We start from the raw sequence: 71,904 nt of genomic DNA on the forward strand, positions 1-71,904 counted from the left end.
CTTATGTGTAAGAATACCTGCAGGTTTGCAAAGAGAGTTACAGCACCTCGTCGCTTCAGAACAAACCTCAAAGACCACGCTCTATGCTGTTTTTATTGTTAAACCTGTGTTCAGCCATTGTCTGCCCTCCCTCCTGAGCTGCTCTCTCTCTCCCTCTCTCAGTCTCTCTCTCTCTCTCTCTCCCTCTCTCAGTCTCTCTCTCTCTCTCTCTCTCTCTCTCTCTCTCTCCCCCTCTCTCTCTCTCAAACCCTCTCTCTCTCATTGTGGCTCAAGATGAATCTGCCAGCATGCGCCCATGCTCTTCATCACTGTCAGGTGCCCCATGGTGGTCCTCCTCCTCTTTCTCAAACTGGGCACCAACCGCTGGCTGGAATTATTCCTCACCTCCAAAACTCTCCCCACTGTTTCTAAATAAATGTGGCTGTAGTAACCGAGGAGTGTTGCTCATCCATCTTTACCATGTGGTGTGTGGAGAGTGCAGTGTTTACTGAGCTAGACAGAGAGCCTAATAAGCCACACAGCCAGTGCGAGGAGGACACAAAGTGTAGAATCTAACATGCTGTATTAGATTTTCTGCCGTTTACAGTGACAGTTTGTTCTGCCCTGTAATTTAAGGAAATGATGTTTGCTTTTTAGCGTTGGTGAAAGTTTCACAACTGATTCATAACAATCGCACCAATCACCCACATTTTACTGTGACTTTTATGAATCTAAATCAGCTTTTCAGTGTCATAGCAGCTCATTAGCAGCTGTTTGGCCACTAGATTTGTTAACGGGGCCTGTTGCTATTAAGACTGTTTTTCTTCCACTTGACACAAGAATAAAATGCTGGAGAATAAATTTGTAATTAAGGCACAAAAGGTAGCTGTGCCATCTCCTGACAGGCTGGTGCCTGTAGTGTTTGTGAATGTCAGACTGTGTCCGCTATAGGTGGGATGCTGGTTGTTACAGTACGTGTTGGATACAAGACTCTGTGCTCTAGCTATATGTACATGTAGACACCTACACATGCTGTATCATGATGCATGCAGCCGCTGGTGAGCAAGGTGTGTGGTGATTTCTTCCCTCTGCGTTGGTTATCAGCAGACAATTAAAGAGGATGCATTAATTTGTTTTTCTTTGAGGTAATTAAGCTCTTCCGCATGAGTGATGTTGTCCTTATTGTCCCCTGCTTCATGCAAATGTGATTTTCCTCCAATCTTTTGTTGCGGTGACTAAAACGCCTTTTGTGCACATTCCGTCAGGCACCAAATGAACACACACACACACAACATGGAGTTAAATATTTTTTTTTATTTTTTACTTTTGGATAAAACTTAAGGAATGCAGAGGTTGTAAGTCGCTTAAATAAGGAAAGCACCTGCGTTACGACTCGATCAGTAGTTAAATCAAATGACCTGCAATAGCAATAGACCTTTGGTTGATCTCTTGTGGAACACATCAGCCAGGATTCATTCCCTTTTCAGAGTGAATCTCATTCCTCAACACAAATATGCACTTATTAAGTACCCCAAGTTCAATTTGAAACGGGTTTGTAATTAACAAGTAAGCCAAGCTTTAAAATGTCACATTTATTGTATTTTCATATCTCTGAAATTCAGTCCTGAAACAGAATGATGTGTGTTTTATAGCAGTTATGATAAGAGGCTTACACAGTCAAAATCTCAATATAGATCATTTGACAAACGTCTTTGGTGGCCACTCGTTAAATTGGTTTCACCCGCATATTTGGGCCTTATTTAAAAGATATCTTTGAATAATGGTAAGCAGTTTAGCTCCTCTGAAAAGAGGAGGGTGATGCAAATGAACTCCATTTCCCTCTGTTTTGTTTAATCTATAACATTGTAGGTTTTTCTGCAGTCTTTTCTCACAGAGTTTATAGCTTCTATATTCTAGCATAGATTAATACATTTTAGCCGTACCTATCTTGAAATTTAAGTCAAGCTAACACTCCTCATTGCATATCAAGGGCACAAGAACATAATATCTGATCATTCCTTGCATTCATTACATTAACCCGTTTAATCCCAAATTTTTCCCTGCAAAATAAGTGCATACATTTCACTCCTTGGACCTCCCTAACACATAATATGTATGTTTTTTTTCATTTCATGTTGGTTTTGTTAGTGAAAATTTAGGTTTTATACTCGGCAACAATTGTTGCCGGTGGGAAACTGCATAGTCTAAATTTTCACAAATTCTATAATTTGACCTATTTACACATATAAAAAATTAAAACTGACACTAACATGTGAAACATATTTTAACAAGGCATGTACAAATGTGCATCCTAGAGGAACTTCTGCTTGTTTACCTTGACCAAGGACTACACCTGGGCCCTGTCCTATAGGCTACTTTTAGGCGGATGTGTGTGGACTCCACAATAGGGCTCCATGTAAAACATGCACACTGTGGGTGAAACAAGGCTCCACAACTTGTACTCAAACCAGATTGGTTTGCCCCTGATAAACTGACTGCTGTCATGCTTGCCATAATACTATTATTACCACTACTTCTACTACTACTACTAATAGTAATAATAATAATAAAATCCATATGTGAGCAGAATCCCATGAAAAGTCAGCAACTCATCCATGCTCCAATCAAGTGCCTTCCTTTGGTTTGCATTGAATAGACATTTGGCATTTCAACAGTGAGCTCCGTCAGAGAAGGATACATCAGCAGAACAATCAACAGGGTCCGGGTTTAGTTTGTATAGCCTACTGCAGTTGGACCGTCACAAAATCTGGTATATTGGATGTGGCTGGTAACCATGTCACAACACACACACACACACAACACATCACTTTGGGGTCTTTTTAGGTCTAGAAGATCCAAGACCTCTGATATTTTTAAGCTGTGTAGAAAAAAACACAAGATTAATAGAATAAACAGCTAAAACCTTTGACATCTCGCATAATGCTATGTGACTATGTGTTATGCTAGCGGCAACAATTGTTGCCGTGCTTACATCTACTCTCCTTATGATCAAAATATGCATGCAGGCATATCATTCTCATTACATATCAGTAGTAGACCCTTTAAAGAATATATGTACAAAAAATGTCAGTTATATCTGTTAATTAAAGTATTTTATTTACTTCCTCATGTACACGTTTGAGGCAGACATCTCCCCCAAGAGGTGCAAGCAGGAAGTAAAGAGGCCTGGTCATGTGACCTTTTGCACCATTTACATGAAATTGATACAATTTAGAGTAAACAGCATATAATTTCATTTTAAAACTTGCATTAGATGCCCAAAGCTAAAACAGCAGTTTTAGAGCTTCCAGAAGTTAGAAGAAATGACTGGCAACAATTGTTGCCGGTGGGATTAAACGGGTTAATGAATCAAATATGAATAAGTGTTCCTCTTCACAAAAAAGTTCATTACCATAAACATTAATATTAATGTCATTATGTGGTGATGCTGAGCTAAAACATCTAATGATGTGTTTCAATATGCCAGTGTTTGGGGGAGAGGAGAAAAAAAAAGAAAAGGAAAACCAAAATGCTCTTCGTAATTGTTCTTTTAAATATGCAATTTTTGGAAACAAAAGTTGGGACAACAATTGTCGAAAAACTAATAGACATAGCATGTTCACCATTTGCAGTCTGTCACTGGGTTGCAAGCAGGTAAGATCTAAAAGGCTTTGTCTGCTCTGTTATGTTTTTTGCTTCTCTCAGTCACATCTGTTTGGAATAACAATGTACATCTGCTGAAAATCACTGTATTTAAAGCAGCTGCATTTTCCTCAGTGCATGGGAGTTTTTGGCAAACAACATAACACAAGTGTATGATGGGGAGGGAGGGGGAGCAGGCAATGATAAACAAAAAGTATACATTATATTTCCCTGACATGGAGCAACTTGGCACATTGATTTCTACACACAGTGGCACATATATCTGTAGTTTTCCCAAGAAACCTACTGTGCGGCTTATCATAAAGAAAACATGTTATGGCATACATCTCACCAATGTGCCTCAAATATTCTGAAAAGCTGCTACATTGCCACTTTTTGTCTTTTTGTTTGGTACCAAATGCATCAACAAGCTGGTTGTATTTTACCCGTACTGAAACGCTAGCTGTCAACAGAACTCCCATCAAAAGCAGCAGTACCATCCAGTGCCTAGAGCGTCTGGCTCTGTCCTCTTTTTCAGCCAGACTGGTCTCTGGCAGCTGCACGCATGCACACTGGCTGAGGTCAAAGCTGTCACTTCAGAGGGCACTGTCAAATCTCAGCCAGCGTTGGATGATGTGGGAGTGCTCCCTACAATCACCCAGATGTTTCCAATCAGCTGGGCTTCTCCTATCCTCCTCAACCACTTTCGGCACCGTCTGGATTTGGAGTGCCACCATCGACCACTGGAAACATTTCACAAAAGTGAATGAGAATATCGGATTAATTGAAACCTGTGCTGACATTTCCAGTGATAACTCGCTTTTTTGAATTCTCCTATGTGACTTGTCACCTTAACTCTTGGCACAAGCAAAAATGAAATAAATTATATTAAACAACTGTGCAGATAATGAGCAGTTGTTTGTGAGCAAGTTTTGACCGTAGAGTCTAACAGTTTTTTAATTGAATATTTTAAAACTTTAAAATCCTCTATTTAGTGCCCTCAAATATCATGAAAAAAAATCAGGTAATTGCTAGAATTTGTGAAGATGGGTGTGCAGTGAGTGCTATGCTGTGTTTTTGTGCCTTTTAACCTTTTTATATTGAACCCCTTTCCATTCCTGTGCATTTTAACCCTTTGATGCACAACATATGCACACCCCCTCTAATGCGCAACATGGGTCTAAAATGACCCGCATTCATTTTCCATGTGAATTCATGCTGGGTGAGTGTTTCTTTGTGGTATCTTTTAAAATCAATATATTTTATGATTGAATCCTCCAAGTATCATTTGAATATCTTGTTTTTAATTAGTACAGGGTGTTATTTCCATTTTTACTTTCTTATTGTATGAACAAATAGACAAAAAGTCTCAGAGAGTGGACCGGTTAGCTAGCTAGCAGTTGACATTTCTACATTCTACTGTATTAGTTAACTACAGTAGAACATGTCACCAGCTAGCTAGGTAGGTAGCTGTTGACATGTTCTAGCTGGTGTCTACAATAGAATATTATTCTATTGTTGTCACCAGCTAGAACATGTCATTATGTTAACAGTTAGCTAACTTGCTAATATTAAGGTATTTCCCTTTATGACAAGTAATGTAGCTACTTATTCAAGGTAACTAAAACCTTATCAATTATGCACAGTTATCTTTAATGAGTCATCAAATGTTTCTTTAGGTAATTGGAATAATTGTAAAACAAGTAAATATGATTATATGTGCTTAAAAAAGAATATTTACTGAAGAAAATGATAAATACTGTGCAGTGATTTCAAAGATATAACATTGAAATAGCCTACTCAGATAGAATAAACTATGGCTAGCTGTTGACCACAGTAGAATATGTCAACAGAGCTATTAATGGGGAAAAAGGACAAGTAATGACTAGTCATTATTGTAATCAAGGAAACAATGGTCTGTTGTTGGTATAGATAGTGAGGGAATGCTAAAATTAAAGTATTCTTGCCATACTTGTTTTTTCAACCGGTCCACTCACTGAGACATTTTTGTTCATTTTTGTTCACAAGTAAGAAATGAAAAATGGAAATAATGACCCCACTAATAAAAAACAAGATATTAAATAATACTTGGAACATTCAATCATAAAATAGATAGATTTCAAAAGTTACAGCAAAGAAACTATCACTCAGCATGAAATCACATTGGAAATGAATGTGGGTCATTTTAGACCCATGTTGCGCATTAGAGGGGTAGTGATACAAAATGTGTTTTTATTAAAAAAGTGAAAAAGTAAAAAATAAAATAAGGATGTATTATGATCAAAAACAAGTTAATTGAGGAATACCTGGAATTCTATATGATGAAATAAATTTTTCGCAAAGATATAGCACAAAAATACTCACTCGGGTCTATTTAGACCCATGTTGTGCATCAAAGGGTTAATAGTGTTAATCAGCGACAGTAACTCTTTGACTGTATTTTCCATCAACATGACTCATTACCAGTTAGCTTTAATAATCCAAACTGCAGTGTAGCACAGCGTATACTGTAGGTACTTGTGCATGGTAAAAAAAAAATCTTGTTTTTACAATATGTTGGTTGCCCGAACTGATGCTAAAATAAAGTGAAGCAAAATTTACTGAGAGTGGAACATGAACTGGAACATGGTAAAATAGTAGAATTGTTACTATGATGTGACACCGTAGGAGGAAAAAGTGCCAGAGACAAGTTGGCACATTCTGAGCAGTGACCTTGTCTCTAAGTCAAACAGACACAGCAACAGTGCTAATCATTTATAATAGCGGGATGAAGGGACTGAGAAAAAGGTGTGATGTAGACCACTTAACATCAGCCTTCACAGTACACATGGACAAACTTCAAAGAACAAGGAAATGGCGCGTGTAATTTTGTTAGATGGTATGCTGTTTAGAGAACCATAAAGTGCTTTGTGCATGAAAATATTTTAACCTTGTACAAAATAAGTAATGAATCACAATAAATAAATCATACAAGAAAACAAACCCTTCAAAAAAGTGAATAGATTACGTCACTCTGACCTTTAAGGGAGTGATCATCAATGAAGGGAGGCCCCAGGGCACGAAGAGACACAGATTCTCTGTCCCTAAATTGGCTTTGATGATTTGATTAATTATTCATCTGATTACGCAATGTTAAAAGGGATACTTCACCCAAAATCAATAATTTCCTACTCACCGTCATGCCAGGAAGGGTTTGAAGAACTTTCAGAGTCATCAAAACGCTTTTGGAGTTCCAAGGGGGGGTCCGGCTAGCAACGGATTTTCATATACAGTAGTGGCGGCGGATTATGCTCACTTTTGAATTTTCCAAAACACACGAACATGAAACATCCAAATACCTCCATACTGCTCGTCCATACTGACCCAAGTGTCCCGAAGCCACGACATGAAAAAGTTGTTCAGAAAAAAATAATTTTCTCTCTGTTTTTAGCCTTGTTGTAGTAGCTCCCAATGGCTGCGCGAGATGCGCAAGATTTGCTGCGAGATGTTCTTCCTTGTTTACATCATACATCCAATGGTTTACGAACGACGAACGAACATCTCGCAGCAAATCTCACGCATGTCCACAAACATCAACAGAGCCACTGAGCTACTACTCCAACAGCATATATACTATACTATACTGGCTTTTGTCAAGTCATTATTTTTTGTAGATATGGGTTTTGCAGAAAAAACTGGGTATGGCCAAAACCTGTGTGGGTGTGTGTTTGCGTGTGCATACATGAGTATGTAATGTGTGTGCGCAGGCGGTCATGCTCACGCTTCATGCCACCCCACCATAAGTCAGTGCCCCACTTGGGCCACCCCTATGAAGAATGTCTGGACACGCCATCAATCACACCTGGAAATTAATGTATAAGTGGAGACTGATAGCCTAACTTAGCCTATATGAAAAATATCAGATAAACTGATGGCGCAAAAAACGGGAAGGAATGATCAAATATCTAATAGAGCTCTAATAATCCTCCTGACCGAGTATACACGCCCTATCAGCCGCTGCTTTCAGTCTGCAGGCTTCAGATAAAGAGGAGAAACTCAGGGTTAGTCGAAGAAAACCTGCCAGCGAGCAGGTTAGGTTCACAGAGTATGTTGCCATGGTAACTGACTCAGCATCAAGCGTCTCACCAATGCGTGAAGCTTTGTGAAACCGAAAACCCAGTTCTTTTAGTTTGTTTGGCGCTCTGTGGTTTTATTTTACTTATATATAAACACTACAACCTGACACTGAGATGATCTGAGGCCTGGAAGTGTTATTCTGTCATAGGAGTGGTTGATGTTTTCTGGGTCTCTGGTTATATATCGAAGCTGGCAGCTGCCATATATGAACAGTGTGCTGTGTGCACTGTACTTGATGGGACTTTGGAGTCAAAAGGGTAGAAACACAATGCACAGGGGGAGGTAGGTTGAGGGTCAACAGCGGCCCAACATCAACTGTTTGTCCATGGGCTCCATAACAGGTTAATCCAGCCACACGAGCATCAATATTGTACCCAAAAAGGTCAGCTATTCCCGCTCCATTTGATGGTCAGTGGCTCCTGCAACTTAAAATAAATCTTAACAATGTCCCATTTTTTAAACAACTGTTGGAATTACTGCCTCACAAAGGAGCCTGCCTTAAATGTGATTGATGACATTATTTAATTCTGGATACTTGTACCTCAAGGAGTAAAAATGAATCATCCTTGACTTCACAACGGCACAACAGTGAGACAAGGCGTGCCTCAACCATCTAATGCAAATTACCACAATTTAGAGTGTTGTATTCAGCGGGAGACCATTGCTAAATGGTCAGACAAGCTAGTCACAGATATTAAAATAAATTATGTCTAATTTGAATTTTAGTCACGCTACATTAACTAATAGAAAGTTATTAACATTTCAAAAGACAGAAAAAAAGCTTTTGCCTGCAAAATTAACAGTGGCTGGGCTGACCTGTAAGCCATGCAGTCTGATCACTGTAATGACAGCGTAATGGCATATTTACATTAAAATCTGGGCAGCTAATATGAGATTCAGAATGGGAGGCTCAGTCAAGGATTATTTAGTCTGGCCCGATGGCCTCTTGCTGAATGTTTCTTTCTTAACTTCAATACAAAGCAGAAAGTTCTCATTTCATGACTATTTATGTAGCTGGTCTGTGGCTTGCTTTTCCCTCTCAACACCCTAATGTTCTCTTTAGTTCCAACCTTTTATCTTTCATCTCTCCTCTCTTTTCCCTCCTAACTCTTTAAAGCCAATTATCATTTCACTTCACAAGTGTCAGAATCCTACACTTCACTATATCTTCAGGAGCCTTGTTGGGATGAATGGGATTCTTCACCGACAAAGATGAGTAGCTCTCTCCCACCAACCCCCGAACCTTCTGATATTGCAGCCTTTGAAACAAGAGAGGAGTTTTTTTTTTCTTTTTTCTTTTTGCATTTTAAATATTCCTAATTCACCCCCTCCCTCCCCCTACTTTGATATTCTCCAAGAAACTGCTGTGTTATTTCAAGATATAGGATGAGAGCACAGAAGTGATAGGATCACACTGATGGAGAGGTTTTAGGTTCAAGGTTTAATTGGTGTGAAAGCAGTGACGGGATGAAATTCTGGTAATGTAGGATGCGATTTTCTGTTCTGTTATCCCAGCAGTGTGTGTGAGCACATAGTTGAATATAAACTGTACCAACCACAGTATCACTGGGACTGCAAGTAAAGATAAATTGATTAGCAATTTCCAAAAGAAAATGTTTGTAAGAATATGTAAAAGCATTGAAGAACTCCAAGAAACTCAAAGATATTCCATTTACAATCATATAAAACTGTGTTTTCCTTGATGGATCCCAAACAGTCAAAATTGCTTATTGTCTCTCTGTCAGTCAACTAATCCATTATCTGACTAATCTTTAAAAACACAATTTGAGTCTAACTTAACCCCATGTAATTCATTACATTGCTCTGACTCAAAAAATGAACAAACACACAAACAAACAAAGAAATAAATAAGAAATTCATATAAAGAGGTTCAATAAAAATCTGTATTTACGATTATTCATGATTATATAGTTTACAATACGACTTTACAGATTACACTTCATCTTAACCCTGCCCATCTCTAAGCATGCATGAAACCAGTTGACGGTTTATAAGCCATTATTATTTTTTTATATAGCCCATATAATATAATAGCAGTGTGAGTTAAAATTGTGGTTCAGTTGAGTCTTTAAAGGTGCTCTATCTTCCTTTTTGCCATATATACTCTGCATGACTGCTGGCTGTGAGCACTGGACTCTGACATCCTGCAGGTGGGAGGAGGTGATATGTATTTAAAAATGCAAAATGACATCTAATGTTTAGCGTTGCTGCTTGTTTCCCAGACCCAGGGTGGACCTGACCATCTGCTCCCCTGGTCAGATGGAGCTATGCTTTTGGCAGCGCTCAGAGCCGTTCCATTGGCCTTCATCTCAAAGGACACCCGGCATTATCAGATTTCCCCCACCCCCCACCCCCCCACCAGAAAAACTGAGACAGTGGCACTATAAGAATAGCAATATGCTACGAGAGAGGGAAAAGGGTGGAGCAGTGTGCGGTGTAGGAAGAAATGAGTGGAACGGAGGGAGAGGGACGGCGATAACAACAAGTTGTCTCGCTGGTAGCCAGATACTGTCACATTACGGATGGAATCACTTCAGAAACGTGGAGAATTAATATCCTAATGAAGCTTCGAGTGGCCATTAGGTGTGTGTAATGTGGCTCCAGGGGGCTGGGATAGATGTCCAGCAGCTTTAGGCCTTTATTTGTGTGCAGTCACCTCAGCTGTTGCTTTTATTAGGGTAGCATTAAAGGGAAAAGGGAGGATGCCACAGAAAGAGAGCGTTTTATTACTCTGGTTCCCAGGGAGTCATGCTCTACCTGTCACAGGCACACAAAGCATGCTGTTTTAGTTCATTTTACAGCTAAATATCTCTGTTACAAATGTCTCTGTCTATGGAACAACATTTGGGCTATTATCACCAAAGTGTTCCAGCGTTGTCTGGAGATGAGTTATTTGGTGTAATGTCTCAAACAGTGTGAAAGGATTTTATGTGCAGGCAGCTGTGAATATGAATTTCATTCACATTTTTCATTCACATTAATATACTCCCTTTCTCTCCATCCCCCCCCCCCCCCCCTTTCTTCCTCCCTCTCTCTCTCTCTCTCTCTCTCTCTCTATCTTCCCCTCTCTCTTTTTCACTCTCTCTACCTTTTTCTTTTGACAGCACCATTGCATGCCTCTGCTTTTTATCTCCTTATATTTTCAGGGAATGAATTGCTCTCCACTGTCACTGGGCTCTGGCCAAGAATTCATTTTTAGTGGGTCAAATGTTTCAGAATGTCATCTTTGACAGGAACCTAGCAGCACGATGAATACAAGGAAAGACACGGCCCTGCTGATTTTTTTTTCTTTTTTTTTTTTGTTCGATCACTGCATACACTTAAAGCATGGTAAACATGCAGTACACAAAGCAAAGGCACAGAGTGTCTATGTAGAAATCAATATTGAATTAAAACACTCCCCACTCATGAATAAAAAAAAAAACAAAAATGAAAAATGGTGAGGGGGCTATTGGAGCTGCAGGACTCTCCAGTCAGCTAATGAAGGTTATGTTGCATGGCAGAATTCAGTAATTGCAACGCACAAGTGAGGTATTAGACAGGATGTAGCTAATGGAAAACAATCACATTTAACATGGCTCCTTGGTTCTAGCTGTTCAATAAGTGAGCAGCAGGCTGGCTCACAGAAAACAGGAGGTGGTGGTGGTAGTGGCGGCAGAGGTGGTGGGGGGTTTCGCGCGGCACAGTGTTTTAATGTGATCGGACTATAACAGACAATCTATTTACAGTGTGCTCTGGGGAGCTAATAAACAAATGTTGAGTAATTTCAGCCAGCAGTAATTACCCTTGCAGCTGACAAGGAGAGTGTGATACTCTCTCCTTCACCTCCGGCTCGGTCCAGGAGGTGTGGGCTCTTCGGAGTGGTCCTCCACTGCTCATATAGATGTGGCTGCTGGCCAGCAGTCAAATGCACAGGATCATTTACAGTACACTGCCTCTGTCTGTGCACCACCAGGGTGTCAGATTCTACACCATTGTGCTGTTTGTGCACTGGTAATAGCCAGGCCACAAATGAAGAGGATAAAACTGGGGGCAATATAATTATTTTGTAAATGCGGAGATTCGCAACTTGCAGAACTTTTACATGAATGCACTCAAACAGTTTCCATATAATCCAATTAAACAGAAGCTGAAGCTGCAGGTTACCAGCTTGAGTGGTAATTAACATTTGTACACGATTTCAGTGAGACTCCTCACTTCCTCTAGCCACGTGCTATTGCACTCTAACCCCATTTAGAAATCAGTGGAGGAAAAGAACAAATATTAAGTTTAAGAAGCAAACAAATTACTTTGCAGGTTATACAGGAGAGAAGGCCAAAGGCATCTTTATCCAGGGAGCTCAGTCCTGATCCTTCAGTTACGGTGAAATAGATTTTTATGCAAATATATCTCTATTGATCGCTGGCCCTTCCTTTCTTTGATGGAGCAGGATGGAGAAAACTGCATGTAATTAGATAGAGATAATCATTACGGAATAATCATTACTTGAGCATGTTTACATCAGCGTAGAAAAGATCTGTTGCATACAACTACTCAAGAATTTCTAGTACTTTAATTTGTGGTTGGATTATGTCTGGTTTCAGTATATTGCTACTGTCACACAGATTCAGATGATAAATTTCCTCAAACAATGTGCTCGCGGGGTTTTCTCTGTTGTAAGCCGCTTGGGCCAAACAGCGATATTTTCTGTTGCAGATCATGCCTACAGTGCATTAGCCTTAGTCCTCTCTGTCTTCCTGACCAGTATGGCACAAACAATGCCACATATCAGATCCCCGCGTTCTCTGCAGAATAACAAGGAGGGAGTGGAGCGGTGACGTGAGGGGTCCAGTTTGAGGGGCTGACAGACGGATAGTGAGCCAGCCTGTCCCTTATCCTCAGACAGGCAGATGTCCCCTCTCCCTGCGTGGCCGGCTGCTGACCAGGGGAGAGCCATGCGGCTGCTGAAATGAAGAAACTTGAGAGCTCCTCAGGGGGTGAGCTGGTCATTTGATGTCCAGCACAAGGGCAGGGTGTGATGCTGAATGAGCTGAGGGAGAGAGGCAGACTCTGCAGTCTGTTACAAAGGCCCAGCCTGACGGGCAGGGAAGGAGGGAAAAATACTGAGCACAGACAGACCATTACTATATTTCATCTGTTTTGTCAGAGGGAAAATGGTCGTAAAGCACATGCAGGAATTTGGTGTGGGGGAAATTTATTTTGAAATCCCACATTGATCTGTTCATAAAACCAATTATGTCCTAACTAATATTGCATGCAACATTATATTATCATTATCATCTGTCACTTCTTTACATTATTCTGCAAAACTGGAGCTATAATCACCTTTGTTATGACCATGATAACTCAGTGGACAATGGGGGAGTGATACTGACACAAGCTGTGACTGAAGTCCCATTGAAATATGTGAAGTGCAGGCACAATGGAGCCATGGCATCTTTCTTACCTGGCCTAGGTTCAGTCTTACAGGCAGTGGAGAGCCCTTTGAAGGCTACAGAGAGGCTGAGATGAGAGGGAGCCCTGCCTGCAGAGGGATCAACCATGCCGAAGTGCCAGCACCGCGGTGCTGTAATTAATCGCCAGTGATGGCAGCTTCAGTCCTGCAGCTCTGCTCAACTTCTCCCTCACGACAAAACCTGCGGTCAGGAGATGTTAGGCAACATTAACTGCACATACCATTTCCATTTTCAAAAAAAAGGGTGATGCTGGTGTGTGTGTGTGTGTGTGTGTGTGAGGGGTGGGGAGGTGGGGTGTCCCGTGGTGGGTCTGGAGATATAGGACTACCGTGGGGGCTCAGGCGAGGAGAGCGACTGTGCATAAGCCATTGCTATGTACCTTTCATCTTGGAGGAGATTTGGAGAGGTTTCAGACCACAGAGACTTCTTAATTCTCACTAATTCATTTGCGTTCCAGATTCACTGGGCCTGGGATAACCTGAGAATGATAATGAACTTGCAAGGGGAGTGCATGGTCCCTTGCCTTTGAATGTGCTCAGAATAGATTCAGATAATCTTTCCTTGTGAATCTTTCTGGAGGAGAAGAATCCTATTAAGCGTGATTGCTTGTCATGAGATGTCCTCCAAGTTGGGGAGTTTTAACTTGTGGGCACACATGCCTGAGAACGTAACGTTAACACAGTTGTTCTCGTAAACCACAGAAATGCAATATCGCTGCAACCACGGGGAAGAAAAAAAAAGTGATCCGTGCAAGTTTTCGATTTCAAAATCATACTTTATAATGAATATTTATTTGCAAGATGCATGAATCCTCAATCAATAAAATCTACCCACCAGCTTATATAAAACTGGCTTTTTTTCCTCCTTGGAAATCCAGCTTCATCCAAACAATATATTATCATTACAAATGAGGGTGCAGGTTATTTACATTTATGGATTGAAATGCCACATTTTCAATATCATACTCAGGCAAGCAAACCTCCATGTTTACTTCCTAAAGGCAAGCGAGCAATTTTTTCCGTTCAAAAACTGTTACCATTATTTCTTAACTTTTTTCAGCATCGAGATGTGTGTACAGTACAAGTCTATTAATAGTTGAAATAAAAAAAACATCCTTTCAGTATAAGACATACTGTTGCAACTGCACTCTTGACATTCACAAGCAAACCATGCTTGCTTGTCCTTTGCTGTCAGATCGTGACTGAAATTCCGACTGAAAGAATTTTCCATATGCTTCTGTGCAGGCTGACAATGAATGGAGAGATTTTCAAGAGATTTATAGGTCTGTGGAGTTCTAAGGGATAGATTGCAAACTCTTGTGAGAAAAGGGAGGGAAAGCTGTCTTACTTCAGGGCCGGTCTCATCTTTGGTCAAACAGAAGTGAGCTTAATTTGTGGGTCTGCCTGGGGAATTTCAAAGGAAAAAAGCTTTGAGTGACGCCAAGCTTGAGCTCCCTGATGTTAGTGAGATGAATGAAAGCAGGGGTCTATAGGCTACAGGCCTTCTCACACTCCCACATTAACAGAGGTCTTTCAAGTTCTCATCAGGATAATTGTATAGGATGCAGTAAAATGTAAGGCAGTGTTTTAGAGGAGCAGGCTGCACTTGTCATCAGTCTGATTAAGATCCATTTACTCACCTGATAACATATGCACATGTCACGGTAATTATAAAGTAATAACATACACATAAAATCACTTCAGAACCACTTTAAACCAACTATTATAAAGTCTACAGCTCTAATAATACTTCTTTACAAAAATATTACCTTAGGCAACACAAACATTTCATATACTTATAAGACATTAATATAGATTTATGAGGAAGCTCTAAGTGTTTATTATTTGTCAGCAAATAAGTAAACATCATGTTTATGACTTGTTTTATATCAATACAGCTATGTTTTCTATATTGTCGTGATTATTTACAGCCACAGCATTATGGGTGCCCACAGGAGTTGTATAGCTGACATGGATAAATGCTCATAACCACTTACAGCTACATTATAGTGTATCATAAAGCACTTATTAAATGTTTACATACAGCTTATGGATGCTAAATAGGAGGATTAAAACTAAAGTGTTGCCCCAGGGCTATTCTAATTAGTCTATACTCGTCTACTCTTTGTAGAGAATATGCATAATTTACTCACACTACTAAGCTATAAGATCTAGTGGCCAAAATAAAGGACACTCATTTCCTAGCAGGTTCTTATTGCACAAAATACAAGAAGTCATTCTCTGCCTCTTGGTGTTTTTCAACAGAAGACTTACTGTGCTATTGTACGGAACTGGCTGGCCTTGATAGAATGACCTAACATTTTGACAGGACAAAATATAAAGCTGCTCTTTATTCTGAGGACAATTCAGCAGATGCAGGCATGGGAATGGCTTTAATCAATAGAAATGTGGGTGTACTGTGTGATTTATTCCAGGCTTTGCTTTATGTACAAAGAAATCTCAGACATTGCTAAGAGTGCAAGCATAATGGGGCCCACTCAATTTTCCCTGAAAGCTTGTGTTGTGATGGCTGTTGCTGCGAGTATTTACAAGTGCTATCTGATCAGCCTCGGAGGCTTCCCAAACGAGACAGATGATTAGGTACGGCAAACGAGCCTCATCACCAGCTAAAATTGATGACTCAATACTGGATGACAGACAACTCTATTTGTATCAAGATAAGGCACTGACAGTTGCGTATCAATCAAAATTGAGTTATTATTGAGGATAAAGGAAGGCATCATTAAATCCAGATATGCCTCTCTTCACATCTGGCAGGCAGCCATGCGTGTGAAGGGGGGGTTAAGGGACAGAGAGAGAGAGGCAATGCAAGAAAAAAACACTTGGGGCAATCATTCCTGGCAGTGTGCTGGCAGCTGCAGTGTTTTTTTGTAATTTCAATATGTTTCTGTAGACCGAGAGCTTGGGTGCAATAACAGCTTACAGATTGCTTATGTCATCAAATTTTGACAAACATCTCAATTGGTTTTGACCTTCATCTTTAGCCATCTGTTTTCCACTGTTCTCCTCCTCCTCTCCCTCTCAGTCTATATATTTTCACCTGATAGTATTTGTGTACCTTAAATAGGTTATTCTTCAAAGCTGGCGCTAAGTTATTGAAGACAACAGCGATTTATAGTTATCAGTGTAGGTTACAATTCTTTGCCAAGAACTTTATTGGTTTCGAAGTCTGACACTGACATTCTTTAAGTTGATATAGCAAGATACAGTTTCTAGTGTTTACGTCTTAGCCATCATTCGTAACTGTGTTAATTTGATATTGACTCTACTTTTATCTCAGTTTTTGGCCTCCACCACCTACTGAGGAAATGTCGGCCTACTAAATACTGACCTTTATTCACCAGTTAGCGTGTTATAAGCAGCTTAATGTCAGTTTGGAGAAATGTTTATGTTTTTAATTTTCTCTTTTTAACGTTCTTTGCAAGACCATGAGAACAGTGATTGCAAATCAGAACAGTTCAGCTGCTTGCTGGAAGGCGAATGCAATGAGCTTAGATATGCTAACATCTCCGTAGGACTGATGGCGACTGCAGAGTAAGGTATTAATTCTCCGTGGATTAGTCACTGCGAACGAGTCCTTTCACGCTCAAGTAGCCGTGTGATTCCTTAACATGAAAAATATTGATTATAGCAGCTTTAATAACGTCCCTGTGAGATCCATTTTAAAGGTGTTGTTCAAATGAATCACTTCTCAACATCTGTCCTCTTGTTAGCTGCTGTTTGCATGATGTTAATATTCCCATTAGTGTAGTCTTATTAAGATGTGAGAAAACTGTCTATATCCTCAAGGATCAAAAGTGTAATTGTTATGATTTGGCAGGTTCCCCCTCCTGTTTCCTTTGCCCCCCCCACTCCCCTCCCTGGTGTGTTGTGTTTGCTCCCAGTTTGACTCTCTCCCTGTTTATGTGTGTGTCCTGCTGGGCGTGGCTTCCCGGTCTCTGTTTGTGCCAACTCAGCAGCTCACCTGCTGCTCATCATCCCTTCAACTCTACAAACCTCTCCTGTGTTTGAGCTCAGCTCGGCTCTCCAGGCGTTGCCAGGTCTGCTTATGCCTCGAGAACGACCCTCTTCCAGCTCTGCTTCCCTTGTCTCACCAGAATCAGCCTCTCACCTGCCTCGCTCTGTCTATTTGAACTCCAACCTGCAAGCCTTCACCACGCGATCGTGCCTCATCCAAAATCTACCTCAGCTCCAGCTCCCAGTCATCAGGTGTACCCCACCAGTCAAAACAAGCTCAAATTATATCTCTGCTTCAACAGACCTGCCATAATAAGATAAAAACTACCTTTTAACCAAACCCTGTCTCCTAAAACTGTAAAACTGAGCATCAAAGTACTAGAAACCTCTTGAATAATCTACTGACAACGTGGCATTAAGAAGTATCTTGTTCCATGAGCTAGTGATCAGACTAAACAACACACTGCGTATAATGTAGTCCCACCACAGTTTGACATTTCCCTCTGATTTTCATATCTTTGCTTGAAATGACAGTCTATGTAACATGTGGAGGCCTTAAAAATGCCATGGCTGATATGAAATCAATTTGCATTTCCCCGGTGTCTGGATAACATGGCCCTGTCAGAGGACCCTGCAGATCTGCTGGAGATAATGACGTTATAGAGGGCGGCTTGCACAGTGGAAAGGATGAAATTGAAAGAGTGACGTTCTGTGTTTCCCATGATTGCCTTGACTGGAGGATGTGTGGCTATTGGACATGCACTCCACTGTCTTTGCTCCCCATTAACTCCACTTGTTCCCCGCCAGGGGTTAAGACAGACTAAAGAGATCCACCAGTCAACTTTTAAGTATAGAAATGGCAAAACTCTGAAAAAGCTAATTAATTCTACCCTATTGGCCACCGCATTGAAGTTTTTAAATTTGTGGTGACCAGCACTACATAAAAGCTCAACATATTACAATTAGTAAGAGGTTTCATAATCATAATTAAGATGTTAAGAATGTTTTATTATCAGACTTTTAGGTCGCTTTTGATGTTATGTCTCCATTTAGGGACATTAATTAATACAATGAATACATTAATTAACTATTCAACACCTTAGAAGAAAGAGAATTGATACCAGTTTGAATTTGATAATTTATTTAATGGATAAAAGGAACACACACACACACACACACACACACACACACACACACACACACACACACACACACACACACACATACACATACAAAAAAAGAACCCTGACTACTGACTGTCATCCCATTGACTTAATACTGCAGCACTGGCCCTGCTGTTATAGGAATACTCAGTGATCCCATCATCAAAGAAGATCACACAGTAATGGTAACTATACCACTTTGGCCACTTTGTGAAAATGTGACATGGAATTATCTGAATCGTGGAGATCACACACAGGAGTGTACTGCATTTGTAAAGCCATATTACAGTGAACAACCCAGAATTTGTTATAAACATAGGAAGTGGATAGTTGACGGCACTGACCTGGTGACATTTAGACGTGATCACACTGTTGCAGGGGGCCAGCTTGTTATCGAGCCCAGTGTATGCTGAGAGAGAGAGAGGGAGAGAGAGGGGGGGGGCATCTCTCCTGCTGCCGCAACACTATTAAACACTGCCATAAACTACAGGTGATTCCAACAGATATTTCCTCACTTTGGTGGCTGCATCTGAAAAAGGTTGACCTCTATACACCCTGAATGAGACGGCTTGCTTTCTCTCTGACGGCTGAAGAGGAGAAGGGTCCGAATATATCAGATGCTGGTGATGAATTTATTTTAGGGCCGAGATGAGTTAATGGCAGAACAAAGTCGTCAGATACTTCAGAGTTCTTCTCAATTGAATTTAGACATAGAACATGTATGTAGCCAGAAGTGAAAATCACCATCACCTTTATCACAACAATTTTAATATAAAAGGAACATGATCACAAAGCTAACAAATGAAAAATGTGTCATATCAAATACATAGTTTATAAAATATGATTATTTTTTTATATTCAAACTAAGCTGTTACAATTTACTCCACACTGATAATGTGAAAATACCGCTTCCACATCAATGCATCTAAATAACATACAGTATATATTCAACACATAATAAACTGCATGTACTTTGTGGTTTTATTTTTCATTTACTTCTAAAACCTTAATAATAATACAGTATCTATCTCAATCCCTGTAGTAAGAAGATACTGTCATCATGAACCACTGTAGAACTGAGCTGGAGTATAAACCGGTGTGACTGGGATGGATTAGCTGACTGCATACAACAAATAGACACAGCTTCACATACAGATTGTACATCACACTTCAGGAACAATAGGAACAGCACTATGGTCTTTCCAAATGCTGCTACAGGAAAAAAGTTAGTAAATAACAGAAAATATTTCAAATCTGGTTCTCTCACCAATAATATTTCCATACAGCACTGAGCGCAGAAGTGATAATGGTTCTTGGTAATTACAAGTGACTGTAAATTCGGCATGTTTCTAAAGTAATTATTTATCTTGGTTGGAAATGTTTTATAGAAAAAAAACACACTGAAAATCATGCTTAAGACATTCACATGCTAATTATATTCATGGGTCACAGTTTGACTTGCGAATGTGTTTTTTTTTTCTTTGTTTCCATACATCTCATTATTTTCTAAATCAGGATAAAATTGCTTTGAATGTCTGGGGATTAACAGGGTCATCATAAGTATCTAAGAGTATATGGTGGGGCTTGATGTTGCAGAGGGATCTGTAAAGTACAAAATGTGCTGTTTTCAGTGTTATTACAATAAATAAACATAGTGCACTCTGTTTACATAGGTGGTCTATTGGGTCTAATGTCCACCTTTGGTAAGCCGTCATGTGTAATTCAAATACACTGCAGTACACTGGGATGTCCCATGTATAATAAGGACTATACTTACAATATATGGCAGGGACTAGCTGATAATGAGACATCCTGGCTCTAATCGACCTTATGAAAGTCTGAAGAGGAGCAGAAATGTGTCTCCTGCACCAATAACAATTTTCAATTAATAAAAACATCATTTTGTCCAGTCCCTTAGGATGGGGGGGAGGGGGACTCGAGGGCCTTTCCCTCACAGAGTGTGAACAAACCTTTAAGCTCTGTCGCTGTGTGAATGTGTGAATGTGTGAGTGAGACACACTCAGACAGCCTATCTCAGTTGTACTCAGACGCACTCACACACATACACACGCACACACACACACACGGCAAGGAATTATACTTGTCTGTATGGTTTGTTAGCACTCAAGAGATAAAACTTTACATGTTGCTCCCAATTAGCACAGCAGTGACCGTGCACAGTCTCCTGTGCTCAGCTTCTCTTCTGAAGAGGGGCTATTTATGTGAAGACTCATGAGAATGTGAGAATTGAGGCGAGAGAGAGGAGATATGGAATGTGTGAGATAGTGTGTGTAAGTGTGTGTGTGTGTTATGAGGGAAAGAGGGTGAGAGAGAGGGAGTGAAAGAAAGAGATAGAGAGAAAAGGAGAATTGAAATGGCTTAAGCATCCATTTTGAGAAGAGAGACAGGTCCTATTAACATTTAACAGCATTTGTGCAACTTGGTGCCGAGGTTATGATGCAAATGAGGAGGAATTAAAACTGGCCAGAGGTTTGTCATTGATGGATTGCAGTCTGGCAGTGCTCACACTTCCTAGTGTCCATCAGAAGCGATTACTGTGTAATTAAACCTTATTTCTGGACTCTCTAGTGCATAATTACTTTTTGAATGTAACCATCATCTAAAAGCTACAAAATGCTTTACCATTTAGTCTAGCAGTCAGTTCCATGGGCTTGTGTCAGATATAGCCATCAGACAGAGCAAAAGAACTGTCACTTTTAATAAGAGGCAAAAAATTAAATGAAACAGTATGCTTATTACAGAAAAATTAGGCTTTCAAGAGTTCTTTCTGTTATTTGCATAATTTATCCCCCACCCCACCACACCCCCCCACCCGCATGCACACACACACACGCACACACACACACACACACACACACATGCACTGCAAGCTTTAGGCAATTTCCCTCACATTTAAATAGATTGCACATTTAAGGCTACTTAAGGAAAATTATCACTTTGCATATTTTAATTGTTATGAAGGAAGTGATTTGAGAGAGGTCCGTGGCTCATCCTCTTGAGCCATGTGGTTGCGGAGCTGTCTGATTCGACTGCTCAGCGCTGCAGCTCCACAGATAACCTCCGAGTTCACACACATCCACTCCAGTTTCATCAGAATGCAAATGAAGCCCAGAACACTGGGACAAGTGGATCTTTGATATTTACAAAATAGCCACTAATAAGTTGAGTGTAATTTGTTTGACTCAACTTTATTTTTCTCTTATCAGCCCTGATTGTTTTTTTTCTATCTCTCTCTCTTGGTCAAATGGCTCTTGTTTAAAAATTCAGTAGAGAAAGAAACAAAGAGCGTGTTTCTTGCTCGGATTTCAGAGACGGCAGGAGACAGCATGGTGGCGAGAGGATGTGCGCTGTATAGTATACTATTTATACTGATACAGACGTAGATAGACAGACGCTGGTTCTCTCTTATGACAAGACGTGCGGTTCTGGCACTATAGCCCAAGATAGACACTGTGAAGTGGTAAACATGAAAACAAAGCATGCACACGCACATGGCAGTTAGTGTTTTCATCTGTTTATCAAACAGCCCACACCAGACTCACACTTAAAACTGTGAAAGGGACAGCCTGCTAAAGAAAGAGTATGAAGGAGAAGCATGGCTGTGGAGACTGAGTTTAAAGATGAACTGGGTTGTGGCCACAGCTTACTGTGGAATATGGATTCAGTTGTCATCATACATATATAAACTATATACTTATCTCCTTGTAATATTTATTAAGCACAAGGCTGCCAGATTAGTCTCACTCCGGCAAATGGTAATATAAAAAGAGCCTGAGAAGTGACAATTGATTTTTGAGTGTTTTTCAAAGTTAACAAAACACACACACACACACACAGGTTTTATTTTTCTGCTTTGTAATATAAAATAATGTTATAGAATATCATTATAGCTACAATAGTTAAGTAAAATACCAAGTTTTCTTTTATGAGAAATGTTGAAATAGTCTCTTTGTAAGTTTTATTTTTATTCAAAGATGAATTGTTGAGAATGAGGCTGAGTGAATTACACATCTTATCCTGGAAACATTATTTGTCAGGTGATGTGCTTAAGCATTATGCTCTTGTCGAACAAGGCCTTTCTTTCTAGTGAACAATTCCATTCTCCAAGGACGGTTCTCCATGGGAGAGTGTGTTTTTAAGTGTTGGTGTTCTCACCTTCACAGGCTTGTCACTGCTTACAAGAGAGAGCACACGCACTGAAGAAATTACCTTTTTCACAACTCCGAGTTTTTGTGAATTGGTTAATTTTACTCCACAACAAGTACAACCCATGTACAAGTCTTTATTTAGAAAGACCTCATCATCAGGAAAACATGTTCAGTTCATTTGCGGTGTAAAGAGTAGATGTTTGCCCCTGTTTTTTGGCATAAATAACAATACAGGTACAAAATGTATTTTGAGAAGCTAAACCAGTGTTGTTCACCTTATGAAATAATAGAAATGTGTTAGATGATGTATTATGATTATCTGCACCCACTACATCTCATATTGACATGTTTGCAGGATCAAAAAGAGTATCGTCAACACTGATACAATATGCTGTCTTTTCTCATAAATGTTAATTGCACATGAACTTCCCACGCATCTACTACTTAATGATAGCATAAGAGAGGTTTTTTTTTAAAGCATAGCTGTTCATTTTCTAACAAAAAGCAGCCAGTAAGGATTTATAAAATATTATGGATCATAAGAGGTATATGGTGGGAGGAGTGCAATAATTCAGCCTCTGTAAACTGCTGCAAACTCAATTACATTTCCCTATGTTTTTGCTAAACACCAGTGAAATAGAGACACTTTTATTTAAGTTGTCATATATTGAACATTGTTTTGCACAAGAAATAGCTTGGAACGGAAATAGCACAGGCTTAAATCAATCACACGGACGCAAATTTAATCAAGTAAAGGTACAAAATGCATCCAGTTTTCAGGAAAAAAAGAAAACATCTTTATTCAGTATTTCAATAACCTTTATGTACCTTGAAATTAAAATACATTTAAATTGACTGTACTGTAAGTATGGCAATACATACACACATATAAACATGTATGTGGTGCATTTTCATATGTATGCTGTATATCATTAGCAAATGTACAATACGTACAGCTATGTGCAAGTTTATTCTCTGTACATGTATATGAAAAGTGAAAAATCAAATTCTTCATATCTTAATGTTATCCCCTCGTACTTGCATGTAGAGTTGCAAGTGCACATACATACACATTAACATGCGCACTACAACAATTCACAAAAAGATTAAAGCAATTTGTTACTTTTCAGGAAATGAATTTGCATTGGAGACCTTGTAGAAGACCTACACAGTCCACAACAATTCAATGAAAATATGGTATTGTAAATAAACTGTACGTCAGTACTGTATGTGCAGGTTAACTTCATTTTTGCCCTCAAGGTGCCACTTTTTTTTTCTTTGACTTGTACTTGACAGTGTAAAGACAGTCTTCTTGAGGTAGACTGCTCAGATTCAAGGGCGAGCTTTTTTTTTTTAAATTTTATTTATTTTTAATTTTTTTTCATGTTTTTTGTTTTAACTTTTTATCCACAAATGCAATGACATTCAAAATGACAGGACATAAGTACTACATGTACAATATGTAGTAATGAGGTAGAAATGGTTATAAAAAATGCCAGACTATAAGACTACGTAAGGATGGAATCAAAAGCTTAAGCAGTTTTCTCAACAAATGTAATTACAGGAATACTGACAGATTTAGAAAAAAAAAGAAAAAAGAGAGATTCAAGTGACTGAGTCAGCATCACTGTGAGACTCGGATGTGCTTATCAAAGGTTCTGCTCAAGTGTTGTTTGTGACTGTAGGCCCTTTAATCACATCACCTTCAATAGTGAATGACTATTTCTAATGATAACATCTACAGCATGTTAAATATACACCCTATATGGAGAAAAGTAGAATAGTTTTCCTCATGTCAGAGCTTGCTGTAAGTCTTTTTACTGTATAGTTCTGATGAAAATTAAAAACATACGAATGTACAGTAACTGTTTTTTTTTTATATCCATGTGCCTTTTGTTACACTGTGCTCTATTTCACTGTTTAGGAGACAGTTATTTAAAAGAATTTGAAAAAAAGCAAAGCAGCAAATATGTGACAATTGTCTAAGTGATTACAAGTAGTACTTAATGCGAGTGGAACATTTCTGCCTTTTTAACACACATTTCTGTCTAAGTTCATGAACAGTCGACCTCTTGTGAAATCTGTGCTTGTTAATGGCACTTAGGGCTTCTTCTTATCGTCTTGTCGCAAATCCAGAAATGAACAAAATTACTCTCTTAAGATTCGCAATCACAGACACAGAAACAATTATACTCGAGTGCAACAATATGGTTTGTGACATTTTATGCTAATATCTGTGTTGCATTTTATTTATAAGATCAACAAATTAGCCGTGAGTCTACGAGTATTCCAGGCAGAGGTAAGTGACTGTTCATTAACTCTGAGAGGGTAAAAGAAAAAAAAAAAAAGATGTTTCACAAAGCTCACGTCTCCTGAAAACATCTAACATGCTGTGATACAATATCTTGACAATGCCCTGTGAGAGTGCTGTAAAAAATTCCAATTAAAAACATCCACAGTTAACATTGTGGCATTAAGGACAGTGAAATTCATAACTCCATTAAAAGAAAGATGACTTGCTTTGGCTTCAAGAGAAAAAAAATCAATTAATAAACACATCAAAGTGCAATAATTAATGACATAATATTTAAGGGGAGCGCTGCAGTTTTTAAGTTTTCTGTTCATTTCCTTCATTTCTCCTTAAATGTGTTTCACATGAATACTGGTATAATTTCATGTAACTGAATGTTTGTTTGTTTTGTCTTGTCTGAAGAGTCTAAATGGACAATCTCAAGTTTGGTGAATGTAAACAGTATGTCTGGTATACCAACAGAAAAACAGAAAAAACAATTCTAAAAAGTGAACACAAATTCACACTGTTGTCTACGCAGTTACATGTACAGCACATCAACACAAGTTTTCTTGTGGTGAATGTTTTCTAATTGAGCAAATGAATTGATGCTGCCTCTGGGCGGATTATTACTTAATTAATGTACATTGAGCTCATTGAATGATAACGCCATCCATCTTAGGACTGCAGGTGACGTCCATACATACTGTATGTACTGTAACACAAATAGTGTGAAACTTCAACAAGATATCACTGTTAGTAAGCTTTTTCTTTTTTCTTTCTTTTTTTTTACTGCTATGTAGTTTTTCTGTCATTGTCTTGGTTGTGATCAAACCAGGTGGCAGTGAATCAATATGCAGACTTTCTGATAAAAAACTAAAACAAATAAAAACAAAACAAAAAACAGGTAAAACATGTGCAATAGACAATAAACATGAAGGGACCCCCTTTGAAAAGAAACACAAGGTCCTTTAATGCCTCTGCAGTATTGTACACATACAGTGCTTTTCTACTTCAGTGGCATTTTTCAATGTGCAAGTGCTTAGCTTTCCTTACTGCTCAGAGGACACAATACATTCAATACTTTTACTTGCCAATTCAGCTGTCAGACCTGCTCTTTCATTGTTAGAAATGGAAATGTACTTATTAATGGCAGCCAGTAGTGATTAATGACACTAACAGTTTAAACATGACAATGACAAACTAGAAATATGACCGTTGTGTTTGTTGTGTACAGACGAGCCTTTAAGACATGTTCTTAAAAAGGAATGCCACTCAATTCATGTATGTTACAGTCATGGCCTAAAAAGGTCAAACCATTTTTTTCTGTATACATTATATTAAACTAATGGAATTGGCCATAAAATATGTACATAACATCATTGTGAATGCTGTCACATTTAGATTCTCGGTTTGACATCACAGATTCAGGGGTAAAAGAAGCTATGGCACCATGATCCACTGATGGATGTTAGCTGACACAGGCCAAATTGTCCTAAGGCAAAGGCATATTGTATACCAAAACTGATATTCAGTGGTATTCCCCTTTAAGTGCATTATGTGGTGGGAAACAGGGTTCTTGGGAGTTATCAAAATGTAAAGCTAATAGATTTTTGCAAACAGCACAACAATGTTTCTCTCAGAAGGTTCCCGCATTGAACAAGCAGAATAGGTGCTGACATTTTGCCGTCTTCATGAATTTGTCTTTCAGAGATAACGAACAAACTGAGGTAGAAAGGAACTTAGGCTATACATAATCCTTAGGTGTTATTAATGATAAAACAGCAGCAGGATGGAATGAAATAGCTCAGGGCAGTTGTCTTTGTCAACCCCAAGATATTTGTCTGCACTTTTCAAATCTCTCTCCGCTCTGTGTCACCACAAGCTGAACAGTTGTGTCTAGTGAACTAAAGAACATGATCACTCTAAATGATGGAAATGAAAATATTTTTTTTTACCCAACTTGAAATAAAACAAAATGTTTCAAACAGTAATGATCTCCAGTCTACAATTCAACATATTATGATGGTTTGACTCTTAGGCGCAGATTTGTATTTGGATGGTAGGGAAATGTCCCTACTGATATTTTTGGGAAGGCAGAATTATCCCTATGAATATTTGAGTTTACTTGATTGCGCTTTGTTTGGAGTGAAGTTGTATCAGATAATTGTTATGTGCCCTAAGTGACCAAGACGATTGATTTTGGTATGCTAGCATTTGATTGGCTGAGAGGGCAAAGACTTAGGGAGCTAGAACAGTCTCATAATGAATATATGCACACAGAAATTAATAAATGCACAAAAGAAGATTCACAAATGTATTTGGGGATTTATATACTGTATATGTGACTCAAAACACATACATTTTCAGTGCACACACAAATATGTTTTATTCCATATATAAGTAAAAAAATAAAATAAAATTCACATAAAAAATAAGATTAATAAACATATTTCTGATGCACACACAAATAGACAAAAAAAATCACAAATATGTATGTAAAAGTATTTGCAATCTTCATCAAATACATATTTGGAGCTTGTTACATTCATATATGAACTGTTGAACCTGCATTTACAAAGAGCTTTTAATTTGTAAACCTCGCTGCATTTGTGTGTAAGTTTTGAGACTCTGATCCACAAATGCGTTTTTTCTAAGAGGGGATCATCTGTAGCCAATCAGATGTCTCACTCCTTTACAACCAGTCATGTGAGTGCCTCACCACAAGGGGTGTTTGATTACGTCATTAAAATGCGCGCAGGTGGCCAGAGGCTGCAGGTTTTTAGCATGGATGTATTATGGGTTTTAGTCCGTCAGTAGCGATCGGGGCCGGTCAGGAAGGGATCTAGCAGTCGGTCATCTCTAGGTCTGGAGAAACACCGTGTCATACCACAGTCGCCCGCCATGGAGTGTGATGGTCCATCGGCCCGATCTTCCTGATCGGCTCTGAGCTGCACACACCCAGTAAGTGAAAGCGGAGAACTCCAGCCGAGTCTCTCCATTCCTCTCACCCAAACTTAGGCACCCGTCCTGAGCTACATTGTCGGCTCAGCCTCGCGTGTTTTAATGACGTTATCAAACACCCCTGGTGGTGAGGCACTCACGTGATTGGCTGTAAAGGAATGAGACATCTGATTGGCTACAGATGATCCCCTCTTAGAAAAACCCCATTTGTAGATCGGAGTCACGTCAGGGGAGTCTCAAAAGTCTCACACATAAATGCAGCGGGGTTTACAAATTAAAAGCACTATGTAAATGCAGGTCCAACAGTTCATATATGAATGTAATAAGCTCCAAATATGTATTTGATGAAGATTGCAAATACTTTTACATGCATATTATTTGTGATTTTTTTTTACTATTTGTGTGTGCATCGGAAATATGTTTATGAATCTTATATTTTTACTTATATATGGAATGAAACATTTGTGTGCGTTGAAAATGTATTTGTGTTTTGAATCACATATATATAAATCCCCAAATACATTTGTGAATCTTCTTTTGTGCATTTATTAATTTCTGTGTGCATTTATTCATTATGAGACTGTTCTAGCTCCATAAAGACTATCTAGAGGCTTGCGTTGAGCAGTCACCACTAGTGAAGTCTGCAGCCATAGTGATTTAAAATGTAAAACCTGCTAGCTAACCAATGTCGCCAGTAGACCTACTGAATATATACATGTTGAAGTGTTTCCCATTGATTAGTAATTGGAGGAGTGGCAGAGCCGTGTCCCTACCAGTGTTGAAACCAAACCTACGCCCTTGGTTTGATTCTTTTCAAAGGCAAATCTATAATCATACTATACTACAGCTTTCTGTTTCAAACCAATTCAAATGTAAAGGATTCCCCCAAAATGACTTTTTGTGTTTTGTGTATTGTCTTGTACCAGAATTACTCTCATACATTCATTGTAGGAACCTTCTTGTTTCTTTTTGAATGTTTTGAGGTATTATACAGCCTTACATGGTTTTTGATGATGGGATTTCAATGCAAGCCAAATGCTCTTGTACTGTGTAGTGCTTTGACACAAGCTTATGAGGTACGATACATGTAATTATCACTTTCCTGAGTTTTCAAATAGAGAACATCTAAAGATTTTTTTTTTTACATTTATATGCGAAACACTGTGAATTACTACTGTAACAATATTTTAACAGCAATTACATAGTAATTTATTGTTTAAATTGAAATCCCATTGTAAATGTTATTTGTTTTTTTTTTGTAATTTCATTGATAGTGGAGTAGCTAGTAAAGCCGACCAAATTGACCTTCAGTTTGCCAGAAAACAAATTACGTAATTCCAGCAAGCAAGTTCAGCATCAGTGTTATTGTAATTAAATGAATTACACATACATAAAAATGTGTAAGGTAATGGAGCACAACTGAAAATATGCCAATAAATTCAATTTACTGCAAATTAACCACAACTGTTCACAGAGACCACAAACCCAACACAGCTGTAGAACACTGTTCAAATGGAAAAGCAAGTTTTTTTTGTCTCATTGTAAAGCTTCTTTTTTATATATATATTAGCACATGTCACCAATGAAGATTATGAGGCAAAATAACAAAAGACAAACTTAAACTTAAAAAACTTAAACAGCACCACCTCAGGCACTTGATAGCAACTAAATCTCAGGATCAGCAGAATAATATATATAGACAGTAACAAGTATACAAAAAGAGGGGGCATCTTCTACAAGTTGTTTGAGCTTTTGTGAATACATGGATTCAGCTATGAAATCATTTAATTAATGTGTGATGTTAGACTGTCTTCTGTCTTACAAGAACAATCCCTTAGCTGTGTTGCCATTGTTTGTTAGATTTCTTGTTCACTGGAGGGCCAAATCATATTTGTACTTAATGAGTTTGAAGAAATTGTGTTTGATGGCTCTGGTTCATTGACTACAACCAAACATTTTATTCCACTCGGTGTACATGTCAAGTTCTTTTTGTGATATGCTAGGCTGAAATTTGCAGAACACATTGTCAAAGTCTTGGTAGGAGACCGGTCTCATCTGGCTAGGATGGATACTCGACAAGTCAGTACCAGGAATGCCATGAAGAGGACCTACTACAGCCTCTTGACACAGCTGGGCCACATCTAGTCCAGAAAAACCCTCTGTCCTCTGAACCAGCAGCGACATCTCTTTGTCACTGAGACAGTAGTTGTTCTGCGAGAGCAGTTGGCTGATTATCTGGTGTCGTGCTGTCCCATCAGGCAAGGGGATGAGCAGTCGCTTGGTAAAGTACCTCCGTAGGGACTCTGGGATCTCTTCAGGCTTATTGGTGGAGCAGACCACGAGGACATGGTCCTCAGCAGAGGTCAGAATACTGTCAAGCTGCATGAGGAGCTCAGCCTTGAGGCGATTCACTGGGCTCTCCTCGCTGAGCTGGGCCGACAACAGCAGGTCCACTTCACTGATGAACACCACTGTCGGCTGGCGACACCTGGCCACCAGGAAAGAAGCCTGGATGATCTTGTCACCCTCCCCCAGCCACTTGGTAACCAGACTTGAACTGCTTAGTCGCAAGAAGGCTGCCCCCAGTTGGCTGGCCATGCAGCGGGCCAGTAGTGTTCTACCAGTTCCCTGAGGTCCAAACAAAAGGAGGCTTCGAGGTAATGTGGCAAGTCCACTAAACATGTCTGGCCGTAAAATGGGCCATAGTATCTCCTCTTTAATGGCTGCTTTGGCCATCTCCAGACCTGCAATGTCACTCCAGTCCACTGGAGGGCCCTGCTGAAGGATTTCTGTGGTCACCATCTCTACCAAGTTGGAATCACTGTTCTTCAGTTGCTCCTCCGCAGCATGGATGGACGAGGTAGCCGTACCAAGGTCGGGCCCTGTTAGGGAGTGGGAGAGGTGCTGTCTGTGCTCTTCAGTCTGCTCATTCATGATGGGAGATCCAAACTTGCTGAAGGGCTCAGTTCTGAGATCACCCACAGAGCTTTTGGTTGATCCATAGGATGGAGGAGTTAGTGCTCTGCCGGAGTGCATGCTAAATTTTCTTTGCTGATCAGAAGACATTGGCTGTTTGGTTGGCTTAAATGCTAAGGACGAAGCCTCAGCATTTCTCTCGAATCCATTGCCCCTGTTCGAGTCTGAGACGCCGCTGTCTGTTATTCTGTACATCGGGCTCTGTGAGGAGCGCTGTTGGGTGTAGTTGAAATTACCATAGCTAGAGTCCATATCTCCATGTCCACTCATGTAGAAAGCTTTTCGTTTTAATGAGTTGGATGTGCTGCCATTCAAAGGTGTTGGTGCAATTGGTGTATGATTATGGGACTGGTAGGTGTAGCCGGGCAGTGTGGAGGGAGGGATTGGTGTAGGAGCTGCAATACCAGACGGCAGATAAGCAGAAGGAGGGGGTGCTCCCCCTGGGCTATAACCGGGGCCAACAGCAGTCTGAGAAGGATACCCTGTTGGAGGATAATTGTAGTTGGGAAGGTTTGGAGACCCGGTGTTGTAGCTTGGCACTAAGGCAGGGGGAGGCGGTGGGGGTGGCGGTTGTAAGAGTCCAGCACTGTGCAAAGGAGATGGGTGTGGGGAGGGGAGGGCTGGGGTATTCTGGCTACTGTAGCTAGAATGTAGGTAGGAGGCGTTGTAGCTGGCAGTATATTCCTGAGAGGGGAGGCCCGTGTGGAGAGTAGTGGCTGTGTGGCTCCCACAGTTACTGCTGGAAAAGCTAGGCTCAGACAAGCTGCTGGCCACCCCCGGGGAGCTGCCTATGCTAGCCGACACATCTGTAGGGGGTAGGGCAGCTGTCATTCCAGCTTTGCTCACAGATATAACATCTGGAGCACAGTTCATTGGGTAAATCCCCTCCTGCCAGGACTCATTCTCTGACTTTCGTCCATTCATGAGTCCAGTGGTGCTATCAGAGTAGGAACACAGCAGGGCCCTTTCATTTGGGCCCTCTAGGATCCCAGAGTACTTCTCTGCATATTTCTTTAACAGATTGGAGGCAGTCAGTGCAGAGATGTCATCGTTTGCCCACGCATACTGGTACGTTCGCTGTAAGTGCCCCCGGTAGGCTTCTACTTTGTGTGCTGGCGAGCGGGTAGTGGATGAGATGTCAAAGTGTTGCTCTGCCCATTGTGTGTGCTCTGGGGTCCACTGCATCTTTAGACCTAGATATACCGCATAAGGGAGAAATTTGTCAAAACAAGCATAAACAAATAGCTCATAATCATTCAAATACACACACATACATACAAACATATAATGTAATATTTTTTAATTTTATAGTGATTACATGGTTAATAATTCAAATGCAGATAAATGAACCATTATGCAATAATTTCTTATTTTTTTCTCATTGAAGAAAGAAAAGAAAGGAAATTATAAAGAAAAAGGAAGAAGAAAACAGAAAACATTTAAATACAAATTGTACCATAATGTCTGCATATCTCCTAAAAGACAGACAGACAACACTAACTGAACACACATCATGGTCAGGATGTGGATGTGGGATCTAACACCTGGTTAGCGCGGTATAATCCACCCAACACAGAGCAGAATGACACCGACATTGCGGGTCAGTCTATAATCCAACTCTCATCTGAGGCATTCTGAGACAGTTTCAAATCTGCTTGGAGGAGAGCAGCAAAGCAATCTTCCTTGGCAGCGCTCTGTTGCTTTCATCACACAAACCCCACAGCCCAGCATGAATTACATCCACATCCAGTCTGCCTACTGCTTCCTAGTCCACAGAGTGAGGGAGGAGGGAAAAAAGCATGCTTCACTTGTCTTTTTCGCTGCAGCCTCTCTATATGGCCTCAAGGGTGTGAATGACATAAATAATCGAGTGAAATCCTAAAGTCAATCTGCAAATAAAAGTTTTTATACACGCTGTCGTCTTTTGCTCTGTTTGGGATTATCAGAGGATGTACTATACCCCCAAAGAATGTAGACTATTAGAGAGATTATGGCTCAAAACAATCAGAGATAGTGTGTGGAGCGTCACACATCTTACATCTACACTAATCTCACCAAAAGCTACAAGATGATATGAGAGCAGATGTATTAAACTGAGCCTTCCCTGGCTGTTATGATGGTCCTTGCCTTTGCTAAGCACTGCTATACTTTAAATTTCATTTTTTTCAGTAGGTTGGGTCCAGATCACAAGATTTAGGCAACAAACAGTGACGGTCTAGAGCTGGAGCAGATTCCCCTCAGACTCCCTCCCAGCTACTTCCCCACCCGCTGCACCAGACACCAGGAGCTAATTAGCAGGATGATGCTGCACTAATTGTGTTAATTTACATGGTTTTAGTCAAAGAGATCTATGCTATGGCTCACATGGTTGTCAACTATCCAAGCTAATGATTAAGAAAAAGGGAAAAAAAGCTTTGAGGCAAAAAGCCAGGGCAGACAAATATGGTAGCCATACTGTGCTGGAGGAGAAAGGCTCATTAACCTACAGAAAACAAAGCATGAAAACAGTCCTATTATCCCAGTAAAAAAATCCTATTATCACAGTACAATGTCGGCAACTGCGTTTAGAGTTACATCTTTCATGTAAATGAAAACCTTTTTTAATTTGAAATCTGGAAGAAGAAAATGTAGGAGTTGACATTCTTGAAAATATCAAAGCTAAGTCTCACTGACTAATGCTCCACATTCACAAGTATTAGTCACCCACTATGTTCTAGGTCAGCAGCTGTTTTCTTAGGTGTGTAGGTGGGTGCAATGCAAAAGCAGAGGTTTTAAGTGGAAAATGATTTTTCCAGGAGAGCCTTAAACTCCCCGCCCATCCACCCCTGTTACATTAAAATACCTCTTCACTTACTGTTGAATATGACAATTTTCCACATTATCCATGGGGAAAAAATCTGATCTTTAAAACAAACAAACTCTATTTGGGCAACAGAGACTAGCAGTGCATTGTCTGTCAGGTATTCACAGCATTTACTGACATTGCAGTGCAGGTATCCGGATAATGGTTTTTGTAAAATCATTGAGTAGAGTTCATTAACACTCAAGGCACATTTTGTCAATAACAAAATTGCACACAGCTTATTGAGTGAGATTCCTCTATTACTGTTAATCCTCTCTGAACAATGTGCCACTTTGGACAATCAAAGAAGTGCTACTTGCAAAGTGTACTTGAGATTTCTGAGCACTAGGTATTTCATACAATAGAACCCATTCAAGATGATTATCTACATACAGTACACTGCTAAAAACTGGCGAGTATGGTCTGAGAAAGACCATACTCTTTCTGTGTGAGGATTTCTATTCATACAGCATTTACTGCCATAGAGAAGTGCAGGGATTAAATGAATTTTGAACCACAGTAAATTAACAAAAACAAAATGGTTTTACTTACAGTAGTAATAACATAATCAATCAACATTTTTTTTGTTGCTGTGTTTAGGGATTAAATGATTTAGTACATCAACCAGATTTCTCTTAAGAAGTTAAAGAACACAGACTATTTGGAACATCAGACTTAAAATAGTTTGGTTTTAACAAAGGTTACAGGGTTGATAGTAAATGCATCCATGTGGCACATTAGCATAATGATCTTTTGGGTTTTACAATAAAACACTGTCCTTTATTCCACCTGCATAGAAATTCAAATACAACATCCATAGGTTCCTTTGTCTTTCTGTGAAATGGTACAATTACAGAGCGCTCTATTAGTGGAATGTTTTCAGATAGCCTTGGGGCTCAAGCTTGAATTCCTCACATCAGCCACCAACAAATAAGGCCTTTGTTAGACTCCTCTGTTGTTTGTCCATTCATAGGTCTGTATAATCCTCTATGGTAAATTTAAGACGATCATCATAAGAAAATTTGTTTGTTTTTTTAGTCCAAAATGTGCATCTCCAATCTGCACCATTCCACTGTTAAATGTGAGATCCTGCACAAAAAGTCTATGGGATCATCGCTGTCATTAAAAGTGACGAATCATGTCATATATTTTTTCATTCAATCTACAACCTCACACTCATTAAAAGAAGAGAAGACCAGGTGGAGCTGCGATGCGTTTGACATGTGACGCCATGGTGTTATACCGCGCTATGGTGTTTAATTTCTGGTTCAGTGATCATCATCGATGAAACAGAGATGCTGACCTTTTTGGGAACTATTAATCTGGTAGCCTAGGCCGTTTTTAAGCAAACAAGAGTGGGCCTCCATTCTGTCCATCCAATTTCCCAGTGCGTAAATTGGACCGCCGCTTGCACAATTCTCTATTCATTACTGTGCTGCTGAAAGGAAGCACAGAGGTGGCAGAGCAGTTTTCTTTTCCTTTTTCTGTGTATGTGCGTGTGTAAGGGGGAGAGAGAGAGAGAGAGAGAGGGAGAGAGAGCAAAATGCCTTCCAGGATGATTCCCAAGCATAGAGCTGGACGTTCCTTCCTCCTTTTTTTTTGGTTTGGGGGAGGGGAAGGTGAGAGGGTTGAGGGAGAAGGGGGGGGGGAGTGAAAGCTGTCGTAATTGAAACGTGGCCTAATCAGACTCATTACCATTTTTACCAATTTGCACCACCAAAGATGCCTATTAGGTAACTGTGTTTAATAAGCCACTCTTTAGAAAACTAACTGTAATGAGCTCTTTAAAGTCAGACTTGAGCGTGATTATGCACTGGAAGTGTTTTGCAAAGCCAAAGCAGACTGGTACATTTAGTCATGTACAATGTCATAATTAAGCTGCACAAACTCTGCACTTCACTCCACACAATGGTCCCAGCTGAGGCAGTAGACATGCTGAAAAGTATTTATAATTACTGATCATTACAACCCTGGGATTTTCATCGCCGGACGTAAACATAATTATGTGAGCTTTTGCTTTTATTCTGCGCACACAGACCACTCTACTTGACAAGCGTGCAAATATTGCAGACAGACAGTAATTATGTTTATAAATAAAAACAAGCTCATATTCATATTCAAATTCACTGGAGATATTCTAAGTAGGGGTGGAGCAAAACATCCTAATACAATGTGAAATGGTAATCGGTATGGCTACGGAGTCTCATTCATCTCACATATCAAGTTAAGACTATTTAAACTCAATTTAGAGCTCCATGTGGCAGTAATTCCAATCTTTAGACGGCAGGGTGCCATTTAACCCCTCATTTAGAAAAGATATGCCTTCCTCAGTCACTGTCTTTTCCAGGGCTACTGCCCATACATTTCCCATTCTGACCAACCATGGCAGCAAATTACCTCATGTCTCCACACTATCAAAGTCCACAGTCCCAGTGGATTCTATACTAATCCGAATATAAAGAGTGGAAAATGACTGTACAAGCTCACACTTACACTGTGTTTACTGTAGTTAACCTGCCAGTCAGGCAGACAGCTTCCCATGACAGAACGTCTCTTTGTAATAACAATAATGCAGAGGGAGCTAGATTCTGCAGTTCAGTGCAACTGAGCAGTTCTCATCTTGCAAACGCGTCTGGAAAAATATTTCTAAGCAGAATAATTCATATAAAACTGAGTGACAAGAACTTGTATAAAGTATAATTATAAAACTATAGAAGCATTGGATAAAATATGATGAAGTCTTGAGTGAAAACTCAGATGCGTTTGGGGCACGTGTGTCTCGCGTGTGTATATAATAATATAAGGGTATTTGCTAATACTATGTGTGGGGAGATGTTGTGAAACTGTATCTCTGTTTCTAAATATCTGTGTAATCGGATTTGTGAAGGTGTGCGAGTATCTTTAAATGTGTAAAAGGAGCTGTTAATGTGTGCGAAAATCTCTATGATTTGAAAATATATCTATGCACAAAAAACATAGCATGTGTTTTCATTATGAGTGAAACTAGTAGTAGAGCATGTAGCTTCAAGAGCTGGACATGCAATTTTTTTCACTTCCACTTTGTGTATGCCTCTCAATTGTCAGTGTTTTTGCCTGTGACCTTTGCTATACTCCAGCCATGCCTGAGATCTGCAAATGTGTGTGGCAATCTGTCGTTTCTGAGGTTTTTCCCTTAGTGCTGTCTCACAGGCTCAACCTGCCAGGCTGTGCACCATTCACCTCACATTTTGGCTCAGTAGCTAATAAGCGTACCATACCATACATACCATCCGGCAGAAGAGCAGAAGAAGCACACAGTGATTTTAATTGTGATGTTGCCGTGCAGTAGAAGTTGGGATCTGTGGTTTTACCGCAGCAAGACACTCTCGGTACATGTTCTGGCCTGAAACCTGTAGGTTGTACAACTTGTGAGTGCAGATATTCTGACACATCTTGACAGGTAGTCAAGAGTCTGATGTAGTCACTGAAAGCATTGTGCATCTTTACAGATTTATTTTTTTTGTTCACCTGCCAGACCCTTCAGGGGAAGGGAAATACATTACAGGTTATCTGCCAAGTTCCCGCCTCTTTCTACAAGAGCTCTGACCAATCACTGTAGCCAGTGCAGCTACGTCATACGTCTCCGGCTTCCTACCCACAAACTCTGCCCAGTGTGGTCTTTACAAACGTTTGACCAAAATGGAGACGACACTCCTCAGTTCTCCTACTCTTCTACTTGAAGTTATGAGTTAAATTAAAATACAGTTTCACATATACATACAACCCAGGGGCAAAAAACAAGATGTTAAAAAACGCACAACAAAGATACAGTAGCAGTTGATCACAAGTCATAAAGACATTTAACACAATAACTACTAATAATATAAAATTGATAATTGTTTTGACGACTTCAGAGCAACCAGACAGTGGGTTTAATTGGACTAGTATTAAAAGTGTCCAGATATTATCATACAGAATTGAGACAGGTGGTCTTTGCAGTTGTTCTGCAGTTCTATAGCTGACTGAAAGAAATCAGTTTGCCAGTTTAATGATATTGAAAAAAGTATTAAAGTCCACCAGCCTTCTCTGAAGCTGCAAATATACTGTATATCATGGTGGCAGGATAGAGGCCGACTGGCATAAAGGCTTTACCTCCTGAATAGAAATTTGAATCCTCATTATATAATACCTGTTTTATCTGCAGCTGCAGTAAATGCACTCTTGCAGCTTAAATTGTGTCTTGTGTTTGTGTTAAACTTAAGATGGTGGTAAGGGGGGGGGGGGTTAGTCTAAAAACTCCCCAAAACTGTTGGTTTACAGAGCAGCACATTATTCTCACAGTAACTGAAAGAGTTTGTAACAGAATAAAAAATCTTTTCTGGCACAGAGCTGTTGATGATTTGAATAATTCATCTGAAATGTGATGAGAAGATGTAAATGCTCCCACTCAGAAGTCATGTCATCATTTTCCTGTACAAATGCCCACTTTGGATCTGTCTTTAAAAGAGGTTTTTATAAAACCTATGACTGTTGGAGAGTCTCTGTGTAAATGTTTTGCTATTCAAATTATGATTGAAAAAAAATAAAGTACTGGGCAGTGGGGACCATGGTTGAGGATGAGGATGAGGATGATTGAGGAGGAAGCTGAAGCTGACATATTCCTTTAAAGGGACAACGAGGAGTTTCTATTTGGTTATAAAAAAAGTCTCACGTTAATGTGGATGAATCTACGCTACCCACACTTGTTAATGGCTCCATTTTCGATAAATATATATCGTTTTGTCTCTATCGTTATTTTGTTATTATTAGTGGTGGTGGAAATGCTGGTCGAGCCGACCAGCGTTTCCTTCCAGTACTTTCGGTTTCGCGGACGCTCATGAGAATAACGCAGCCAAATCGCCGTTTATGGTCGGAACTACGGCGGTAACTGAACCTCTTTGAACCTCTGACTTTAATTATTGATGAATGAAAACATGAGTCTGTCTTGCGCCGGTCGAAGAATTCTACGGTGCGTGCGGAGGCTCATAAATGTAGTGTGAAAAACACTTCGCTTTTCCAAGACTCCTCGTTGTCCCTTTAATGTGATGAAGCTGCAAATGGCAGCTGAATAGTCCTCAACAAATAAAAATGCAATCCTGTTTTTTAAAATCAGCTTTGTGTAGTTAAATAGTTACAGCTTCAGTGGAAATTAATGGGATTGGGTTTTTTGCATGTGTGGCTGTTTTTTTTCTATTTGAAAACAACAAGATCATTTCTTGCATGACAACCACATCCTCAATGTAACAGAATAAACGCATTAGTATATTCCTTGTTTTAGGTCATAAATATGACACCATATGCTATTCAGTAAACTCACTCACTTAACTCCACTGATTCTTACTGAATAGGCACAGATTTTGAAAACTTCAATTTTACAGCATAATACATTATTTGCTGCATATCCTGGATATTCTCAAGTCCTCTGGGTCTTTGGTCTGAGCTAATGGTAAACTATATTGGCTAGAGGGGAACATGTATTTCTCATTTTTCCCTGTAATACCGTAAATCGTGAGGTTGAGAGATTCTCTGAGCTGTCATTTCTCTGTCTCAGTGATGCTCATTAAACCATGACTCTTCAGGCCAAGAGGCCCCTGAGGCTACGTCTTCCATTACTACAATAAGTATAGCCAAATCCACACACATGCTAAACGAACAGCACTCAAACACACAAGTAGAACTTGTACACTGGATAAAACTAAGGCAATTATAGGAGGCAGGCTATGTGGTGCTCTGTAGTGCATAATACTGATGAATACTCAAATGGGCTGTTAGTTAAAAGAACTCAGTAGTTGAACTCAAGCACTTGGTGAAACTTGTTTAACCGTAGAGCACATGTACAGTCGAGGCAGCGATTTCTTGAGCCTCTATGAACTTGTCTCTCAAGGGATCACTTACACACCTCAAAAGAGAAGTCGAGGCAGGTTGTGACCTTGCAACATGAAGGCTCATTGACTAAAAGCTACTCACTAACATCTTCAATCCCCAAAGTCCTGGGGAGGAAAACGCCAATCAAATAGGAACATGCTATTGGTGGTGGAGGAAAAAAAGTAAAATGAATGTTTTTGTTGGATTTTTATCACATTGTGACTATTGCTGTAGTGGTGCCAGCAACAAGTCATCTGATTTACAAAGCAACAGGCCAAGCCCCATTGGAAATTAAAGGATTATCTTGTTCACTGGTCCGATCCACAACTGTGATTACTACACACTTAGACTTTACAGCTGTGTTAACCTGGAAGGAAATCACACTGTAAAGAAAGCTCATTGTTCACAGTGGGATCGAGGCACAAATCAGGCTGAAAATGAAAATGGTTTGTTTTTTGTCAAACATCTCCATCATCATCCTGTAGCTTTAGCAAGTCTCTAAACTTTAAACTACAGCTAACAAACTGCCAACTGCTGCATAATCAAGAAGCACATCTACTCTTTCTACAGGTGCTAAACAGAAATATATGGAGTAAAAAGTATTTTCATATTAAGAGTCTGAAAAGAGTATTTGAGATTCTTTTTCCTCTTTGGCAGAAATATCACAAATAACACAACACAGCTAGCACATCCTCTTTCACTGAGTGAAGATAACACCTGGTTTGTTTTGATTTTCTTAAAATCATTCCCCTGCTTTCCTGCAGAAATGAATGCAAATGCACTTGTGGTGTTCAAAAGAAAAAATTGTTTTGCTTACACAAAGAAACCCTGGGCCGTCTGAGGTTTTATTTATTGTTACCTGCACATTAAAGTGATTAAAAGTTTAAATTGAACTTTAATTGAAAATACCCGAGTGAAAAGAAAAGGATGTCTGCCTGTGACTGCTGCTAGCTTTTCGTTGAAGCATTCTGAAGCATTCTGTGGTATCGACTGCAAGTCTCAAAGAAGGTCACTTCTCCAACACAGGCCAGACAAAAGGTGAAATGAGACAACTGAAGCAATCTTAGGTCAATATGAAATAGAAATCTCTCAGCTATACTGTAATAAAGTTACTGAAGTGAAGTAGTGAAGCCATAAAGGGGAACTTTTACAAGGAAAGAGCTGTCTAGAAGATTGGTTCGCCCACTGGCAAACAGTGGCTTCTGAGAGCTAAGGTGGCATGGTCAGTACAGTAGCATGGAGCTGAATTACAGCATCCGCTTTTAAAAGCATGTCTGGTTTTTCCAAGGAATTCAGTTTATCTTATTATGTATGTAACAAAATTATTGCTGTATAAACGTTTGCCAAAAATTATAACAAGTCTGAATTGTGTTACAGCTCTACATTTTCCCTGAAGCAGCCTTTAAGTGGTGGGATGAGGATGTCATATGAAGGTATCCTCTACCTGCTGAGATTATATTTCTAATTCCAACATGTTATCGCAACAAAATGTGATGAGTATGATTGAGTTAAAAATACAAATGCCACAAGATAAGATAGACTATCTTAATATATTGGATCTTTTTATTATTATGCCTTTTCCTGAATGGAGAGAAATGATACCATGAAAAAAAGAGCTGTGAACTCTAAATGCATTCAGCAGTGTGAAGTCAGCGTTCATCCTGGCAGCACTCAGTGATCATATGTGTATGTAAGTATTTCATAAATCAAAGAAAGCCCTAGAGCTACACTTATGTCCATATATATACAGTTATATGAGATCATATGCAGAAACACAACACCTGTTGGCTGATGTACAGATAAACCAAGTGAATCTGTGTGTGTGTCTTTGATGAGTGCAGCGCATCTTGTCAAACCAGCAGCTCAGATGTGCAATGGATTTTTTTATTCTATTTTTTTTTTTTTTACGGCTTGTGCATTAGTGGTTGATGTCATTTCTGTAAGAAGCCTCTGCACAGTAAACAATCACTTGACTGTTACATGAACCATCTATGAGCTTTCATTGTTTTTCTTTCGGTTTTATGCGTCTCTGAGAAACAGTAAAAGCACAAGAAAATGTTACGTCTTGTCAAAAGTGATAAACCCTAATTGTATGTTCCTGACCCTAATGATTATTATGGGATGGTGTGGATCCATAATGTAGTATGATTTAGATAATGTGAAATCATTCGGCCTTGATGAAAAATTATTGAAAAGCAAATGTGTATAAACATATACGTTTTATATAATAATAGTTTTCATACCATAATAATGAAATGATGTTTACATAGTTTTTACTGTGTGGCTGTGTCTATGTTATGATAATGCCCACTTAAACTATGGAATTCAAGGACATTCATCCTCTCAACAATGTAGCAGAAAACTTGTAAACTTCAAAAACACAAAGTGAAACATGGTAACAGGGTCAACGCAGTAACATGGTCAAACGCTATAGTGTACTCTGCGGCTCCATGGCTTTTCTAAATCAGCCAATCAAAAGCAGGAGAGTTGGTCCATACTAATTATTGTAAATTTAGACCTAACAAAATAGCAAAACTATGAATTATAATTTCTCTCTGTATGAATGCATAAATGACTCCAACTTAAACTGACATTTATCTATATCAAGACTGTAACCCAGCAACACTGTCATCATCTCAGAAGTGTAATTTGTATAAATGGCAGAAATGAATGAGAACTGTCAGCATCTATTGAAAGCAACTTAAGCGCAGTGTGAGGCAGGTGGATGAGAGCGTGGCAGCCTTCAAAGAGTTCACTACTTTGACAGAAATTAGGCAAGAAAGCAAGAATTACTGTGCCATGAAAATTATTCGAGAGCATTCATTAATAGATTATGAAATGAAGGGAAGAAAAAAAGGTTAATCTGTGGCACAAAGCAATTGTGAAAAATAAATGAGATAATTAATAGAAATTGATAGGCATTTCTAATATTTCTATTTTCCTTTTGTTCAACTAGCTCCTTTTCCGGCTGTCATGAATCCAATCCTGGGTTCAGTTTGGAGGAAAGATGTAAATTTCTGCTCCACAAAGAATTAAAAAAAAGGTGTGCATGAGTTTTACTTACTTGCTTGCCTCACAAATAACAAATAACACACATAAATAGACGCAAAACACATCCCACCTTTCATTATGTCGACCCCAATATGCAGCTTGTTTATGCCGTTTAAAGTAATGATTGTTCTATATTGTGCTGCATTTGCATGCTCAGAGTTCAACCAATTAAAAGCTAATTAATTAGACACAATTCTATTAAGAAACAAATCCCACTCATCAATATACACAACCTGAGGTCACCCATTGCTCAAATGTGAATTGGCTCTTTGCACCACATGAACTAGAGAATAGCACAATAGCACTATTGGAGCTCACAATAAGCAGTTTGGCACGGATATATTCGATGGAGCATGAACTCATCAGTGCTGATAGATTTTATTTCCCTGGATAGAAAGCAGGACCACGAGGCATCGCTGGGACATACAGCTTTCCCTCACAACCAAAGCGCACATTGTCAAAGCATACCCAACTGCGCACACACATACTGTACTCCAGCTGTAATTGTAAAATACCGATCAACTCTTCAATGCTTTGGCACCACCAAGGTATCTGAATTAGAGGTGGATCACATGGTGCAACAAAAGTCTGTTTCAAGCTCTGTTGTCAGGAGGTGACTGTACTCCTCACTCCCACATCTCACAAAAAACAAAAGAACTATCAATTGCAAAAACAAAGCAAACAAATAAATCAATATAATAGTTTTTTTTCCCCCTGATGGTAAAATCTGCATCTGAGGTTATATTGCGTCCCTCTGATTGTAAGTTTGCATTTAGCTCTGATTGGTGACCTTTCATTGCACCCTACCCAGCTATTGACCCCTTATAAGTTTTCCAAGTAATATCTGCCTAAATGAGGTGTACTAATGCCATTCTTCTTTTTTGTGTGTGTTCTTGTTATGCTTTATTGTTTTTATGAGTCACTGTGCCTGCCTTTCTTTCAGCGAACCCCCTTTTACCTTTGTTTTATGGCCAATATAGTACGAAAACTGAGATGCGGAAACAGCCGCTAGAACAATGGTGGTGCTACCATTCAGGTCACATTTTGTAATATTCAAATACTGAGAAATGTTTCCTTATTAAATTGTCCAAATTCAACACAGTTAGCACAATTTAGAATTTCAGTCAAGAAAACATAATACTTTTTTCACATTTGATATGAGATTGATATAAGGCAAACAACAGCAGTGGGCTTAGGGACCTCATAGTCTATGATGAAATCCTTATGAAAGGCTTACTGTACACTGGTTGAATGTCTATGTGCCTGTCTATGTATTGAGTGCTTAAAAGAGGAAAGTAGGCAAATAGCCTGTTGGCTGGAATATGCCATAAAAAAAATCTACTCCACAGTTTTTGCCTCTCTTACAGGTTATGTGCATACTGTTAGCAAATCTGCCCCCGGCTAGTGCGAGTTCCCTTGATGAATTCTGAACGGCCGACATCGAACAGTCTAAGTACACTAGTCCACTTTGTACAAGGCAATTCGTACAGCCTCGCTCATTTGGGTATGCATGAAATAACAATATCCTACTGGGAGCATTCTGAGTTTCAAACACTTGGGGTCAACTACATGAGCAGATTCCACATGTGCAGCCCGTGGCCACTGAGGTCTGGAATCTACCTCCCTCCTGGCTGGGTGACGTTGCATGTTCTATTTCCAGACCGAAGGTTGAAGTGAGGCTGCAGGGAGTGTAACACTGACCCACATGACCTGTGGCCTAGAAAAGCTGCCTGAAGCTCTGCACACTAAAAAACTCCTCACTCCTTTTGCTACGGCCTTTCAAAGGCAAACAAAACCTTTGCGCATAGCCTGTGTCTTTTCATGCCAAATGATTTGCATCCTTTTTATTCACATCTTTGACTTGTCAATGTATTCCATGCTGTTGTGGAGCCTGATGCTCCCTCTCTGAAGTCTCAAGTGGGAAGAATGAAAGGAGGCCGAACAGGCAAAACTGCTTTACTTTCAGGCCCAGTGTCTACAGGCCACATGTCTCCAGTCATCTGTCACTAGTTTACATACATACTATGACACTTCCTCTCTCTGTGGGAACCCGTTGTCACTACTTGGACGCCAGCACAGGCTGACTGGGTGCTAGATGGGTCTCCCCCAGGTACCTCTAGGGAGCCACATTAGGCCTATTGACAGACTGACAGGAACATACAGACACACACAGACAGCAACACACACACACACACACACACACACACACACAGTCCATCCTTTGCCCAAACGCTCACTCCTCACTCCTACAGTACGCCAGCTCACATGCTCCCAAGGCATGGCACACTTTGCATAAAGCAGTGACTTTGCTCTACATCATTTTTTTTTCCAGACACAAAATTATTTTTCACCCCTCTAGCCTCTCCATGCTACATGGAAGTTTTGAAATGAATAATGGAAACAACAGAGCCGAAGACTCATGGGATCCATTTAAAGATGTGGGAGAGGCGATGCAGTCAGGGTTTGGACTGCAGAAACATCACGCTCTGAGTAAATGAATCTACTATTGTTCTGCACTGTATAGAGGTGCTGCTATAAACTGTGTGCAAGCCTATTAATGCCAACAATGACATATTAACACATTTTCCTTTAAATCAGGAGCGTAAAAATATAACAATGAAATCATCTGTGGGCAAACTGACTCAAACAAAAACTTGAAATTGTTTGGCGCCATGCGGATATAATACTGCTGTAGATTGCACAGTGGAGTCGTACCTGTTTAAACAGGTCATCAACTTTTGTTTATTGGACACAACATCCTTGGCAACGCAAACGCACAACAAAAAACCTTTCGTTTCGGTATTTCCACCTTCCCTCCCGAGATACTTAGAGTGCAAGTGAGCGAGTGAGCGGGGCAGTCCACTCTAGCAGCTATTTCAGACCACGCAAAGTCAACACGACTCCCTGAGGTGAATTCCTGATAATGAACACAAAAGAAGTGTCAGCCCTCATAAAGCTCCATGATGATGCTGAACTCTTGAGTGCTCATTTCTTTACACTTATTTTTTCTGACTTAAATTAATCTAATTCCGTGTAGACTCGAAGAGGGATTGTCAAATAGGCCACACGCCGGCCAAGACTTCCAGTAACTATTCACTTACATCATGCAACCAAGACTCAGGATGAATGAAAAAAAAAGAGAAAGAATGTTTTATAGCAAGTTTTATATATATATATATATATAAAAAGACATGCTTTGTACTGTCATTCATCAAAAGACTAATATTTTCTTATTAATTCATATGTAATTATGCAGCTAATCAGTCACATGTTCACCCTCATTGCTCACACACACCTTGAGGTAAACAAAGGCTATTTGTGGTTTATGCAGCTGGCTAACACAACACTGCCTCTCCCCAAATATACAGTCGTCCTGCCTCCCTCCTGCTCAGGCTGCTGTGGCCACATCACCGTGTCACTGCAGACACCCACTGCCTTGCCGCAGCCTGACACCTTGAACCTCCATGGCAGCGTGTACTCACCCCCCCCCCCCCCCTTCCCTCCCCCCTCCTTCCCTCTGTTCATTCTCACCCCCTCGCCCCCCCCCCTCCTCTCCAACACCATCAGGCAAACCTCAACCCATCCTCTCCTCGTCCTGGCACTCAAGGCTCCCTCCGCCAGCACCTGGCACAGTGCCAACCTGTCAGCCACCCCGACGCCACCAAGGATGAATGAAGCGCTGAGAACTTTGCGAAAGCCACTGATAGCTCACATCTCGTCTGATCATCGTTTTAGCTAATTGCCTCAAATATCAATTTGAGGCAATTAGGACGGGATGTGATGAATGGGAGGATGAAAAACAGTCAAAAGATGAACTTTTATATTCAAAGCAAATCTATGCGTGCTCTTGAATTAGAATATCAAAGTTAATTTGAGCATGTATTTCAATACATGAATTATAACACTGTTATACTGTCATTACTACAATGGCAAAATAAAACGGCAATAAACCGTTACTCTTTCTTACAGTTATATATTTAACCTCTTATTAAATCTAGGGGAAGCTTCATTTTTGTATCACAGCAGTTGGATAACAGTCTTTCTGTTTTATCATAATTAAGGCATTAAACTGATCGGGTCAAGTCAGCATCATGACAAATTAGAGGAGAAAAACAGACATTTCAAATATATTACTTAGACTAAACCCATAATGAAACAGAGAAAGCCTCCAGTAGCATGGGTTTTCAGTCCACCTAGAATGGCGGCCTCGATTACCAGATTAGTCAGATGCTATTTTGTGGGAACACAAGAGGAATTTCAAAACAGCAAATACAGTTTTCTCTCTTATCCTCTTGTGAAAGGCTTGCTGCTCTCGCACAATACGAAACACACCAACAGCACGCAATAATAAAAAAAACCTTGGAAGAAGGACAGAAAAAAACACCTGTCTTCACCAAGGTTATTCAATGATAAGCAACAGCACTCAGGCACACAATGACGGCTCAAAGTGCCAGCCATTTTCAAAAGTCATGGAATTGTAGATTTTGTTATAGTCCTTGAACGTTAGATATGCACTGCCTAAGAGCAGCAGTAAATAATCTGGCCAAAGACTTAGTTTAAATATATGGAAGCAGATTTAGTCATAAGCATGTAATGTTGTATGATTTGCTGTGGACGAACAACATGTTCATTATGTTGTCTAGCTGTCAACTGCCGCTCTATTCAGATCCCCTTCGTAAGGCAATGTACCGATTATATTCTCAGCCATGAAATACTGCACAATAAATCATTTCAAGGGGAGGTAAGGAAGGCTATATTAACAAGACGAGACTTCAACTTCAACAGCCAGACAACACTCTAGGCATAGTATGTCTCTGCTGGGATGAAGACAAGAAAACCTCCTATCTTCCTGGCCACTAAAAAAAAATCCAGAATTTAGCATGTCTAATTAAAATGTAAACAGTGTAATGAGGACATCAGTGATTTAGGCAAACATCTCTTTGGCTGCCACTGGGGGTATGATAATTACAGAGGCAAATCTATGAATGCACATGAATCTCCTACAAGTCCAGATTAAAAGCCTTAGTGCTAAACCTAGTTTAGTACACCTGGGGATTGTCTATTCTAGCCAATCCCCAACAGGCTCGGAGCTGCCTTGTCTCCTTACGAGTGCAGAGACACTTCATGTGAAGGAGATGAAACAAAGCCACTGTTTCAATGTGTTGGAAATGAAGAGAACAAGGAGTTTAAGTCAACAAATGCTATACTCTGTATAAATAATGTGCCTGGCACTTATGGCCTGAATAAACCGGCAATATTACACGAGGTATGACAGTGTTTCTATTATTATCTGTCATTTAGTGACCCCTAAATTCTATAAGCACATTGTGCGTTATGGTATGGATCATAATAACAGCATACTGTAGCATATATATGGGAAAGATTAGATTCCTTTTCAAAAGGGGAAAAAAACTAATTAGAAACAGGAAGCTGCTTCTGCAAAAAATAAAAGCACAAAAATGCATGTACGTCTATCTACATACAATATGCTCACACGATTACAAAATATAGCCTTGGAAAATAAAATAAAAACACTATGCACAATAAAACTAAAGAATGATTTGAATTGCAGGCAGTGGAACAGTGAGACTAAATGTCTGCCTGGCAGCTCAACACACAGCCTCTGTTGCTTTATCCACTGAAATATGTTCAACTAAATTAAACTGTAAGTATTTTGTCTGAATTAGAAGAAAAAATAACATGGCAGGCCTGTAGCTAGGAGACATATGAAGGGTAAGTACAAGCAGCCAGTGGTAGGCACATGCATTTTAGAAAATGTCTATGCCATATGCTGTCACTCAGAGAAAAAAAACAGTCTGAGCAGACAGTCGCTGTGTCTAAATGAGATGGTAGGAAGAGGAGGAGGAGGAGGGGAGAGAAAGGGAGGATGTCAAGGATTCATGGTCCTTCATCTTTGCAGTAGAGCAAACACGTCCCTCAGTATAGCAACAGACAGCTGCCTCCACTTTCTAATGCAGTCCAACTTAGATCACTGCAAGAATTGTCAGTGCAGAGAGAAACACACAAAGATAACATAGCAAAGCTGCCATGAGGGAAACGACAGAGATGTGGATACAAGGGGGAGAGAGAGAGAGAGAGAGGGTGGGTGGGTGGGCGGGGGGCAGATGGAGAAAGAGGGGAGAGAGGGAGGCACACATGCAATACTTAGAAGAGAGATTGGAGAATTTTTTGTCCCTTTTTTTCCGCTGGAGTCTGACTCCATTGGGGACTCCCTCGCTTTCTATATGAAAAACAACAAAGACACCACTTGACATATTTGCTTAAAGGCGTCAATCCTGCACTGATCTCGTACAATATAGTCAGGAGGCTGAATGGGATTTCTTAGAGTTACTGACAAATGGATCCCTCTGTACAGATGAACATTTCATCAATTTACAACAGCCCTGCAGACATCCCAGGGGGTGTTTACACAGACTCAGCTTGAGGAACGCAGGAGCTGCCTTTAATTGTCATCATTAGTGGACGTGTATAAAGTGTCAGTCCTGCCGTTCACCACTTCCCTTGTATTAATGGTTTAAGTGATGCTGTCAATTTTAGTGATCACTGATAGTGTTACATGCCACAGAATATGGACAGAACATTTAGAGCAGCTAAATGACTTCATGCAGACACAAGGCTGAGTGACAGATTAGCTAAGCCTAAACCAGTGGCCTTGATTTAGTGACAAAAAGAAAGAAAGAATTGGGAACATAAAATATCATAAAATGGACACAAATTGTAGAAAAAAACAATGAAACACACACTGAATCTATTCTAAATCTATTTTCATGTATGTGCACATATAAATATGAGTTTCTACAGCAGCATTTGCAAAGAGGAAATAAAAAGATTAACAAAATTCAAAATTTCTTGTTTGTTTTTTTTTAATCAATCTGACAGCATATAACTGCACTAACTACATCCTGGAAAGACCACTGTCTGCACTCCATCTGTCAATATGACGTAACTAAGTGGCCTACAACAAGTACATTTCTATATGCTTATCTTACTGTGAAATAAGTGCAGGATGTACTTTACTTTATGCAACTTCTTGTTATTTACAGTCACTCTTAGTGTGAACATGTGTATCACTGTGTTAAGAGGGTGATGGAAACACGAGGGTCAACATCTGTCATCGAATTCAGCTCAGAGATTCATGTCAAGCAAACAGCTTAGATTGCTATCATAAGTGCTGTCCTATCAGAAATAAACAGAGGTGTCAAATTCGTCCCATGCACACCAGAGGGGTCCGGGGTTAAGTAAGGACCTGCAAGAAGCACCTAACTCACTGCAGGAGTTCAGACATGGAACCTTTCCAAGGGCTTGAACTGATAAATATCTGCAGGTAGTATTTAATAATAAGGATACAGTAGTTAAGATAAAAGCAAAGAAAAGGTTTGAGAATTGTACGATTTTTTTTTTTTTTTTTAAATCTGTGCAGATGCATTGTAATTTATCAAGATACATATCCTGTTTCTCCACAACTTTGACTAGAATTAGGTGGGAACATACGGCAGCAGGGACATACTGTACATGCATAAGCGTGGTTTTGAGAAGTTCACGCTTTAAGTGATGTAGCTCCAAATATAAAATGGTACATTTAAAGAGATAACACAAGCTGTCTAAGAGCTGGAGTGTAAGCAAGCTGTTTGTGACTACAGATATAGAAATATATTTTATAAAATAAGCTATTTGCCATTCTGTTCAGTGTCATATCTAAGCAACTAAAATCTAAATTATTTTGTAATAACAATACTCATCACACATGCATGGGGATGGTGGGGTGTGCGTGTGTGTGTGTGTGTTGGGAGGGGGGCTCTAAATATGAAAAACATCTAAATCTGACCAACAAATTTAATACCCACTTTACAAAAACACATTACAACCAAACACTCCAACATAATGAATGTGGTAGTGATGTACATTTTTTTTCTCCCTCACTGAGTGACAGATGCTGCAATGCTGTTATTTTTCTGAAGAGGAATAAAAACATACTTCAGCTCACTGCTGATGATGTTAATTTCCTCTCAAAGCAAAACATGCAAATGAAATGTGTGCACACAATTAAGTAAATTGTTCTATGGAAGTGGAAAAGGTTCACTTAGGACAAAGTGTTTGGAGAAAAAAAAGAGAGAACACAACTTGTTACTTCTCCTGACTTTGTGTCCATGCTCAGATCCATTTACTGGCTTGTCACACATCATTTCCACTGGAACGTGAGTAATAAATTTGTGACGCTGTCTCTGCTCACTAATTTGTGAAGATATTTGTTCAAAGCTTCACCATTGACTTGTTACAGTGTGACAAGTAAATAAAAAAATCACATGGCAGCTTTCTAAATAAGACTTAAAGCTTACATGTGTTTCTTTAAACATCATACAAGGTCTGACAGAGGAACATTAACAATAATTATATTGTTGACATAGTTATAATTAAAGCGTTCTTGTTTTGCCATTTACTTTCCAGTCATCTTTCTTATTCAGATTTACTGCTGAAAAGACATTTGTGATAAAGCCAAGATACTAAATGTTTATGTTCTATCCACTTTACATACAATCAAAAGTGGTAATAATTTAATTTTAAAAAAAAAACTTCATTTATGAGATCCTGAGTGAAAGTCCTGTCATCAATTTAAAATAAGTCACATCTTTAAAGCTGCCATAAGAATATTTTCTGTCAATATCTTTAAGACAAATTTTACATTTTGGGTGACTTGTTTTTTCTTTTGCATAACAGCAGATTACACACACACACACACACACACACACACACACACACACACACACACACACACACACACACACACACACACACACACACACACACACACACACACGCAAACTGTTTAAAAATGAGTGAGTTTAAAATTGTATCTCCATGAAAATTTGCAGCCCCTCTGGATAAATCCACACTAACACTGTCTAATTGGACAAAATATTCATATGTCCAAGTTATAATGCATGCAGATATATGAAAGCAGCGCCATGAAAGGGAGAGAAAGAGAAAGAGAGAGAGAAAAAGTTAACCTGCACATTAAGAATAAGGACCCAAACCAAACCAAGGTGCTTTGAACCAAGATGATTTCCACACCTCCACATCTCTGCACTGTGCTCATTACATTGTTGAATTAAATAAACTTTTGATATTTAAGGCATGCATACACAAAGGAAATAAAACAACAACACTGCAAAAACAGCCTCTATGTGACAAATATGAAATATAACAGTCATATCACAAATAATGGTAAAGATAATCACAAAATGGACATACCATAAAAACTGGTGCTAGTGATCATGTCTTCAAGCCTAAAAACAAGAGGAGAGGGAAAACAGTAGAATCGGAATTTTCACGAGGAGGAATTCCAAAGGTTGCTTCTCATTACAGGCACGTTTTTTTCCTCAGCTATCGGATTTCACAACTTAAAAAACACGCACGGTCCCTTGGTCTTTCCTCAGGTATTCATTTTTTTTTAAGGTCGCAAACGCACGCACGAATAAAATAGGTTTGAAGAGAAAAAGAAGACACAAAAGCACAAAAAGGAGCAACCAAAAAGAAAAGAAAAAAAAAAAGCAACACGCTTTGCAACGAAGACGCGAACGCCACACCGCCTCGGCCGGAGCCTGTCACTTCTTGCGCGAGTTGAAACAAGGGAATAGGAAGCATGTGAGAGACTAGATGACATAAAACACACATTCTTCATGCCGCCCATTAGAGGAAGAGGCTAAACCAGCGTGATGCCCCCCACCACCACCACCCCCTCCCTCTCTCTCTCTCTCCCTCTCTCTCTCTCCCTCACTCTCTCCTCCACCTCCTCCCTTTACTTTTAAAATAGATTACTTGCCAGCAGTTGTCCCACTAAGAGCGCAATGACAACCCATCTATTAACCTCCCGCCTGCGGATATCGCTGCAACTTCTATTCAGGCTGACATGCAAAAAAAAAAGAAAAAGAAAAAAAGACAAGACAAGAAAAAAAAAAAAACTTCTGGTTGTGGGGAAAGTTATTGCAGAGACTGGTTGCAGTAGTGCATATGCAGCACTCTCCTCAACGCGCCGAGGGTGAGAACACTACATTGCACTGCCTGGCTGTCTAATCCCGAAACTGCACGGTTATAGCGCAGAGCAGTGGTAAATGGAGACGACACTTTGATACGGATGAAATAAAGAATAGAAAACACGCAGGATGAGCGGCCACAGTCTGCGCTGCAGTTCACTGTGATGCGCGACACAGTCTCCTCAGAGCCTGCGAGCGAGCGAGCGAGCGTTTGCGCGTATACAGAGCTGCTCCGTTTCCGTTTTTAATTGGTAACATCACCGGCAGACAGGACGAGACTTACCTGTGTAGGTGACAGGGGGCGAGCGTCAGGGTTTCACCGTAGCATCGATCCGGTGAGTGCGCAGATGAACGGCTCGCTGACGGGTTAAGCGCGGCTGCTGCTCGTGGTTTGAAACCAATCCAAGTTAGTGAGGGGAAGACTGACCACAGCCTCTGCCATGTTGGAATTCCAAACCCTGGACAGCTGCTCCACTGACTGAAGGCAGCACGCCGCGCACTGCGCATGTTCTCTGCGGCCGGAGCCAAATTCAAAGAGAATTGGTCTTAATGAGCAGCAGTTCACAAGTAGCCTATCATGACATTATGCTGGAGGCAATTTGGTGTATTAACAGTCTAATTGCACTGTCTGCACGCACTACTGGAAGCTGCCTTGTGCTGTGTAGCCTGTGCATGTCTGCCTGGCACAATCATTGTGTGACAGTCTCTGCAATGCACATTCATCTGTAAACATCATGTGTTTTTCCATAGATGTAAACAGCAGCTGATCTTCACTCCACTTTCCCACAGGGGCCATTAGAGCTGCATATACATTGGAGCAATAGTGTATTGAATATATAAATAAATTGTTCATTTGGTTATGTTAGAGAAGACTATTCATGCTTTCTCACTGAGAGCCACTAAATATGATGTCACAGCCAAGTTTAGAAAAACATAAAGACTGGAAACATTGGATCTGGAGACTCTGTATGTTGCCTGGAAACCACACAGCAACAACAGGAAGTCACTGCACCCAGCCAAGAAATAGTCCCTCATTTAACCCCTCTGTAAAACTGCTGCTGTTGGACGTTTATAGACCTTTTTTTTCTTTTTCTTTTTCTTTTTCTTTTTACATATTGCACAAGATTTAGGGCTGTAGAAGAATTACAAGTTTTATTGGGCCACTTCCCCCTGTTTTATGTCTTTATGCTAAGCTACACTAACAGGCTGCAGGCTGTACTGTAGCTCAACATTTATCAGGCAAATGTGGCATTAAGATGTTATCAATCCTCTCACCTAAGTCTACTGAAATATAAAGTGAAATATCTTTATTTGATTGTTTTGACACCTACAGCCCCACTCTCTATTATCTGTGCGCAGCCTTGAAAGAGGGAAGTGATCTCCTCTCCTTTGGGGAGGCGTTGAAGGAAGACCCTGGTTAGACACATGATATGAGGATCGGCACCAAAAGTCCCATTATGCCCTCTCATATCCATACCCAAGGCCCTGAGAGTGATACATTGATTCAGCCTTCAGTGTACTCCCTTGGCTGCACCATGCTAATTCCAACTGCATGAGCTTTTTTGGAGACATCCTACCCATAAGGCAGGACACGGAGCAGCCACTGAGCTGCTCTGGACAGTGACAGTTTAAGCTCATACACTCCAGTGTCCGTCATTGGTGTTGAGCAGGATTAGTCGATTGTAATTCTTTTCTTACACTGCAGTGTACATCCATTGCTTATTTGAAACAAAACCCCTGAATAATAATATGCATAAACTCCGGCTGCCAAAAAGAACGTTTGCAGATTTGGTCAAAATTGCCCCAGATTTAAATACTTTAAACATATAAGCAATAAAAACACAGTAAGCTACCATAATAACACTGCGTGTGTGTGTGTGTATTCAGCTGCTGGCTGATTTCAAAGATGACAGTGCTCATCGGGTAATTTTCTAACCATATAGAGGAACAATATCGTGCTAATGCTCAGCTGACTCGACCAGAAGTGAATGTCCAGCACTTGTAGGAACAGCCTGTGAAAATCTCTGTGTGCTGTGGAGGTCACGGTGAAAACAACAGCAGTGCATTTCCAGGTGTGGTCACGTCCATTGTCTCCTTCCTCATATGGGCATGTTCAGTCTGTGCCTTTGTCCTTGTGTCAGCAGGCAGGACATTCTACATTATTTTGCTCAGTTGCCTCCCTGAACTCTTGCTACAGCACGTCAATACACACATCATGCAGACACCCGCACATACAGCTACAGGGATCACAGTTCATGTCCATCACACACTTGAATCCTCCATAGATCAAACCTGGAGAAAAAGAAGTCATCAAGTTTTTTTTTTCAGATTTTGTGTCAGGCAACTTCAGATCAAAATTTCTGCTCATGGATTTTTTCCTTGGTAAATGTCTGAAAAAGATTAAAGGATGTTGTTGTCGAATATCAAGAAAACAACACATTCATTTTAATGCTCCTGTTGCAAGATTGTTAAAAGTGATTTATAGATGAATATCCCATTATATTCTTGAATTTATTAAAGCTATAAAGAAACAACACGTCGTTGAAAGAATAAAAAGTGAATGAATTTACAGCATTTGCTGACACCCTCTTTCCTGCAAACACACACAGCGAGAGAGAGAGAGAGACAGAGGGAGAGAGAGAAAAAAATGTTCATTTCCCCAGGAATGAGGTTAGGGGTTTACATGGCACGTGACTGGCTGTTTTTTAACCTTCTGCCTACAGACTCTTGTGTCATGTGTGATCACTTCAGCAATGTTGCCGGGCGGTTATTATTTCTGCCATTAAAGACTGACTTTAGAGAAACCAGCTGCGTGGTGTCTTTTCTTCTCTCACAGGACTACGCACCTTGATATTGGTTTGTAGAATTATTGACTAATCTTTGCAGTGATTGTTGTTTGACATTGTGTAATAATAGCTGCCCCAGCATCAGTCTTTAGCTGAAATAAAAAATATATATATTGAGTAAACCCACTGGGGCTGAAAAGTAATGCTTTCCCTTTTTTTTTTTTTTTTTTTTTAAATTGTGTTTATATTTTCCATCATTTAACAACTTAACCAAATCTGATTTGGGGCTTTTCATGGCACGTCGCTGTAAACAACATCATTTGCCAAGATGCTGTATCATATCTCTGGGCTGTCAAAGGCAGTGATTCTCATCAGGAATAGAGATCTACGAGTAGAAATAATACACACACCAAGGCGTAAGACTCTGTTGTCTAACACATTCACAACAAAACAGCAGCTATTACAGAGACTAAGATGTGCAAAAAGTGAAAAATTACAGGCTTGATTTCCCACATTATTTCAAGATGTGTATCCAAGTCCTTGTATAGGCTGGAGCTAAAGTCCTAATAGGGACAAGCTTGGAGTGAATAGAGCCCACAGAGGATAAGCTACTAAATCTTGCAATAAAAGCAATGTGATTTACAGTAAATTCCACAAGGCTGACAGTGCCACAGCTGAGGGCATAAACACTCCTTTCAATGCTGCGCCTCCGTTCTGTCTGCTGTGAACTACAATCACACAGGCATGCTGCTCAGCAGCAGTGACTTTGATAAATCACCAGGAAGTCTCACTGTTGGCTTAAAACTAGAACTTGTTCAGTTGCAATTCTGCATTTGTCCCTCTTTAATGTGTATGGAAGTGGCTTTAGCAGTAATCTGTCAGTGATTGATTAGGTGTGGCCAAATCCCCTCTCCGTTCTCCTCTGCTGGCTCACTGTTCAGCCACAGCTGTGTATTTACAGAAAGATGGCTGTATTAGGGAAGAGGCTGCTTTATTTACCTGCAACATAAACAGAGTTACTTCCACTTGGGCGACTACACAATCCAAATGACCAGCAGTAAAACACGAAACAAGAAGTGACACGTCCTTGTTGTTACTGAATTCATGCACCGATGGATAAACCAACAGGTTAATAGACCTATGACTGAGTTGTTTTGTGAGGAGGAAATCACATCTTAAACTGTCATCCCGCAGAAATGAACAATGAAATCTTCATGCGGCTCAATCACCCTTTATCACATAAAAACTGGGAAGTGTAATGGATGTGTGTGCAACTATTAAAACATATTTATTTTGTATGTGACTCAAGCAGTTGGAAAAGCAATTAAGACAGTGTACAGGATATTGATCACACTTACCAGCAGATCCATTTTAATTAAATATTAAGAGAGTGTGCTGCATTGATAGCAACTGAGCAGCAACTGTTTCTTGCCTTTCTTTTGCCATCATTGAAAAAAAAAAATTACAAGCTAAAAAAGAAGACAGGCTTTAATAACACTCACATGTAATTATACTTGAAGTATGAAAGCAAGGCAGGGTTATAGCCAATGCATTTTGTATTCAAAGAATATTTTCGTTATTTTTAAAAGAAGGTCTGAGTATGAACATTCGTGCATGAATTTTAATGGAGATACTTAAATGGTAATTATTCCACTCAGGCTCAAACGTAGGTAACAAATGGAATTCAATCAGTGTCCATGCATAATGATGGTCATTAGGAGAAAGAAAATAATAATGACATCCTATCTGCATTAAACCTGCAGACACTTTACACAATGATCCTGCAGCCATTATTGATCTCCATGGAGATAAGCAGTTGTCACTTTTCAGCATTGTGCCTGAATGTTAAATACAGCTCATTTTGTTTTTCTGCAAACTATTTCAGCCAACACTAAATTTTCATTTAATTTACTTCAGCACTTGAGATCCTTGGTCTCGTTCCACATGATTGTAATTTTGGTTCATTGTCAGAGCTGCCTCTCCAGTTTCTGCAATTTTTTTCCCTCCATTTCAAGGTTTCACATAAAATGAACATCGCACCTGAATGTGGCTGGAGTGATTCTTTATCAGCTACTCTTGCAAGTGCTTGATATATAAGTATGCTATATGTAATACAGTGCAGCAATACAGAAATCGAAGCAGCTGCCTCCACCTTATCACTGTAGGCTATTATGTTTTACAAAGCAAAGGCAAAGTGCTAATAGTTGAAGAAGCATTCATTAGCTTTTGATCCTTCACGTAGTGTCTTAGTTTTCATCTTCGCACGACTGATTATTAGTTGAATAGTGTAACAGTTGTTTACACATATTGTACAGTAGGCAGCATCCACCGAATCTTCTCCAAAATGGCCACTTGGTTGAATAATTAAATAAGATCTCCAATCAAATGATCCATGATTTGCATGCCTTCTGTTGCCAACTAGCTCCATCTGTTTGGTTTTGAGAGCTCTGACACAGTGGCTCGTGTGAGTGAAACAGCAATAATGTAATTGTGGATGTGACAGATACACCAGATGATGCAGGGACTGTTTGAAAGTCTGGTCCAAGGCATACTGCGCAGCACGGATTCATATGGTCTGCAGTAAAAGCATGACAAAAAACAACCTCTCCACACTCTCCTCATCACCATTAACTTTAAAGATCCTCTTCGGTGACTCGCCCGTTCATTTTAGACGTGCGCTCCTCATGCTGGATCCGTGTTTGGAGCGTCTCATGAAGCACGGATCACAAAGTTACTGTATCTTAATTGAATAGCAGGCTTCAGAGCTTGGAGGGTGAAGGACAATGGTAGCGGGGCCAGTTTGGCTGGTTGCCAGTGGACAATGCAGAGCAGGCCTCAGCTCTCAGCAGCAGGTAGAGCCCATGCCGGAGTCCGCATCAGGAGAGACAGCCTCTGCTGCTTTGATGGATCTGTGATAGCAGCCAGTGTCTGCCCTCAGCTGGGGTTCAGGTATTACCCACCACCAACATTCCCATATCCAAGCTTTGATATTTAGCCTATTTTCTCTTTTTTTCTACTACTGGTGCGTTTGAAGGACAGTCACTGAGCTGTGATCTCTTAATTTTTACGGTAACTTTTCTGTAATCAGTTAAAATAATTTGTAATGAAATGATAAATAACCTCCTGCGATCACTTCTAACATCCCTTATTCAACTTCCTAGAATCTGACTCCAGTTGACAATTAAATATTATTTTTGTGAACAATAAAACAGGAGTGAAGCTGTGGTCAAAGATCTGGATGTTACAATAGGCTTTAAGACACAATTATCTCCAGCTGGATGCTGTTAATATTGAAGTAAGTCCACTTACTACAACCAGTGATGCTAAGGTCATTCAATTAATGTCTCTCCCTTTTATCAGCTTCAGTGGCTTCACGGTGACTCAGTGCCACTTTGCCCGTTACATACAAGTGCTTTTGTCCCCAAGACCAAAGCCAACTATGATCACACAACGTCATGTTGTGTTGCAGGTTGATGGTAGTGGGAAGAAATGATATTTAAAATTTAAAAATCCCTCTTTTCCTCCACTTAATTAGTTTGAAAATATCATCAGTTATGAAAACATTTTAATAACCAGGTAAAAATACTGTTTATCTTGTTTCAGTTATTTGACAACAAGAAAATCCAAACAATTAAAATCATTATCTATAATCTCCGTGGTTTAATTCCAACCTGTTATGACTTATTTACTTATTTATGTTAAATTGCTATGGTTAACTTGGGACTTTTTAAATCTACTATGGTCCCATATCTTTTCCCCATGCATTACATATTATTTTTAAAGTATTTCTGGTGTGATAATGTTCAGAATGTTCAAAATTCACATTTCTTCCTGTTTGTGTATGTTCTTATAAATATATCAACATGGGGGGTTGTTTGGAGGTCTGCAGGCAGCAGGTAATGTTGTGGACTCAATGATTAGAAACATTTCTCACAGTAAATTATGTGTCAGGTTCACTGCAGAGCAACACTTGAGAGGACACCAGACAGAAAAACTAAAAAATTAAAATGTGAGTTGTTACAGTTATGTGTCAAGCTTTATTTTCAGTGACGTGAAGTCAATATATGTCATACTGATGATTGATGATTACTGAGGTGACTTCTCTCTGTTTGGCAAGTGTGAGTCATTGAGTAGCTTGTATTTATCATATAGCATACAGTATAACATGTATTTTAGAAATACTAAGCTTTGCTGAATGATGTCAGTATGTTATGAAAGTCAGATTTCTTGAAACTTGTAAAAACAATTGCAGATTGGAGGAAATGTTCTAAAATGAGTGTTGGTTCTGACCTGAGGTTTGTGGGAGTGTTTGGTAGAAACAGCCATGCAAGGGTTAAACGCTGTCTGATATTTAAAAATGTGTGTGTTTGTCTTAATGCAATCAGAGTGAAATGAAAATTAATTTCTGATTGCACAAAAATCAAAAATACCCTTTGTGTTATTGTTGTTGTTTTTTTCTTTTCTTATGTTCCCGGGTGTGATGAAAATATTTACATAAAACCAAAGCATTAATAATCATTAATACACATAATATATTAACACTACGTGGGAAGCATCACCATATGTGCAGCCTCGTGTAGCTCAGACAAATGTGAGAGAAGCAGAGGCTTGTGAAACACGATGCCTGGAGTTGGATTCATTTTGCAAGCCAATGCTTTTCCAAACAGCTCCAAGACTTCCTGATCGGCTGTAATCCCCAGCTTTCACACATAAGTCATTGAGAGCGATGGAGTCCCCTCTGTTTACTCACTCCAAACCAAATGATCTTTCACAAGTAGACCACTTCAGATGTGAAATGGAATTTGCCAGGGTGTTCTATCCCAAGTCTATTTCTCTGTACGCTTTACCAATTCCCAAATAGGGTGCAGTCGCTCACAGATAATGTCTGGGAGGATTGAGCCCCATTCCTCTGCTGTTTTAATGGCCCACGGGAAAAGGTATTTGACGGAAGTAAAGAAGTACTCTTAAGCACATACACAGCTCTGGATTTTCATTCTGCTCCAGATGCTGTAATGCATTTGTTCTGTGGACAGTGTATATAATAGTGTATACATGACTGAACATCATAGTACTAAAATTACCTATATTGTTTCAGTCAGAATAAATGCTAAAATTCATACAATTCCCCCCAGTTAATAAGACGGAAAAGTTGGATGGATATTCATATCCAGTAGATCTCAACGTATTATACAATACAATTTCTTCACAAAAACAATACACTGAGATATGCTTCCATGGTGGAGTTTAAAGAGTGTAGCTGATTGCTTTATCTTTTCAGCGGTTGACAGTGTTACTGCTTTGGTATGTAGTTATGATAAATGGTTGTTTTAGGAGGGCTGCATTTACTTTGTAGAGTCATTATGAGAATATTATGTATGAGAAAACAGTCATTAATATTCATTATAATTGCAAACTACTGAGCTGAATGCTGATGGAGTGTGTTCAGATGCTAACACTGGCCTGCCTTTTTCTAATGCATCTCTCATGGCATCTGCGGAACAATAAATGGAGGTGTTTAGGAAGATGTTGGTAACAGAATCTGACTTTTAGTCATTTTTCAACTCAAATCATCGAAGCTCATGACACCCTTGTGGGGAAAGAGAAATTAACATACGACGGCCATAACATGCGCGCACAGCACAAACGTCACAGCTAGAGATATAAATTCAGAAACACACAGCGTTATCAGTGAACTATAAAATGCCTCATTCACTGTGTATTTGAGTCACTTTTTCTTGGATTCAGTGCATAAGCTGCCTCACAGTCTCCAAAGAATACAGTGATCCTATTCCACTTGATAAGGGGCTCCAATTTTGTTTGTGTCTGGTAATTGGAGGAATGTTGAAGTGAGGAGCACTGATACATTTCCTAGTCTATGTGTGAATGAGGCTGGCTATGGAAGGGAGAGGTCAGGCCCTGGACTTGCCTTTCTCCCCCAGGGCTCTGAACAAGAGGGGCCGGAGAACACCACAAACAATTAAACATGTTGCTTCTCAGGGTAGAGCAGCCGGACTCCTGTTGGTAAGAGAAGTTTTTTTTTTACCTCAGTGGGTTGCTGTTGGTCACTCTTCAGAGCAATAATCTGCAGGCCTGTGCAATCAATACAGCCACGACAGCTTCAGCTTCCATTAGCGCCGACATCTCTGGAGTGCCTGTGCATGAGCAGAGGAGCACACAATGGGCATCAGCAAACACATTTGCGCACACACACACATACACATACAAACAGATGTATGCAAGCTCATGCACTGAATCACCCATTCACACATGTACATGCGCCGATACACGTGGGTATTGACACCTGTACTGTACCTTAACGGCAGATACATGGACACATTAAACACACATAGATTTTTTCATATATTCACACACGACATTACTGTAAGAGTTTGTCATGTATCTACTGTGTTCATTTATCTATTTTAAGTTTCATTTTTGAGATACATTATGCAGGAAATATGATACCACCTGACTTACATTAAATATCAACTCAATCAATGAACATTTGCATGATTTTTTCTGCCAAATTGCAAAGTGATTATACCTACATGGAAAATAGCTACAAATTAAATTAAATTAGTTTTTCTACAGTAGTATGCTCACTTTCAATGGGGTTAAAACACATGGTCAAGGTTATATGAAGATAATTTTCCTAAATTAAGTTAAAAATGCATGAGGCAAAAGTGGCTAAATGTGAACTCCAGACAATCCAAGCAGTAAATTTGTTTTCAAAAGTTACATTAGAATTATAAAATATAGCAGATCGTAATATCTGCTCCTCTTTGAATCAATTGCCAGATATTACACTTGAACCAAAATGACCACTTGGATTAATTAGAAATCATGTTATTCGGGTTTATGTGCACATGCTTTAATCCAGATAAAGTAAAAACAAATGGAGCTGCCTTCTGTGGTTTACATAGAACATATAAAATATAGATAAATATATTGTTGTTACAAGAAGTCAAAAGTATGATGACAGAGGCAGATTACAGCAATGTAAAGATACTGAGTGCTGCCTTACGGAGTGCTATATGGTAGTCATCTGTTGTTCCTGAATAGCAGATAATAACAATGCAGCCCTCTGGGCCTCTGAGACGGCGCTGTGTGTGCTGGGGCTAGTCCATCTGTGTGCTCTTGCTTGCTTTTGAGCTAGCACAGTAATGGACTCAACAAGTGAAACACCACTGGCATATCTCCAACAAGACATGGCCCCAAGGAAGGCAATGCTACAATAGCTTTACAATTACGCAAACAAAGAGATACCTCGCTAAATGCTTCCTGGTAGAAAATCACAACATAGAGTATGATTTTTTTTCAATTATTCCCTCACTTGAAAAACACTAATTGGTTCCCTTGCCAATTGTTTGTAGTCATAAACGCAGTGAAATTGCATGTCTTACTGTTCGAAGTTCTTAGTCATAATAATTATGAAGCGCACTTGAATATTTAAATTTTGGATATTCTATATGGCAACGACTGCTGATAAGCTTAATAATCACACAATTGTTTAATTATACCTGAATTGCTTTTAAATGAATATTGAAGTAATACAAAATTCCCTGATGTGGACACATCCATGCTTGTGTGTTTGTGTTACGTTCTGTACCTCATTTCCTTTATAGACCTAATGAGCAGAGCACTGCCAATCCATGCTGAGAAACACCACAGATGAATTTCTTCATGTTTGCAAAGTCATTGCAATGATAGTAGGAGAGTAATCCTGAACGTGACAAACACTAGAGGTTGGTTTTTCAAAAAATCCCTGTTTTTCTTTTTCATTCTTATCATCAGTTCCTTTATCACTGTGCTGACAATAAGGTGCTGAATAGCCCTGTGGGAAGGTGATTCACACACCACAAAATTACACGCTTTTGTACCGCATAGCAGATAATGATTAATAAAATGTTTCAAGCAGTTTATCTAAACCAGAAACAGTTTACACATCTACGCAGAGAAGAGGTGTGACCACAGCTTCCCGAGAAGCCAGCACCCTGTTTTATGACAATTGTTATGCACATTTCTGTCCTTTCTTTGGACAGGAGTCTGCTTAAAGTCTAGCTTTAATTCGGGAATTTCACTGTAAACACGTGTCAAAGTAAAAACTGATACAGTATCAAAAACAGAGAAAAGGACATCATTTTAGTGATTGGTGTCCTCGTAATTATCTTTTCTGTTCATCCAATTTGTGAGATATATCGTATTTATTTTATTTTCTCTTTCATGAAGAAAGTTAATGTTTTTTGTTTTTTTTGGAGTCGTGTGCAGTCACACTCTCACACTCCCCAGCAGGTTCAATTTCTCTTAATTGTTCAGTGACCTTTCTGTATACCCTCAGCAATTAGCTGATGAGTTTGTCTGTACTGTGGGTCAGTATCATCGGTTTGTAATCAACACAAACACGAGGAGGCTTTTCAGAAGAGGAACTGGCTTGGCATTCAAGAACCCTTACCTTACTGCATTTTATTAATTACAAAACAATAATCAAATGGTGTTTGATGAAGGGGAGGCCCATAACAAATGTGAACCTGGATGCAGCATTGAAGAAGTACAGCAAAATCATCCAAATGAACTCTAGATGGAAGATTTCCATCCCTGTAATTATCTGTCTGTAAGGCGATAAATGTGTGTGATATCAAGAATGCTTCAATAGATAATCACGCACATATTCATTATCGTCCAAAGTGAAAGGATTTGTTGGGGACAGATCCAGCACTAAGGTCCATGTCAGGGATCGGGAGGCTCTTTTTTGTTTTTCCTCCTGAAGAATTTAAAAAAGCAAATATAACATTTGCACATGAGTTCATGACTCATATAGAGATCAATGGTCTCAAAAGAGCCTCAAAATGAGAACAACCCAGCCTTTTATGCTAAATCAAACAAAGTTATAGGACTGTCCCCCCCTAGCTGGCAGCTCATGGTTTCAGGATGTACAAGTAGGTACAGTAGTTGTAAGTTCTTACACTGTCACGGGAAGTTCTGCTCTAAATAGAACATTTTATTAACAATAAAAGCTTAAAAAGAGGTTCAAAAAGAGCACACATAAAATGGTGACATTATAATAAGAAGACACATTACAAACATTCAACTTTTTGATGCCTGGTGATTAGTTCTGACACATTAACAGAACAACAAACTTGCATCTTAATTATTTATCCAGATACATTTTTGAAGGAGTCAACACAAAATATGTTCACTTTCAGAACACTGTCGGCAAGCTGGACAGTCATTATTGCCATAGAAAAGATATATCACGAACACAGTTTTAACGAGGATGTACATTTGTGTAAACCATTCTGTGAGCTACTGTAAGTGGGCCAGATTGCAGCTCTGCTCCACAACCCAGTTAATGAACTCACTGAAAATAAAATATCCCTCCCACACTGTCTACAATATACAAAAAAGCAGTTCAATATTATCTTCATTATGCGTCCATATAGAGGATACAGGTAATTAGACACAGAAAGGTGTTTATCAACATGACACACTGTGATCAAGTACCTGCCGTTCTCCCTCCACCTGAGTTGTGATATTCCTCTAAAGCTGCAATTATCAGAAGATTAACAAGTTCACGCTGGTACGACAGGATGCTGTGAGAATGAATTTTGGTTCCAAGTGCAGTTGGCTGTTTGCCATCGCTGAAGGTGACAGAAATCTTGCCGATCTTGCACGACAGCAGAGGGGGATGGACAGAGCCGGCTGGGTGGAGCTTATGAATATGAAAGTCATTGCTGTTTGGGCTTCCACCCTGCCCTTACTGCCCCAGTCCACCAGATCAGCTTTACTCAGCAGATTCCTCTCCGGTGGGAACCAGAGGAGAGGCGGCAGGCAGCTGAAAGCAACCTCACCGAGCACATGGCCAAAGCCCCCCCCCCCCCCACAGTCCTGACGCTAATTATTGATCAGATGATTAAGGCTGATGAAGAGATTTTTTTTTTTTTTTTTTGAAAGCGAGAACTGTGATTGTGCATCTCCAAGTCGTCTAGAGAGCGCCCCCGAAAGATCAATACTTTCAATCATGCCAGAGAGCTCTTCTGTCAGTCACGCTGAGTAAGGTGATTACAATTGAGTCTTAAGACAATGAAGAACTTCTCAGGGTTTCCTCAGGCACACTCAGCCTCCTCACAGGGAGTCTAATGAACTCAGACCTGCTAAATAGGCCTCCAAACCACTTCAGCTAAAGATCCTGAGAGACTGCTGCGGCACTGCTGCCTGCCAGACTCACTCGCTCTCACCTGTGAGCGCACACAGTGTTGCATGCATGTAGTTTAATGCACGTACCCACACACACACAGATACACACAGGCCAGAAGCTGCAAAACACTTTATCAATAAGAGAGAGAGATGATGGCCGCTGAAACCTTGCATGCAGCCCTTAAAACAATCATTCTTTCCACTGTGTGCAGTTTGGAATGGGAAGCTGAGTGCTGGCAGAAGTTTACGTATTTAGAAACAGCAGGAAAATTTGACAGGATGATGCTTTTCCCTCACTATATTCATAGCCCACTCAGAGCAACTGCTCCTTTTTTCCCTTTCTGTCTCTATTTGTCAAAAAAGTACACACACAACGGATATTGGTGTGTTTTTGAACACATTATCTTATTTATGGCTACTAGTGTCTGGTAACAGTAGGTTTGTTTGGTCCATTTAAAATCATGAATTTCCGCCTTTATTATGAAATGAAATGATAATACTATACAAAGTTGACACATTTAAGATTTTAAGCTTTTAAGCTAATATTGCATGGACAAAAAGAAAAAACTCAACTTTGAATTCCTTAATGCAAAGGTAGTGAATAAATGATGGTTGAATAAATGAAAACACATTATCGAGTGAAACTTCCTCCAAATGACAATGAGATGCAGTCATACTGAGTGAGGAACCCTCCAACTGTGGAACAAGGATCCACTAGTTTTGTTCTCAGGATCTGTCCTCTGTCTTTAACAGGCAGCATGTAGCAGCATCCATCCCTCTGTGGCTGACACCAGCCTTTCAGGGAGCAGGTGACTTGTTAGTACTCTAAGCAACAACGGGAACAGATGTGTCCCTGACAGAGGATGGATGGTCAGGGTCCATCTGGTCAGTGCAGCCCTGGACAGGAATGATGAATACAGCTTCATCAGTGAATAGCTGTCATCAATCGCGTGGCGTGGCGATGGCCGGTGACAGCCACACGCCAGCTCCGGGGCCCCAGGTGTGGTGAGCAGAGAGCGGGCTGGCTCTGGAATGCAGGTCAATCAGGCAAGTCCGAGCCAATATTATACATCGCAATGTAAAGTGCATGCATTACAATGCGGATGAAGTGCACTGCTTAGTTAGGCTGCAAAGAATTCACTGATTCTTTGATGCAGACGCAGACTGGGTCACAGATTTATTTCAACACAGAGCCATCGTGCTAAGGACGAGTACCAGGTGTCTAGACAAGTCATGGCTCTACATTGTCTTCCCCGGCGGTCCCAAATGAAATGTGCTGCATCCTTGTCTGCTTCAGTGCATAGACATGGAGAGGTACTAAAACACTGACCTTGCGGTGGACCATTCTGAATATGTTATGGCTGCCGGTTCCCTTGAACTGTCACAACTTTAAATTGACCACTTCTAATGGTTTCATACACTGTGTGGTGAACATTATGCAGGATAGTCCACTGCTATTATTCCTACTTTGAAACCACAGTGTTCATCTTTCTAATTGTTTCTATCTATTTATTGTTGAGGGGGGAAAAAAACACATGAATAATAGCAGCAAATCCTGTCTGTTGTAATGGTCAGGCTCGTGACAGCAGGTGTGTTCTCAGACCTTGATGTTGGTGAAAGCAGGGGTGACTCGATAATGCAGCTCTTTCTGACTGGCAATTGCATTAAAAATGAGCACAGTACATATATAACACTTGAAAATGTCCTCAACAAACTAAACATTTACATTAAGTGCCAACACAAACTGTGGCTGACACACAAGTCTCGACCCCTTCAAATCCTTTTAGGTCAGCAGATATTTAAAGGTCCCATCAATCATTTCTGGTGAAGGAAATAACTCCACGGTAAAGAATACACTATTTAAAAGCCATAATTGAAAATAAACCTATTTTACATTGTTAGTTCTGACATAAATACATCTTTTACAGCCCCAAAAAACAGGAACAACAGAGACTGGCTTGTTTTCTGGTGTTTGTTGTTGTTGTTTGTCATTCAGTTTTCCAGCCGACTCTGTGCTTTGAATTTTAGTGTTGATGCTCCTAGTTTTGCCTTTAAAGCCTGGACTACGTTTTGTTTTTTGTTGTCTATTTTTAAACACATAAATTCATTTTTTGGTGGTTCATACTAATAGCTTTAATTATATCTTATGTTCAAATTATAAAACATTATTTTAATATGTTGATGACTGGATGTCTGCTGTTAATAATAATATATGGCGTTCACTAAACACATTACAACCTGACCACATGCAATACCCTCGTTTTAAATGTTTGGCTTGAAAAAGGAAAGCTTTTTAACAGAATTATCAGAAAAAAAACTAAAGGTGAAATTAATGCATTATCATGTTTGGGGGTATTCAAGCTCAATGCATTTGCATGACAGTGAACAGGATTGCTTATCAGCCTTTTTTTTTCTTTCTCTCCATGCCTTTGGCTTGGTTCAGGCATTTTCTCCCGGAGCAGAGAAAGGTGGTGTAAGCCAGCGGAGAGCTGGTTTTGTACATTTTTGCTGCCCTGTCGTTTTCTCAGCAGGGTGTCTCTTGGGAAAATCAAGGGGAGGGGAAGGCCATTGGGGGGAGGGTCTGGCAGAAAACACGCACACACACAAGCATCACATCTCCAAAACACATCAAGGTGTCTGCTGTCTGATGCTGCTTACATGTGATTAGGCCTGTGCCTCTAAACAGGCTGCATCTGATGACCCTGCTGGTGTGTGTATCCTATGTGTTGCAGTGCTAGCTCTCTTCCCCTCTCTCTCTCTCTCTCTCTACCCCCCCTGTGTTTTTCCCTCCCCTCCTACAGATGCTGCAGATGACCATCTCAACAAGAATCACTCTCATGTTCAAAGCTACACTTTGCTTTGTGAGGCTCCCAGAAACTGACATTAATCCACTTTTTCTTCTATAGACTGACAAGAGCAAGGAATGGAGGTGTCACACTCGCAGACAGTGGAGGGGCAGTTCGGCTTTGACAGCCCTGCTAAAGCACTGCTGAAGCCTGTAACAGTCAGAGCACTGCAAATTGGAAATCCAGAGGAGATCATCTGTAAAAAAACACGTCCACCGGTGGTGTAGGATACGGCCGAGCCAGAGAGGGGAGATGAAGAAGAGGCAGAAAGCAAACAGCCGGGCATAAAACCAGTCAATATGTACTACCAAGATTTCCATTTCCACAGCAAAAAAATTTTTTTAGAGGAACTCAACACACAATTTCCCCATGTGTATTTTACTAAAAGGACATAACACAGAACAGGCAGTACACTGTGGCATGTGTTGCCATTCAGCTGTCTGTCAGGAGTGTGTGTGTGGTTCACATCTTTGCCGATCTTCAAACGAAAAGCCCTCTGCCGGGATGTTGAGTTTTACCAGGATCCCTGGGTATTTATTAGAACATGTGGGGCAAATTGCATTACCTAAAGGAATTTGACCAGGTCATATACAAAGATTAACTACGTGTATTCTTTTTTTTTTTTAGGGAACATATTGGCCTCTTAGCAAGAATATCTTGTTATGAGTTCATTCAATCACAAGCCAATATCTAGGGATTTCCAAGGCATTACTCTATTCTCTTATAGAGTAATACTATACAGCTTGTTGGGTTGATAAAAGGATCAAAAGCGGTGCTTGTTCATGACTCAGCTCCGTTATCCACTAAATAATATCATGTCTGTAATCACTGGCTATAAAGCAAGTAAAGAGACAAACTCATGGAAGTCATGATATTTTAAACATTAAAAAAAGGAATAATCCTTAATACGCGATTACATCTTCAAATAAAATCAGATTAAGAAGAGTTACAAGTTTTCCGATGTGGCACAGACAGTTTGAGTTTGTGGTAGGATTCTTCTCTGGTTTTATTTCCCTTGTTTTGTGGAGCACCAACCACAGTGACAGCTTTCCTCTGTGATCTAGGCCAAGATCTTTGCTGTTGGGTAGAATCAGTTGAGTCATTTGGATGCCTTGCTTATCTAATGGTTTGGTGATGGCAGAAGCCTTCAGTCTGCATTAAAGTAGACATCAGCCTACAAGAGAGAGTGGCCTGGGAGAGAGAACTACAGTACAAACTAACAGTGGCAGCTCTAGTTTTTTTTATATTTATAGCGCCCAGCAGGTGTCAGCCACAGCGGTCTCTCTGCCCCCTTTGACACCCCATGGCTGCTCCGCTCCACCGTATGAAAGGAAAGCAAGGGAGGAGGAGGGGAGGGGGGCAGCTGCCGCCTGGGATTAGGTACCTGAATTCAATCTTGAGGAGCAGTGGGCTCCAGTGGCGTTAAAGTGTTTTCTGGAGAATTTCTTATGTTCCCCACTAGCTGATTATTTCCAGATTTTAGTTCTGCCTCAGCGGAGATGAGCTCCACACAGTTTTGCCAGTTGTGGTTAAGATGTAGCTTGACACTCAATGGCCACACTCAGATAGTTGTGTAATCTCATTTAGATAGCGCTCCCCACTGGCACATCATAATTCCCCCAAAGCTATACAACTGTTTGTCAACATGTTTAAAAGCATTAGATGTTTAATGCAGTAGGTCTACAGTAAGTGGTGATTTTTCTGTCCACCGTGTGTTACCTTTGTTTAAACCATCAAAAACGACGGCGTTCCCTTTTAACCTGTCTGTGCCTTTTTCTTTCACCACTGTCAGCACTGCTCTGTCTACTCGTGCTCATTAACCTTGCTTGTTCTTCCACTTCATAGCCCAGCTAATACGACCCCCACCCTATCCCCACCCACCCGAGCTCAGCCAAAACCAGTGTGCTGGTGTGCATGGAAAATAACATCACTAAATCTGTTTTGCCTGTTTATGGTGGTATGGATCGTCATTGACCTATAGAGTTTGAATTATAGATGAAGAGCCGCGACACTGTGACTGTGAGCCAACACGCACAATACCAGGACCTTAGTGTGTTTACATTTTTTGTTGCACACCAAAACACATGTATATCCTTAAGTGTGCTAGTGTTGACTACATCTTTGTCTAAATTAAAGATTTCCAAGTCAATACATTGTGCATCCCTATCTGTTTTTTGACTTTTATTCACTGTCTCTGTTTTTTTTTTTTTACTATTTTGTTATTGTAAAATAAGGAGTTGCTTTTAAGACCATTATGAAGTCATCATAATTCTGTTACAATGTCTTTCAGTGTTGGCACACTTTACTAAGAGCTCTTAAAGTCATCCTATAACACATTATTGATATAGGGTATTGTTCCATTTCGGAAACTAAGCATTCATTTTCTGTTATATGTTAGAGCAGTTCTCTCTGTGTCTTTATAAACTGGCTAGAGTTATGATGGTTATTATGTGTTATGTGACCAAGGACTTCAGATTCATTCTTCAAACGCTGTTGTCACTTTGGTATAGATGCTGAATTTATAATACATCATGTCCACACATATACACCTTGTTACAAGTTGTCATACATGATTATATACCGTTATAACATATAACATATAACATGTATATACATACAATTGCACTTCCTCCTCAATTGTATGTATGCCTGTGTATGTGATTATGGTGTGGCGGTCAGTTGTAGAAACAGAATTGCCCTATGGGATAAATAAAGTAATCTCAACTCAACTCAACTCATAACAGGTTTTATTAAGCATTAAAAATTATAATCTTATGCATGTGCTCCTAATGAATTATAAACAAGAACTTCATAGAAAACTTTTTTTTAAAACAGCAACCTGTAAAAAAAAACAAAAAACAAAAAAAAAACATTATTTTAGTTTTGTTTGTTTGGTCCTTGTCTGTCCTGTCAGTTACTTCAGAAGATTTTCATCCACATTGCATCTAATGTAACGTTTACCTTCAATGAGCATCAAGATGAGTGTGGTGGAAAATAGACCTTTTATATATTATAGTAGTGGATGGCTTTACATAAACCTCTCCTGATCTCATGGGCCTTCACACTGTCCCAAATGATATAACAAACAAGGTTGGACAACTGTTGCCCCTGAGCAGTATTTCACAGTTTATATTCACACATTCAGATCTCTAACAGCTGCATTACATAATCATTTTCTTTTCTTTTTTGCTTTAGGTGCTTAGGATCCATGCAGATTATGGAGTCAAAATTTTGTTCCTCTGCTGATCTTCACTCCGACACCAGAGACAGATTCCTCTTCACCGAACAAAGGGAGAGAGTATTGTGAGCAGAAAACTCTAAGTTGAAATCTGCACCAATTATCTGCACTCATGTTAGGTGTTCTTCAAACTGTGAGTTCTAGTTGTGAGAGAAGTAAAGAGAACTGGGTGAAGTAAACTAGAAATCACTGGAAGTTAAGTGGACGCGTCTGAAGTCTTGACCACCGCGTCACTCCATTTACACCTGTGCACATCACT

General features: G+C 39.8%; 1 protein-coding gene across 2 annotated transcripts; it reads right to left on the reverse strand.

The window, feature by feature from the left end:
* Nucleotides 1-29,506: 29,506 nt before the first annotated feature.
* fign (fidgetin) lies at nt 29,507-53,208 on the reverse strand. Of its 2 annotated transcripts, XM_085765361.1 has the most exons (3): nt 52,865-53,208; nt 51,800-51,834; nt 29,507-31,946 (listed from the first exon to the last, which is right to left on the reverse strand). In XM_085765361.1, exons 1-3 carry the CDS (start codon nt 53,086-53,088, stop codon nt 29,713-29,715), a joined length of 2,493 nt encoding a protein of 830 aa, XP_085621487.1. In that variant the 5' UTR covers nt 53,089-53,208; the 3' UTR covers nt 29,507-29,712. The 2 variants fall into 2 exon arrangements, with proteins under 2 accessions (XP_085621487.1, XP_085621488.1); XM_085765362.1 differs by lacking the exon at nt 51,800-51,834 and having other exon boundaries at nt 52,865-53,061.
* Between the last annotated feature and the right edge of the window lie 18,696 nt (nt 53,209-71,904).

The sequence above is a fragment of the Trachurus japonicus genome, chromosome 21 (genome assembly GCF_045865225.1).
Source record: "Trachurus japonicus isolate A0001 chromosome 21, Traja_1.0".
Taxonomy (NCBI): Eukaryota; Metazoa; Chordata; class Actinopteri; order Carangiformes; family Carangidae; genus Trachurus; species Trachurus japonicus.

Bases quoted from the DNA above. Each gene is read 5' to 3' on its own strand.
- fign (XM_085765361.1), bottom strand. From the start codon at position 53,088: ATGCGCAGTGCGCGGCGTGCTGCCTTCAGTCAGTGGAGCAGCTGTCCA. The intron at 51,835-52,864 runs GTAAGTCTCGTC...TCTTGTTTTTAG, and splicing joins GCCCCCTGTCACCTACACAG to GCTTGAAGACATGATCACTA. The intron at 31,947-51,799 runs GTATGTCCATTT...CGGTATATCTAG, and splicing joins CACTAGCACCAGTTTTTATG to GTCTAAAGATGCAGTGGACC.